Below are 72,089 nucleotides of genomic sequence, written 5' to 3'. Positions count from 1 at the left end.
TGGTCAATGCAATTCTCAAAAACCCTATGATAATAATTTTCCTTTTGAAAGTGGTTAGGACTGCAGGCTTTGGAGCCTGATTGCTGGTTTCAAATCCTAGCTCCACCACACAGTTCCTCACTTATGTAATGGGGGTAATAGTATCCACTACAGGATAGTTTTGAGGTGAAAATTATATAATTCAGATGTAGTGCATAGGATAGAGCCTAGCATGTAGTAAATACTTGGTGAATGTTAGCTGTTATTATTATTTTGTTTCATTTTTAAAAAATATTTTTTGTTAAAAAAAATTTTGTTGTTGTTGCTTTTTAGAGAGAGAGGAAGGGAGAGGGAAGAGAGAAACATTGATTGATTGGCTGCCTCCTGCACATCCCCTTCTGGGGATCAAGCCCACAACCCGGGCATGTGCCCTGACTGGGAATTGAACCAGCAACAGGGTGATACCCAATCAACTGAGCCACACCAGCCAGGGCTTGTTTTTTGTTGTTGTTGTTTTTCTTTTTGTTTTTTATATAAAGCAGTATGTTTAGGACTATAGGTAAAGGGGACTTGGTACACATTCAGTATGCAGGAGACCTCATTCCTACTCTGGAAAAACTTACACAGAATGATTGAGAAAGAGCTAGAGAGCAGTCCCAAAGCAAGTTGATTAATGCTGAAAGAATCCAAAATAGCCAAAGAAAATAGAATAAAGGGAGAGGCCATTTCATTTAGGCATAACATCCTGTGTATAAAATTAGGCTTTGCAGGAGGGCCTGAAGGTGGCCAAGATTAGAGCAGAACCTTGTTGGACTAGAGAGATGACTGGGTTAGATAAAGGAGGTGTGTGTTTGGGAGGTGGGGGTGGTATGCTGACTGGGAACGTCTCGGCCGTTAGGTTGAAGCCTTGGAGTGGCAGGGGCTGATGGGAGATCTACCTCTTGGTGATTGAGTGGAGGAGAGGGACTTGGGGAGGCAAGGGAAATTGACTAGGTGGGGCTTCTTTGTGGTGGCCTGGCGAATCATTTCCCCATATTGTGGTGGCCTGCAGAACCATTTCCCCTTATTTTGCTTAGTTTTCCGCTGTTGTTAGTTCATAATGCATTGTGAACAGCTGTCATGTTTCATTTTCAAGGGCAGTTCTTTTCTTTAAGTAACAAGTATGTGGGTATTTCTTTATGTAATAAGGTGGCAAATCATATTGGGAGTGAACACCATGAAGTCCTCTTTAACTCTGAGGAAGGTATTCAGGTCCTGGATGAAGTCATATTTTCCTTGGAAACTTACGACATTACAACAGTTCGTGCTTCAGTGGGTAAGGTATTTCATGATGCAGAAAGACTTTTAATTGTGAAAAACGCCAAGGTTTATTATTATTATTATTATTTTTAAAATATATCTTTATTGATTTCAGAGAGGAAAGGAGAGGGAGGGAGAGAGAGATAGAAACATCAATGATGAGAGTCATTGATCGGCTGCCTCCTGCACGCCCCCGACTGGGGATCGAGTCCGCAACCTGGGCATGTGCCCTGACCGGGAATCAAACCGTGATCATTTGGATCCTAGGCCGATGCTCAACCACCGAGCCATGCCCAGCCAGGCGAGAAACGCCAAGGTTTAAAAAATATTTCAAGCAACAGTTTAAAAAAGAATACTCGAGAATGAATGCAAATTAAATTCCTATGTCAGCAATTGTCTAAGACAAGACCATTTATAGTATCACTATTTATATTTCTCCAAAGAATAGGTGCATATTTGCTTCAACCTCTTTCCCGAATTTTGCTGTGTAAAATTTCTTGGGCTATATAGGGAAATAAGGTCTACATTGTAACTAATTTTCTGTAAGGAATACTCACTCATTTTAGATATATCCTGCTAAGTATTTCATTATATGACTTATCAATTAGGGACAATTATTGCCCAGCAAGCAATACTATTTTTTTCCTGTGGATACACACTAAGATCAGAAGTATACTTCAAATTAGACTGATCCAATATTGATGAGCCTCTAATACTTTACCGGCTTACATATGCCTGTCTTTTAAGGACTCCATTGCAGGGGAGATCTCACCCACAAGGGAGCAAAAATACATGAACAGATACACAGTATCTGGTGTTGATACCGCATGGAGGGGAATCAATTAGGAAATATGTCTAGTGAGTCTCCCTAGGGAGGTGATAGTAGGAAAAATGGTTAAGAACAAATACTGGTTTACAGGGATGTGGAACAAAAACCAGTGGGCATCTTTTGATAGCTTATTAGTATCCTTAACTATACGTGAAATTTGGTAGATGGATAGTGTTAGAAAAAAATTAAAACTAAACTACCAAAACCTCAACTCTTAATATTTTTGTATACTTAATCTATAACTTGTGCTTTTGCAATGAAATAGCCCAAAACCATTCCACAATTTTATATATAGGTTTTAATATTTTAATGCTTTTAGACGAAGAATGTCCATCTTAAAATTTTGCTAAACTGAACAATGATGCAGATATCTAAAAAAAAATCCATACCTTTCATACCAGTATCATTATATAAAAATGAGTCTAATCTAAGAACAAAACTTGCAATTGTTTCCAAAAGCCAAATAAAAGACATTTTTGATGAAGAGTTATATTGACATTAAGAATAATTTCTGTCTTTTTTAAAGGTATGTACTTAATTTCTAAGTACATTCGGAAGAACACAGATAGCGTGGTGATCTTCTCTGGAGAAGGTTCAGATGAACTCACACAGGGTTACATATATTTTCACAAGGTAAGCATTCGGAAATGGAAGGATATTGGTGGTAGATTAAGAAAAGTATGAAGTATTTGACTATTTTCCATTGTCTGTTTTTTCAGTATAGCGGTAACACTTGAGTATCTTGTGATGTATATGAGGAAATCTGATAGTGTCTGCGTTGTGTTTCTTTTGGGAGAAAGAAGTCTTAATAGTGTCAGATAATCTCTATTTTTTAAAACTAGTTAAGCACGAGAATCATGTTTCTTATGTTTCTTCCTCCCCTGTTATATTACGGTCATTGCACAGTGTGTCCACCTTATTTGTTCTTTGGTGTGAGGGAAGACACATTTTAGACAGCACTCGTCCCTTCCCTAAACTCTGTAAGGCTTTCTGTCTTATCCACCTTTAGAGGTGCAGTATGTGTAAGAGTAAGAAACAGAACTGTGTATTTGGCCAAAACAAATCTGTTTGTGTATTTGTAACTTTTAGCTGTTGTTTGTAAACTAGGCTCCTTCTCCTGAAGAAGCCGGGGAGGAGAGCGAGAGGCTTCTGAAGGAACTCTATCTGTTCGATGTCCTCCGTGCAGACCGGACGACTGCTGCCCACGGGTAACTCAGTACTTTAAAAAGCGATGGTAAAAATAACCTCAAAAACAGGAAGTTCAGTGGCTGATTTTGTTTTCCTTTCCAATTGATTATATATTGCAAAGTATGACTTCTATAGAGAAAAATGAAGCTTGTCTCTTAGCCCCAAAGGAATTAGACTAAATTCAAAGTGCTGCTGTGGGAATGGTGAGGACGTTTGCAGGTTGTTCTACACCAAGTTTCCATCTTCACAGCATAACAACATTCTGCTCATATTGAACAACTGAGAGGGAAGGCAGTTGTAGCTTTTTTTTTTTTTTTAATATGATTTTATTGATTTCAGAGAGAAGACGGGAGAGGGAGAGAGAGGTAGAAACATCAGTGATGAGTCATTGATCGGCCCCCTCCTGCATGCCCCTTGCTGGGGATTGAGCCCGCAACCCAGGCTTGTGCCCTGACCGGGAATCGAACCCCAGTCTCCCAGGTTCTAGGTTGATGCTCAACAGCCAAGCCACACCAGCCAGGCAGTTGCAGTTCTTTTTAAGTCTTTAAGGAAAGTAAAGATTATATACCTCCTTGTAACAAGTGCTGAGCACCTGCCATACCTGTTTGATGCTGTGGTGATCCTGTGTGGGGATAGGGCAGGAAGATGCTAGGGGTTCGATAAGATTATAAAACCAGGTTTCTTTGGTATCATTTCTGGTTGGCTAAAGTTTTTGTTGTTTTTTTCTGTTTTGTTTTTAATTTTCACCAGAGAATAGTTTTTCCATTGCTTTTTAGAGAGAGTGGAATGGGGGGAGAGAGAGAGAAAGATCAATGTGAGAGAAACACATTGATTTGGTTGCCTCCTGCATGGGCCCCACGGGAACCAGGGATCAAGCCTGCAACCAAGATACATGCCCTTGGCCGGAATCGAACCTGGGACCCTCAGTCCATGGGCTGTACTCTTAACAACTTAGCCAAACAGGCCAGGGCTTAAGTTTTCACCTTTGTCCTGGTTGGGTGGCTCATTTGGTTGGAGCATTGCCCTGTACACCAAAAGGTTGTGGTTCCATTCCAGTCAGGGCACATACTTAGGTTGCAGGATCAATCCCCAGTCAGGGAGCGTGTGGGAGGCAATCGATTGATGTTCCTCTCTCACATCGATGTTTCTCTCTCTCTCTCCCCCACCCCTCATTCCGTTCTTTCTAAAATCAATAAAAACATACCCTCAAGTGAGGATTAAAAAAGTATATAAAGTTTTCAATTTTTTACTGCTCGTGTTGGAGAGTTGAAGATTCTTGCTGTACATGGCAAATAACCAACATTAAATGTTTCAGTTGCTTCTACTAATCACACTTAGGTTAGGGAATAATAAAATACAGGGTTGGGAATAAACAGAATCTGTGGTTATGACCCTATCCGCTTGTCCTAATCAGAGTCACCAGGATTCAGGAAGCAGATAATGTACCTTTGAGGAAACTGTGGAACATCGGTTTATACTGAATCTTGTGTGTAAATTATTAACTAATTGAGTAAAAAATTTTGAATTATCACTGTAGCTTTTAATAGGGTGAGAGATGGTCTCACCTAGAAAAACCTTTGAGTCAGAAAGGCCAAGACAAAGGACATTCTTAATGATCACGTCACTCACGATTCTTTCTCTGCTTTTCTTGAGATAGGTATTTACTTGTTCACAGAAGGGAAAGGAAAAGTAGTTATTCTCAAACAGCTTGTTTCACTCCCTGGATGAGATGATACATATCACATTGAATGAAGGTGTTTGTATTCATGCGTTTTTATAGAGCAATCAGGAGGATTGTGAAAATGACATTATAATCTTAACATTCCTTAGAGGCTGGTTGAATTGCTGGGAAAATTCTAAATCAGAATCTAAACTGACATGCACTAAACAGCCTTTTGATTTGGATTCCCTCTCTTCCCCTTTAAGCCTTGAATTGCGAGTCCCATTCCTGGATCATCGATTTTGTTCCTATTACTTGTCTCTGCCACCAGATATGAGAATTCCCAAGGTAAGTGAGTCAATTCAGTATAAAAAGCGCCCATTGGTACTGGCTATTATATTTGGAGCTTTTGCTGATGTGCCTTTCGCCTTCATGTCAGAATGGGATAGAAAAACACCTCCTGAGAGAGACATTTGAGGACTCCAATCTGTTACCGAAAGATATTCTCTGGCGACCGAAAGAAGCCTTCAGTGATGGCATAACCTCAGTGAAGAATTCCTGGTTTAAGATTTTACAGGACCATATTGAACATCAGGTATGGTATTTTCATAAGTAGTTTCTGGAATAGGACAGTTTAGATGCAGAGTTTATTTTATATTTAGCATAAATGTTTTGTGTCTGTAGGAGAGATTTCCTATTTTATAAGAATTAAGTAGCATGCAGGATTATAAAGTAGCATCCATTTCGTGTTAAAAGAGAGAGAGAAGAGACTTAATCAATCATCACTGACCTTCATTTAACACACCTCTGGGCACCTGCTGGGTGCCAGACACTGTTAGGCATAAATGAACAAAACACTCTAGAGCCACCACAGATTAGAAGTATGCACCTGAATGTTCTTTAAAATCCCACAGCTATGTGTTTTATGGTATTGAACGTTTTCTAAGTGGTGGTGATTCAGAAGGTCTCTGGCACTGTTTACAGGCAAGCCTTTCTATCTCTTTTTTCTTTAGGTTCTATGAAGCCAGATTAAATACAATTATTTCCACGTCATTTAAAAAAAACCATTTTGCTTTTATACTCTCATTCTTACAGGTTGATGATGCAATGATGGCAGCTGCAGCCCAGAAGTTTCCCTTCAACACTCCTAAAACTAAAGAAGGCTACTACTACCGTCAGATCTTTGAGCGCCACTACCCAGGTCGGGCTGACTGGCTGACCCACTACTGGATGCCCAGGTGGATCAATGCCACCGACCCTTCCGCACGCACTCTGGCCCATTACAAGTCAGGCGCCAAAGCTTAGGCACTTTCTAAGCCATAGAGTCAAAGTGAATGTTTGTTCTTATTGTGAAGGGTGGAGGGCTTGGGGGCTAGGAGGGTAGCAATGAGCGTCATCCACCTGCAGGGTGAAAAAAATAAAAGTCTTAAATCTAAAACATTGCTACAGTCATTTGAATTCATACTGTTCTTTCATTGGAGGTGACTGGAAACTGAGCAGCTTTTACTATGCCATGGTAAGGTAGGGAGTGGGTGAGGAAAGGGGGACACAGTCTGATGTTTGCTGCGAGAACACACAGGCACTCTCCTGGCAGAGCTGCTTTGTCTCTTGCCTACGTGGCCTCCTTCTAGTCTTTGCCTCATCAGAGTGTGGTCCCTCTGACTTCCCTCTCTCGGTTCTTTCTGCATTCCTGACAGCTGGCTAGGCAAACTCTGGAGAAGTTAGTCCTTTGCAAAAGTTCATGACAGCTCTGTTTTGTAACATAGTAAATTGGGATTTTTTTGTTGTTGTTGAGCCAATGCAATGGGTCTCCTGGAACTGCTAGTGGTGAATGGCACCAGATGGTAGACCTTGGTCTTTGAGTTCGGCTAAAAAAGAATTCAGAGCCAAAACTAAAAAAAAACAGCAAAAGTTTATTTAGAAAGTCACAGAGGTAGAAGAAGTGAGCCAGCTGGGTTACGTAGACTCAGGAAACAAGTTACAGGGCAGAAGAAGGGCACTTGTTGCTTAGGAGAAAGCAAAGGTACACGCTTTGAGGAAAGAAAGGGAAAGAAAGGCACAGGGTGCTCTAGAGAGAGAGCACGCACATGCACGCACACGCAGGCGCAATGGGTCATTAGTCTTAAGGGGTTTTATCTGTTTTTCAAAGGTTGAAATTTTGGGAGAGGTCCTGGGAAGATCTCAGAATATTCATCAGCTTTCCAGGTGTGTCTCCTCATGTTATAGCCTCTGCTGATTGGTCAGCGCCAGGGGAGGGGGTCATTAGTCATTAAGCTGGTCCTCATGTCAGCCATGGTGTGTGCCCCACTTGGCCTTTCTGCTTCTCTGGGTTTGGAGCTGAAGCACAACTGAGGCCTAGATGTTATCTCTAGTTTGATCAAAACTCAGTCTCTGGTCAACAGATTGAGGCTTTGTTCCTAAGATTATTTGATGCGGTTCAGGACCTCATTGCCTTGAGGGATTAATGCTAAGGGAGTGGCCTGCAGGGGCTGGTATGACAGTTCTGTGAGGCTTTTCTCTGGCCCCCTTGTTCCTCCGCTAAGGGGGTCTACAGCATGACTAGGACATGCTAGGGGAGGAAATGTCTGGGGAGCGTCTGAACCGTGTTACCATCAATATGAAAGATCAGGGGGTCTAAACTATGTGACCAGCGATATGCTAGGGAAGGAAAAGTCACCCTGGGTCTGAGGTCTTGCCCTACAATACTTGTCCTCCCAGCTCTGCCCATTGCCAGGTACCCAGGGCTTTCCACCCTGGTGACCTCCCATACCTGGCTTGCTGTTCCTGCTCTGCTCATGTCTGTCTAACTGACTTCTATATCAGAACTGTTGTTCTTGGTATAGGATCAGCACACTTTTTCAGTAATGGGACAGACAGTAAATCTTTCAGGTTTTGCAGACCTGTTGGAACTGTTTAACTCTGCCATTGTAGCTCGGAAGCATCCATAGATAGCGTGCAAACAATTGGGCAGGGCGTGTCCTATTAAAACTAAAAATAGGCCGTGGGCTGGAAGTATTCCATGGGCCGTAGTTCGCAAAGGTCTGTTCTAGAGGAACAACCAAGCCAAGTGTTTACAATAAAAGGAAAAAGCATTCCAAACCCAGCTGGGGAAAGTATAAGAAGGAAATATTTTTTGGGGAAAAGAATTATCCTCTAACCTAATGATCGAATGAACACAACAGATTAGCTGGAGAAAAAGTTTAAAAACTTATACCTCTGGTGTACAAGGGAGAGACCCAGGAAAACTGAGTAACTTGCCATTTGGAGGCCATCACCTTAAGTACCAACCTCCACTGGAGACAAAAGAAGATGTTGGGGGTGGAGAGTACAGGAGGTGACCAGGAAATCACTTCAAACAAGGGTTAGACTGTTGGGCAGATTAAGCCCAAGACTTCTGATAATGAAGGCAGGCCCGGTGCAGTGAGGGAGACGCCCTGACAAATGTAAATGTCCCTTGATAAAGGGTAGCTTCTAGTTGGTTTCAAGTCTGCTCAGGATTAAAATTAACCAGCCTAAAATAATCTATTCCCAAACAGGCATATTTGGGGGTGGCAAATTCTGCTCCCCTTCACATTCAATTGATAGGTAGATGATTTTCATTGGAATTCTCATTGGCTGTTTAGGGACAGTGTTTTTAAATACATTATAAGGGTGAATTTAGTTATTAGAAACTTGAAGAGGAAACTGCTGGTGCACAGCTAGGTATGTGCCCTGACTAGGAATCAAACCTGCCACCTTTCAGTGTACAGGACAACTCGCCAACCAACTGAGCCACACCAGCCAGGACTGTGAACGTTTTCTTGCAGATTTCTTACTGTAAAGGCACAGTTGTACATATGCAAGTATATGTTGGTTAAATAAGTCCTTGAAGCTTCAGAAACCCCTCATAAGGAAAGTATACAAAAGAACTAACCCTGAGCCTACTGGTGTCAGACTTGTACAAATACCTTATTGAGGCTGCATAGTCAGTGCATGCCCCTTAATTCCTCCTGTCCTGGGGTTACCTTAGTTTGGTCTGGAGTCTGAGATAACAGATCCTTGGAGTGGGTCCCCAAAGAGGCAGTTCCATGGTTCCAAACCTGTGCAGTGGTCCAATCACACCCAGCACATACCTACAAAAGTTTACTGAGTTTGCTCATTCCATGAGTTAACCCTCACTTGAAGTGTGGCAGATTTTCTTTTCTAAAAGTGGCTGTAGCAGTATTTCTTGCCCTACAGACTCTTCCAGAGCCTTGTCACTCCTCTGAAGAGGCCGCCCATTTCCCTGCCCTCAAGCCTAGGTGGCATTTTATGATTGCCTTGACTAGCAGAACCAGGAGAAGCAACACTGACTTCTAAGGCTAGGCCACGAAAGGTGATTTGGCTTCTGCTTTCTCTTTTTTCTTTTTTTAAATATATCTTTATTGATTTCAGTGAGAGGAAGGGAGAGGGAGATAGAAACATCAATGATGAGACTCATTGATTGGCTGCCTCCTGCACGCCCCCTACTGGGGATCAAGCCTGCAACCCGGGCATGTGCCCTGACCGGGAATCTGCCGGCTGCTTTCTCTCTTAATGCATGTTGCGAGGAAGCCCAGACCACATGAAGAGGCCATGTGTAAGTCAGGGCTGATGGCCCCGCCAAGGTCTCAGTCAACAGCCATCAACCACCAGGTGAGTGAGTGACCCTCCAGATGATTCAAGCTCCTGGTCTGAATCTTCCAGCTGAGGCCTCAGTCATGGGGAGCAGAGAGAAACCATCCCTGCTGTGCTCTGTCCACATTCCTACTCATAAATCCATGAGTGTAACAAATGTTTGACACTATTACATTTGGGGGCGGTTACTTACACAGGCATAATAACTGGAGCAGGAAAGCACTATTACCCTTATTTTACACAAATCTCTTGGGCAAATCCAAGTCATTCAGCTAATTACTAAGTGGTGGGGCCCCAAGTTAGCTAGAGAGACTGGCCCCAGAGCCTTTCTCTTCTTCTGTCTTCCCATCGTCAGCATGAAACTACAGCCTGGGTCTATGCTGTGAGTTAGACTAAGGGAAAGGGCCGCTGGGTTTGAGTTTGGGAGAGGGATAGCGACAAGAGGGTTACCTCCCAGGAGATTACAGCGACGACAGTCATTTTCTGTAGTAGGATAGGTTAGGTGGTGATGAGAAAATTAGTTCAAAATTTCAGAGCATTACCACAACAAATGTTCTTTCTTGCTCAAACTATATGTTCACCTGGCTCTCTAAGGAGCTCTGCTCAATATTCAGGGGTTTGTAATGACTCCAGGACCCAGGCTGAGGCACAGTGTTGACACCTACTTTCATGACCAGCAAGGCAGGGGATGGAGAAAATAATGAATCATGTACCAAACCTTAGGGCTTCCACCCTGAAGTGACACATCACTTTTTCTCACATTTTATGGGCCAAAGTAAATCACATGACCACTCCTGACTTTACAGGCACATGTACCAGAAAGGAAAATGAAATATTTGGAGCGCTGTACTAATAACCCCAAAATCCACCCTTCCGTCACCAAATATTCAGTTCACTCTCTTTTCTACACGCAAACTATACTCATCCCCCTTTCAAGAGTGACAGCCCAAGAATTCCATTTAGTCATGGCCATGAGCCCAGAGTTCAGGATTTCTGTGTTTCAGGACTGGCGGTGACACCTCTCCATGACTTAAGAGGGAAAGCTCTCCTCTCCCCACCTGTTCAATACATAATAGTAGGGCAGAAATGGGATAATTGCAACAGCAAAATGATGGGTAGAGTGGGAGGCACCGCAAACCCTAGCTGGTAGTAATTCTGACACCTTGCTCACCAGTCATTTGGAGGCCCTCACCTTGGGTCTCCAGCAGAAAATTGCTTTCTAGGGTCACCAACTGCCAAGAAGACATCAGTGTGGTGGCAGAAGGAGACAGGAGTGAGAGAGCCGGGGGAGAAACAGGGAACGCTTTGAAGGGGGAAGTCTGATTTCTAACAATAAAGCTAATTGGACTCATGACATACTTTTGGTTGCCCAGAATCAGAGTTATCCTTTGTTGATCACCTTTCTGGAGTACCAAAGACTGCTCTAAAAACCCTAATTGCCTTTCACAGCAGCCCTGTGAGATCTATACGATTGAGATCATCCACATTTTATGAATGAGAGAAGTGATACAAAGGTATTAGGTCGCATGCCCAAGTTCATATAACTAATAAGTAATCTGAGTAGGGTATTTGATTCCAGGTTACAGGGCTTTAGAGACTTCATACTTAACCTCTCCTCTGTTCCCCTAAAAAGGATTAGAATATAGAATATAATTATGTACAGGAAAAAATTAGAATTCCATAATTTCTCTCTAATTCTGTATTTTTAATGGGAATATATATTCCGGTTTATGGGTAGTTTAGCACATCTACTGCGTAGGCATGAGATAATTTTTTTTCAATTTTTAAAATTTGTAACAAACACACATAAGAACACATCACTTGTACAATTTAGACCTTCTGTGACTTAGAGTTTATGTGATTTAGATCTTATATGAATGATCAGATTTCACTCCCTAGCTAGCCAAGAAATTAATTCATAGTCCTCTTTGCAACTTGGAGCATTTTTAACAGTGCTGGGGGAAAAGCCATACTCAAATTCTTGGTGTATTTTAGAATTTGGTTGTTGCAATATAAAATATTTTATTTCTGAGGGCTAATATAATACATATAACCACAAGGTGGCAGTCATGACACATGATTTTGTCCTCAGGCAATTTCATGCATTTCTCAAATGCAGTGGTGTTAAGAAACTATTTTATGCCAAATTGGAGAGATGTTTTGTTCATTTCATAAAATATATCTTAGCACAGAAGCTCCGTGATTTGCTATAGGTAATTAGTAAGTAGTTTTTACTCGCTAACAGCATATGGTTATTGTATAGTCCACTGCGAGTATACATGTATTTTTTTGGACCATTTTAGCTCTCTCCTCTTTAATCCATCATCCTAAACAAAGCTGTACAAAGTATGCCCTTAAAAAAGTAAGATATCTCATACTCTTAAAGGTAGGAAGGAATGTGGACACCCCAAAATCTATTTTTTTTGCCTTTCAAATGCAAAAACATCTATACATAAACTGTCATTTTTATAGTCACCCACTCTTGCTAGCTCTGCGTCATCTCAGCTTATTCTAATCCACTTACAAGACAAAACTCTGTATGGAGCATTATGTTTACACATAAAACCGGCGAACATGTACTGCGATGACTTCCTATGAGCCTAACACTGAGCCATCGGTTGCTGTAACAATTCTGAAAGGCACCTACTATTGTTGTCCTGCCAATTTTATGGAAGAAGAAAGGGAATGTTCAGGCAGCCTAGATACTGAAAGAAGGCCAACGCGTGGCCAGTGGGATCGTTGATTGTAATGGATACCACAGAAAAGAGTTCTCTATTGGCAAGGTGAGTTTTATTTGCAGATAGATAACCCAGAGAAACTTGCTGAGCCCCAATTACAATGACCTTTATCCTGAACGAGAAATGCCTTCTGTAGTTCTTACTAACAAAGCGGTAACTTCTACCCATCAACTTTATACTTTATCGGGTTGAGCTCACCAGTCAAGATTTTTGTGGGAATGCTACAAGTTCTGGAGCAGGAAAGTGAGGGGCAAGGGAGACCCCTGGATCTGTGTTGTTCTGTTTCAGGGAGTGAGAGGAAAACACAGTTGAAAAGAATGGTTCATTCTTGGGTAAAGTAACAGCGTTTCTGGGGCTGTGCACGAATTTTGATCAGATCAAATTTTATGAACTACTGGTTTACGATCTTTACTAAAATGCACTGGACACAACATTAGATGAATCCTGTTACATTATCTCCTGACCAAGCCACGTTCTGTTGTATTTGGTATGGGAACAGTTTGTGTGGTTCTACGGTTACCACAAGGTGGAGCAAGATGATATTCAGTCAAACATGTTCCACAAGGTTGTTGGGAGGGATTTTTCTGTCAGTTTTAACATCTGAATTGTGTGTGTGTGTGTGTGTGTGTGTGTGTGTATGCATTTGCACACATTTGTAGTCTAGCACTTTTTTGTGGACATAGTTTGGACCCACAACCCCTAGGTGATAACCTTAAAAAATCTCTGTTTATAAACCCAACCAAAAAAAAAAAAATTACTCAATAGCTGAGAGGGGCCAGACAGGGGTTAATGGTGGAGTCAGCATGGGCAAGGAGTGGGCTGCTGTGGTCAATGGCAGAGAAAGACCAAACCTGTGTTTAGGGCACAGCTGCTTCTCAGGAAAGCCCATGTCCCAATCTGTAGCTAAATCACATGTAAGTCTATTATGAAGGTTAAAAGACAAAGATAGTAAAAATAATTATAACTACCATAATTTATTAAGGGATAAACAAGGTAAAAAGTGTAAATGAGACATCAACAATATAAAATGTGGGGGAGGGGTGTAAAAACAGAGCTTGTTATGACTTAAAATGGGTTGTTACAAATATAAGTTGTTGTACATAAGTAAGCCTCACAGTAACAACAAAGCAAAAACCTGTAATAGATACATAAAAGATAAAGAGAAAGCAATTAACAAAATTACAATAGTAAGTCTGTACCTATCAGTAATTATTTAAAATGTAAATGGACTGAATTCTTCAATTAAGAGACTTAGAATAGCTGAATGGATTTAAAAAACCCCACAAGGTCCAACTATATGCTTTTTACAAGAGACACTTTAGTTTTAAGTTTACATACAGACTGAAAGTGAAGGGATAGAAAAAATATTCTATGCAAATACAACTCCCCTCCCCCAAAGCAATGATAGATATATTTAAAGGAAATAGACTTTAAGTCAAAGACTGTAATAACAGACAAAGAAGGTCATATATAATGAAAAAGGGGTCAATTCATAGAGAGGATTTAAAATTTGTAAATATTTATACACCCAACATATAAAGCAAATATTAACAGACCTGAATGGAGAAACAGACAGCAATACAATAAAGTAGGAGACTTTAATGCCCCACTTTCAACAATGGGTAAATCATCCAGACAGAAAATCAATAAAAAAAATTGGACTTAAATGACACATTAGACCAGATAAACTTAAGGGACATTTATATAACATTCCATCCAAAAGCAGCAGAATATACATTCTTCTCAAGATGTGGCATATTCTCCAGAATATATATCATATGTTAGGCCACAAGAAAGAGTCCTAATTTAAGAAGATTGAAGTCATATCAAGCATTTTCCCAGTCACAATTGTATGAAACTAGAAATCGATTATGGGAAGAAAAATGGAAAATTCACAAATATTTGGAGATTAAACAACATGGTACCGAACAGCCATTGGGTCAAAAAGAAATCAAAAGGAAAATTAAAACCAAACTTATGGGATACAGTGAAAGTAGTTCTAAGTCAGGAGTTCATAGCAATAAATGCCTACATTAAGAAAAAAGAAAGAGCTCATATCAACTTTATACCTCAAGGATCTAACAAGAGAACAAACTAAGCTCAAGGTAGTAGAAGGAAGAAAGGAACAAAGATCAGAGCCTAAATAAATGAAACAGAGACTAAAAGACAATAGAGAAGATCAGTGGACACAGGTTGTTTCCATACCTTGGCTTTTGTAAATCATGTTGCAATGAACATGAGGGGTACAGGTATCTCTTCTGTGGAATAACTGCCTAGAGCAAAAGAAATATTAAATCTCATTCTATCAATTCTTATTTGCAACTGGAATTAAAACCTGAGAAGATGGTGTGACTTTTAATGTGATGATACCAAAAAACACCACACCTCAGACTCCTACCTAACTGCATGTCCTCAGCTGTCACGACAAACTTTGTTGCCCAAAGCTGAACTCACATTCCTCCCCTCACCCCACTTTCTCTTTTATTCCCTATTTCAGTTGAGGATCCGAGCTGGGGAGAGCAGCCTCCCTCCCCGCCAGCCAAGGTGAGTCACAGGATTAGGAAGGGACACTAGGTATGACACTCACCATTGTCGGGCTCACATAGGAGAGCTGTAACGTCATGAAACCCAAGGTGGGAGAAAGACACAAACAGCATTGCCTTAGGCCATAATGACTTAGTACAAGTCAGTCAATTTTTCAGTTATGACATTGTGATGGAAAAGCTAAAGCGAAGACAGAGTTCCTGCTGATCTTCATTTCCAGCCTGTCCCCATGGAAAGAGGGAATGTCATCAGAGCATATCTCACCTTCAGGCAAAGGGCCCAGGTTTGTCCGCCTGTAACCAGTCAGCCCTTAGCCACGGATGCTCTTGAAGGAAGGTGAAACCTTCCAGGCCCTTGCAGGTGAGGGAGCTCCCATCAGATGGGGGCGATTCTCTGGAGAAGGCTGTGGCTGTGAGCTATTAGTGGCTCGTTTTCACAGCAGCAGGGGAATTCGGGGTGCCAATCTGGTTAAGGGGATGGAGTGAATGAAGCCCCAACAGCATTGCTACATTTGGCCACGTTGATATCTACGAACCTCGAATGACCTTTACAGAAATAATCACGTGAGAAACCTGTTTTATTCTCTGTCAGCACACTAACTGTGAACTTGGTAACCTGGAGTCCTGTGAGTTTTCTCTCCTTTAATCACGGCTCTGTTTGGGTTAGCTAGTCTTTCTAAAACCTTGCTTTTTTCTAAATACTTTAGTCTCTAAGTGTTCCTTTGGACCTGGATAATTTCTTTTCCCCTCTAAGGCTTCCCTCAGCTGCCAGTTTCTCTGGGAGGCCTCCCCTGACCCCCCTGAAGCTGGGATGCTTTCCTGCTACTCAGTTCTCATGAAACCCCACCTACTCCTGTAGTGCTGCGCTGTGGCAATGCCCTGGGGTTCTCCACGTGTCTGCATCAGTCAGGGTGTGGGCGGGGAAGCAGAAGCCTCTCCATGTTCCCCGGGCACACGGGGTTTGCCCAGGGAAGGGGGCTTCCTGGACAGCTGGAAGGGCTGAGGGAGTAGTGAAGGCAGAGAAGCCGCTGTGGCGGGGAGGGACACTGGCACTGAAGAGGATCTGGTGTGAAATACCCGCAACGCTACGAGTGGTTCTCAGAAGCTCTCCCAGGTCGCAGGGAGCAGCAGTGGCGCGGGTGGTCCCCAGGAGCTCACCAGGCAGCCAGTGTGAATCTCTCCTCTCACGGGCCAGGCTGCACTCGCCTGAAGAGAGCACAGCTTCTCCTTCCCTTCAGCCTTTCAAATCTCCAGCCCCTCCTCTGTGGGCAGCTCTACATCCCAGGGAAGAGATTCTGGAAGGAGGCCTTAAGGGGGGGGGCGGTGCTGCTGAGTTGACAATGCATCACCCAGCATAGTATCTCGAGATAGGTTAGGAGCACCTCCCCGGATGGAGAATGTATCCTATTCTTTTTAATTTTTTTTTTAAATATATTTTTATTGATTTCAGAGAGAGGAAGGGAGAGGGAGAGAGAGAGAGAAACATCAATGATGAGAGTCATTGATCGGCTGCCTCCTGCACGCCCCCAACTGGGAACCGAGCCCACAACCCGGGCATGTGCCCTGACCAGGAATCGAACCGCGATCTCCTGGATCCTGGGAGCCACGTCCGGCCGGGCTCTCTCACTCATCTTTATGTTCTTACTGCCTAGTGCAGTTTGTGGCAATTAGAGGTGCTCAATAAATGTTCATTGACTGATTGAATAAACAAACGAGGCAAGGACCATAGCTCTCTGAAACCAGATGATTTGGGTTGTATTATAAAAGATGCTATGAGAGATCAATGGTGAATCTCCAGGTGAGCCTTCTGTCTGGTAACATATGGTAGAGATAAGAGCAACTCAAGATGATACCATTCCTGGGCTGACTCGAGCCCTCACATTTCTGAAATCTAAAGTGCTAAGTAGAGGGAGTCCTTGCAATTCAGTGCCCTGAAGCTGGCAAGGCATGTTAGGTCAGAAAGACAATTTCTCTGGATAATATTCTACTCAAAAGTTCCTTCCAATACCCCAGAACCATGTGCATATTAAGTGCTGCCAGGAGGTGGCACTCTTGCTCGTTTGCTGTACTAGGTCATTGCCTTTTCTAAACAAGGGAATTGAATGTAACGGAGATGGAAATGTTACAACTTTTTTAAAGCAACTAAACTGTCCCTCAAATTAGAACTATAAAATGGATGTTAGCTGACGTAGGATACATACCGCTTCAAACATGAACCAAAGCAAACAAAAATCAAAAGCCTAGCATCTTGTTTACATTGCTTTCCCCATTGCAGAATTAGAGCCCTGTACTCCAGTTGTGTTCTCTTTTCCCAGGGACACTCCGGCCCAGTCACCCTGTCCCTGCTTCCCATGTAAGGTGGGATGAATCCGAGGCCTACTATCTTACTTCTGAAATATGGGGAGTTGGGGGAGGGGGATTACCCCCCACCCCACCTCTGGCCCAGTCCCCTGACCCCAGCAGGTGAGTAGGCACTTAAATTAGTTCAAATTATGGCTCAGAAACAGGCGATCATGCAAGAAGAGGCAAAATTGCGATAGCATGTGTAAAAATCTTTCCCTTTAAGATCTGCATATTTCTTTCTAACGGCTTTCTTTATGACTTCTACTTTTTAAAAAATATATCTTTATTGATTTCAGTGAGAGGAGAGGAGAGGGAGAGAGAGACAGAAACATCAATGATGAGAGAGCCACTGATCGGCAGCCTAGCCCGCAACCCGGGCATGTGCCCTGACTGGGGATCGAACCCCGATCGCCTGGATCCCAGGTCTACGCTCAACCGCTGAGCCACGCCCGGCAGGGCAACTTCTACTTTTTTAAAGTACAAAAGTAATACATGTATTCGTTGAATACAACCCAGAAAAATAAAGATAGACAAAGAGAAAAAAGCAAACAAACATTACATTAATCTCAGTCCCAATAACCAATAAACATTTGGGTGAATATTTTGGTAGTACTTTATTAATCACTTATTTTTCTTTGTGATTGACTTGTTACACGCCTGATACACTCTATGTTCTAGGCACCATGCTAGGTTTTGAGTTTGCAAAGAAAAATTCGATAGTCTCCCTCTGTAAGAGAGGCACAGTGTCTGTCTGTCTGTCTGTCTGTCTCTCTCTCTCTCTTAACACATACACTCATATATGTTTTACAAAAAGGGTATTTATTATATTGTACATATTGCATCTTGCTTTTTTCCCTTAATGCTACTCTAAGTATATTTTTCATATCATTAAATATTTTTCAAAGGCATTTTTAGTTTATAATAGTTTATTTTCTGAATATGTCATAGTTTATTATTTTAATTTTCCTTCTCTTGAAAATGTAAGTTGTATCTACTTTACTATAAAAATAATAATTTATTAACAATGTTATAGTCAAATTTTTGCTCACAACCACAATATATTTCTAGTCTAAATTCCCAAAGGTAGGGTTGATGGATTAGATGACTTGCGAAATTTTAAGGCTTTGATAGCTATGGCTAAATTTCTTGCATAAGGGCTGTGTCAATTTTTTGTCTCTATTTGCTCACTTCTTTGAATTCTCATCAAAACTGAGTTTTTCTTTAAATAGAGTTTTAATTCTATAGGTTAAAAATTGACTTCTTTATTGTTTTAATTTATATGATTTATGCTCATTGGGTTATTATGAGGTTGAATACATTTTCTTATGTTTATTAATCATTTCTCTCATTTTGAATTGCTTGCTGATTTCCTCTGTCCAGTTTTCTATTGTTTTCTTTTTTTCTTAATGATATGTAAGTATTTTTTATACACTAAAGTTATTAACTTCTGCAAATATGTTTCTAGTTTGTCATTTATTATTTATTTATTTTTGGTCATATAGAATTTAATGTTTTTTGATTTCTAACTTTGAACTTTCTTTTAGGCATTATTTAGCTAAGCTAGAAACAGAGAAAAATATATTTATGGTTCTGTACAAATTATCCTCTAGATTAAGCTCTCCTTTGTATCTTTGGTTTAGAATTTGTCTAAAGAGTCATAAGCCATACAATAGGGAAATTAATTATTAAATCCTTCAAATCCTAGTGGGAAACTTTTCAAAAAGGCCCTTTAGCCCAGCCAGTGTGCTCAGTAGTTGAGTGTCAAGGCATGATCCAGGAGATCTTGGTTTGAATCCCGGTCAGGGCACACGCCTGGGTTGTGTGCTCAGCAGGGGGCGTGCAGGAGACAGCCAATTAATGATTCTCGACATTGATGTTTCTCTCTCTCTCCCTCTCCCTTCCTGTCTCTGAAATCAATAAAAAAAATTTCAAAAAAGGTCCTTTATTGGGAGAGAGGGAAGAATTTATTGCCCTAGAGACCATTTTAAAGATATGGGAGTATTTGATTGTGGTAAGACTGGAGATTCTCCTGACACTTAGTGGTGGGGTCCAGGAACACTAAACATCTGCAGTACACAAAGCAATGAGGAGTTGTTCCTCCCGAATGCTAATAGTAGCTGCCATTGAGGACCACTGAGTTAGACTGTCATCCAAGGACGTCTTTTTTTTTTTTCTATTTTCTACAATTCTGGTTTTATTTAGATTTTATGGGGTTACACACCAAGGATATCATTTAAACACTACTATTTGTTGAAAACATTATACCAAAACATGTTTTTTTCAGTTGACATATGGTAGTATTTTCTCCACACTGTATTTACATATGCAAACTTAATGAACTGGAACACAACAATTTCTTGCTCTAATGATAGATAACATACTTGAGTTGAGTATGGATACTAGACAGATATTCAGCATGTGACTAGTTATCAATTTGGCTTACCAAGTATTATTACTGATTTGCTCAGAAAACTTACAGAGGGAGCTGAAATAAATTGTATTTGTCAACTGAGAGTAGCAACGCTCCAAAATAATTCAATTGGGGGTCACATCTATTTACCCAGATGCTTCTTGCTTTTTATTCTGTGTTCTCCAGTCAAGACTGTAACCTCAGGGTTGCCAACGTGACTGCTTTTGCTCAATATTATTCTTCTGTTTGCTCTGGGTGCTGTTTGTTCCAATGCAAATGTGGAAGGCAGGAAATAACCACGTCTGTTTTTATCGGTGAGTGCATTGTTCCCTGGAAATATAATTATTTTGTTCCTTTGAAATTGCCTTTGATCAAACAAGTTGGTATAAGACAGAGATTTTGTTGTTGTTGTTGCCTGCAGATGGCAGTGATTATTAACTTGTCATTCTAAATACAAGGTGTTGGTTTTATCCAAGAGTTCTAAAGTGTTATATTAATGGCAGGGTTTATTGTGTTCTAATAAAAACTAGTAAGATTCAGATGCTGCCTTTGAAGGAAAGGGCTGAATTTATGTGCTTAACATATGTCATTTAAAATATTAGGTAACTAGACATGGAGCACAAAAGGCTTATTAAATGAACATACTTCACCTGATTATGCAAAACACTGAATAGCGACAAAAGAGTTTGAGAGCAGGGTTTGATGATCACGGTCTAACTCCATGAATGTGTCTTAGAAAATTAGATTCCAAAATATACATAAATCATGATCAACGTTTTCCTTTCAGTTTTAGCTCCAGAACAGGATGTAACAGTAATGGCTGTTTTTTCCTCAAAAACACTGGCAAGATACAATCTGAAATGCAGATAAAAATGTCATCCAAACGAAGGAATCATCAGAAGGCAATGGAAATAAAGCTTCAAACACCCTCTTTCTCTTCCATAAGCTCTTGGGTAACATATGCAGTTCTAAAGTCAGGAGGTAGATGTAATGGAACTGCAGAAGCCTGAGAAGAGTCCACCAAAATAGTCAAGGGAAATGAGCAGGAATCGGGTGCAGGTTTCAACAGGTGGGTGTTCATCAAAGCAATAAAGGAAGAGCGGGAATGTAATCAGAATTAGTTTTTCATGGTCATTGGGCATTGTTTGCCTTGAAAGTGCTTAATGCAGGCATATGCCTAGAAGGATGGCTTGCAGTTGTGTACATTCATGGAGTCTGCCAACTAACAGTGTGTAGAAGATAGAAATACAAACATGTTCAAAGTCATGTACTCAAATATGTTTCCTGATGAGTTACAAAGGGAACAACATGGAAGTTAGGGAAATGCACCCGTGCTCTTCTGAGACTGAAGTAGCTGAGAGAAGACAGCTCTGCCTTCCTATAAACTACTCTTGGTGACGGAGGCAGACCACTCAGTGTCAATGTTCACTTTCCTATTTTTATAAGAATTACAAATCAGTCAAAGGTAAATCCAAAGCACCGCACTATCCTGACTCTAGAAAATTCGCAGACATAGAGGGTAGTCTTATTGGAAGTATTCAGAGGAAGCAGGACAAGATCTCGGAAATGCCAGCAATTTGTGTATTAGATGGGAACCAGATTACCTTTGTAATTCTATGACTTGCTCTTTTAAAAGAGAGGAAATGAGGAACAAGATATGAGAGGAATGAACCTGAATATGAAATGTTTTGATTGATCTTAGCTATCTGGGCAATGGAGCTGCTAACTCTCTTCATTTCCTTTGTTTCCCTCTCTCTAAGCCAAAATTTTCTCATTGTGTATTCAGAAGGTATTTATCAAGCTTCTACTCTGAGCTGGTGTTGTAGGCCAACAGTAGTCTCTCAATACATGTTTATTTAGTGGGTAAATTATGATAATTAGTAGTAAGACAAAGAAGATAAAATCATAGTTTCCATCCTCATGTGGGCAGAAATAAAATAATAATAGAGGAACAGATCTGAAGAGATGGGATATAGATCTACTAAAAATAATTCTCATATAATGAGCTATAAATGTCCCTAAGTACAGCTTTAATATCATCCCACAAATTCTGAAATACTGTGTTTTCATTTTCATTCTGTTCAAAATACTTTCTAATTTCCCTTTGGATTTCTTTTTTGAACAATGGGTTTCTTAGATGTGTGTTATTTAGGTTTCAAACATTTGGGGATTTTTCAGATTTCTTTATGTTTTTCATTTCCTAATTTAGTTCCAGTGTGGTCAGAAAGAATACTTTGTATGATTTGAATTTTTTAAAATTTACTGTGGGTGTTTGTTGTTGTTTTTTCTTTTGGTGAATGACTGTATACAATGAGGCTACTTGGATTGGGATAGTCACTTAGTATATTGTCAAGTTAAGTAAAACTAACTGCTAGTTGCTATAACAAACAAACCCCAAATTTTAGTGGCTTAACATAATAAATGTTTTTCTCTTTTTCATACACCAAAGAGTATTTGATGGGTAGCTTTTTCTGTGATGATTCAGGTACCTGGACTCCTTCAGTTAGAGGCTCCATCCTTTAGGGTATTCTCAAATACCTATGCTGGAAACTGGCTTCAGATGCCCAATGAGTAAAGAGAAAGAGCATGGAAGACCACATGAGAAGTTCTAGAAGGCAAACCTGGAAATGCTTTACATCTGCTCAGTTTCTGTTAGCAGGAACCCAATCATATGGCCCAACCTAATAGTAAAGGGGCAGGACATGTTGTTTAGAAGTGGCCTCAGGAAGAGAAGAAAAAACATGGATATTGACTGACACTAGCATTCTCTACTGTAGTAAATTTAGAATTACCTGGAACTAGACTGCCTTAGATGAAGGCATATATTTCTCAATTTTTAAAATTTTCTGAAGTTTTTTACTCCTTTTATCTCTAAATAAAACATTTCAGAATTTCTTCCAGTATAATTGCAGAAAATTTCAATGAATTTCCTGTAGGATTTCTGCTTTTTATCTATCATCTAATAGCTTTATTCCCAACTTCTGTCTCATTTCTGCTGCTGCCAGTTGTCCCATTGCACTATAAACATAAACAGAGCTCCCTTCATTTTTAAGAACACATTGACATAATATAGTGATTAATAGAAAAAGCATTACAGAAGACCTAGGTGGACAATCAAGGGGGGAGTTATACATGGAAAAGATACTTGACATTGCTGTTTCAAAGCTCCAGCAACCAAGCCCTACAATAGAAGTTGCTCAATGATTATTTCTCTCCAGATCATAGGATCTGGCCTATTGGCATATGTATGGAGGCCATGTAAGACCATCTTCCAATCTTCTCTCTCCTCCTGAAACCAACCAACCAACCAATGAAACAAATAAACAAATGATCAACCGTTTTCTTCAGCTGCCAGAGAATCAGCAAAATGCTCAATTTAAGAAAACCAAACCTACTGGCCAACCAAACAACAAAACCAATATGAAATAGCTTCTCTGCCAAAGGGAAACATCTTTTTACCATATTCTGCTAAATAATCCCAAACTCCTTTAGACTTAACATTTCTCACACCCATTCTGCTTCACCCATCCAAAAGCCTTTAAATAATTTCCCCAAGTAACAATTTTCTCCCTGAAGTGCTCTCTGACTACCTAGATAAAACTACTTTTTTGTCTTTGCATTATTTGTTTGTTTTTAGCCCCTGTGGTATTTTTTTCTACTTATATCAGTGGCATATTCTAATAAAGTTTTCATAATTTCAGGAAATTGTTAAAAAAATTAAAAAGCGAAGAGAAATTTGAGCTTTCAAAGAATCATTAAGAAAAGAGCAGACATTCTCAACTGTGTCTGCACATTAGAATTGCCTTGGGAGCATCTAAAACTCTTGCTCCTCAGACCACACTCCAGAACAATTCAATTAGCATGGGGGAGAGGGCGGGAGCTAGATACCAGTATGTTGTTGTTGTTTTTTAAGTTGTTCATAAGATTCTAATGTGCAGCCAAGATCGAAAGCTAGGGTTAGAAAATGATCCATTCTCAATTCAAGGAGTTAACTTTTAGGTGATGGTCAAACTGCAACAAGATATATGTGTTTACAAAACTGGAGAACTAGGTGGATACCTTTAGAGCCATTTATCTTGGGAAATAGCCTACAAGTTGCTTGGATTGTTCCTGTTTTAAGATACTGACGGTGGGCCCTGGCTGGTTGCTCAGTGGTTAGAGTGCCAGTGCAGGCACTGAAGAGTATCGGGTTGATTCCAGCCAGGGGTACGCACCTCAGTGGCAGGCTCAGTCCTCTGCTCTGGCCCCGGTGTGGCAAGTATATATATATATTTACTTATATATCGATATATATATATTTTTTTCTCTCTCTCACATCGATATATATATATTTTTTTCTCTCTCTCTCCCTTCTGCTCTCTCTGAAAAGCAATGGGAAAAATATCCTCAGGTGAGGATTAAAAATAAAATAAAAATAAGATACTGACCCTGGGATATGATGCATTGGCTTCCAGATGAAATTAGATTACTGTTATCTCTGAACGCAATAGCATCAACTGTGGTCATCCTTGGATTATCACACTTGTCCATTTCAACCTGGGATTGACCTTCAGTGCCAGTTGAATTTCGTCCATGGGTAAATAAAACATTTCACAATAAATATAATCTAAAGTAAAAGAAATGTTATTAAATTTCCCATGGCTATGATGATTAGATGCTGGTAAAACTTTTAGAATCAGTGGTGCGAAGGAAATGCAAGAATGATTAAATAGCTTTACAGATATCTTTATCTTAATAAATTCACTTCTATGTTAATTTTCTGGCCCTAGAATTATCTTCTCAAAAGAGTGAAAAATGGTCTAAATTGCCTGAATTCCACCTTTTCCACAATTCAATAACTGTTTATAAAGGAATTGGAGAATTTTGTACATACATATGATAGGTACAGAGTTTGGCCTTTAAGATGTCCTTCTTATCCTACTGTGGATGAAAAAGGGCCACATGCTAACCTGACAAACTCACGGAAGGCCTGCATGGTGGCCTTGCAAACTCAGAGACCTAATATAACCACAAAGGATGGTCTGAAATGAAAACCTTTTAACTAAAAAGCAGTTTTAAAAAGCAGTTTATGGTGAGTAGTCATGTCCTAGGCTGGTATCTTCCCTGACTAAGGTCAATCTTTACCTTAACTGAGCCTATTGTCTTTTTGCCTCTGTGATAACATATCGATAACATATCATTGGAATGTCAAAGTAATTTTCATTTTTCCAGATCGCTCAAAGCACAGGCACGGCTCTGCGGAGACCACAAACGCCCTCATTGTTATTGAGTTAGTTGTTGGCTGTTAACTATCCTGCACCCACCTAAGTAGGAGAAGAGCCTCATTTTACTTTGTATCCAATCCCAGAGGTTTCCCTGCTTTGCTTTCTCCTCCCTCCCTCATCTACCACCGATGGATTTCATGTAGCCCACTTACGTCTCCTCTTTTGATTGTGATGCATAAAACCAGGGGCAACCCTGCCATTCTCCAGAGCAGTATCTCAGTCCGTTGAAGTTTTGGCTTCCCAGCAATTGTCGACAGTTTGGCTCAAATAAACTCACAAAAATTCTTCACAGGTTTGAAAGATTTCTTACGTCAGCATTACTTACTTTCAGCTCTTACTGATCAGAGACTGAGTGGCCGCCTTTCTTCCATTGAGGTCCTCAATCTTAGCCCATATCCGTCTAGGGTATCATTTCATTTTATTCTCCAAAATAAATAATTTGTCACTTTGGGATATCTTTCAGGTATGTTGCATGCTCTGTATTTCCATTGCTGCTTTTTGTAGATCAGGACTTTTATAACTGAACTCCCTAACTGGTGTCCCAGCTTTCTTCTGTCTTTTTCTTATTAATTCACTCTCCTCTGTTTGAACTGTACCTTCTTGGTCACCACTTTTAGCAAAGCCATGAATTCTAGATTCCTTAGTCTGCTTGTTAAGGCCTTTTTTGAGCAGGATAGTCTGACTTTCTAATCTCTTTCTTACTATCTCAACAACACCCCTTACCCCTGCTGACAATATAGATTTCCATAGGAAAGCCTTGAAAGACATTATTTAAAAGCTGGGGTGGTGGTGCTTAAAGATAATTATTAGTTATCTTGAAAATTGCTTTCAATGCAACACAATTTCCTGAAGATCTAGTTGATCAACAAAAACACAATTCATTTCTTTCCCCTAGAACCAACTGCTCTGTGCCTTGAGTAAAATCACTTTGCCACCTCCCCCAGCTACACAGGGATGGTATAGTAACTGCGGATCCCATTCACTCCTGTAACAAAGAAGGTGGTAGCCAGATAGAGGTGGAGCTTCCTACAAGTTTATGAGTCAAAAAGATGTTACTGTTATTTTTAAACTTGAATTGAAACATGCAAAGTTGACCCAATTCAAAGATCCACTCCTCCCAGCTTTGGGAAACCAGCACCAAATATGGTAAATAGTTTGTCTGCTTCATTGCCCCCCCAACCCTCCTCCAAACCCAGTCTTCAAACACTCCTTCCCCCAAGGGGCAGGCTCATGTGGTCAATTATTCAACTTTATAACTCACTCCTCCCAGCTCTTTGGATGCAGGGTGAGTGGAGAGTAAACCCGAGGATAGCTAACTAAACCTTCCTACAGCTTGGTCCAGGATGCTACAAAACATGCCAGCATTCAATTACCAAAATGGACATGAGTCAGGCAGATCTAGATGAAATCAAGTTAAATCTTGTCCAGGATGCTGAAAGAGTATGTGTTTAAAGTGTTCACAAGCATCAGAAAAACATCAGGTAGCCTTCTTGTTCTCACCAAGATCCTTTTTATGTTTCCCTTGACCTTGACCTTGAAATGGGTGACCTTTGGGTTAAGGATGTTTTCTCCACCCAAGCAGATGTCCCTAGTCCCTAGATGAAGACTAGACATCAAGGATTCCATCTTCGAAAGAGAGGATTACTACATCAAAAACGCTACCTCCTCTGTCACAGATCAACGTGTTTCATTTGACAGCCACTATCCTGCCCAAGCCATAAACAGTGGCCGTTGGCCCATTGACAATACTGAAACCAATAATGTTTCTACTAGTGTTTGCGCCCTGGCACTGGGAGTCGTTAAAGCTCTACTGCGGTGATGTGGCAGCTTTCCACAATAAGCCCCTATGATTTTGTTCATCTTCAAACCAAACCATAAGAAATAGTTTTTAGCCTTCTTATATTTCACCTAGACACTTGGCCTGCTTGTTTTACTGGAGGCTTGAGTAATCGAATCTATGTTCAGTTGTATATTGGCATCAAAAATTATGTTGTGGTGCGCTGGGTGGTGTTGCTAAGTGGTTAGAGTGTTGGCCTGTGCACCAAAGGGTTGTAGGCTTGATTCCCCTTCAAGGGCATGTATCTGGGTTGCAGGATCAGTCCCCAGCTCCTGTTGGGGTGTGTGCGGGAGGCAACCAATCGATGTGTCTCTCTCACATCGATGTCTCTCTCTCTCTCTCTCTTTCCCTCCCCCTCCCTCCCTCACTTCCACTCTCTCTCTCTAAAAAAAAAATCAATGGAAAAAATATCCTTGGATGAGATTGAACAACAACAACAAAAAATCATGTTGTGGAGTTTGTTGTAACTTTATTATTTGTCGTTTCTGTGAGCAACCATTTTAGGTCTGTAAAAGTAAAAGAGCTTAGATGACCCTCTTTCCCTGAGCACTGGCGATGATCTCAGTGTTCTCATCCTGGAATGAGAATTTATTGTCTTAGGAATTTATGCTGTAGAATCAGTGCCAATCGTGTGCTTCTTCAACATGGCTTTTGAGGAGGATTGATGTGGCTCATTAGGGAATGACGTAGACCCCAGAGCTGCTACTGCAGTCAATAAACTTATTTCAAAGCATAAAAATATGAAAATATGCAAAGAACTATGTTATAAGCCTGACTTGGGAATTTGTCTTCTCATATATTTCTTGCTGCTTTATGTCAAATCGTTTTAAAGGCTTTTAAAGTTTGTGTATCTTTTGGTATTGCTTCCTGTCCTCTTCGACTCGTGTTTCTGGCTCAGTGTTTTGTCTGTGAGACCTACCTGCGCTGACATGGGAAGCTGCAATCCCTTCACTGTCGCAGAGCATTTCATTGTTTGAATATACCTGGGTTTATTTCTTTATTTTTCCATTTTCTTTCTGGTGATGTTTTATTAGGATGTTTCCATTTTCCCCTTTATTGCAAATAGTGCTGCTGCGGTTCTGAAAGAAGGGATCGATGGATTTAATGATATTAAAGTAAACATTGCATCAAAAACATTTTAAGGAAGCAGAAAAGACAATGCACTGAATATATTTCCAGTGCATGTAACCATCAGAAGGTTGGCACTCAGGATGCATAACAATTCTTACAAATCAATAGGAATCAATTTTTCTCAATTGCAAAATGGGAAAAAGTTATGAGACAATTTACAGATCAGCCAAAGAAAAAACCCAAAAGACATACTCCATCACACTACAAACCAAGAAAAATGCAAATAAAAATCAGAATAACTACACCTATCACACTGTGAAAATTAATAAAAGATGATGAGCCCTAGTGCTAGTGAAGATGTGGGTTGATGAACACCCTTTTCATGTGGCTTGAGGAAGTTTGAACTGGCAGAGCCGTTTTGGAGAGCCCATTGGCAATATCTTGTAAGGTTTAAAGTAAGAAGCCCCTGCCCAGCTGGGCGTGGCTCAGCGGTTGAGCGTTGACCTAGGATCCAGGCGATCAGGGTTCGATTCCCGGTCAGGACACATGCCCGGGTTGCGGGCTGCAGCTGATCAACGACTCTCTCACCATTGATGTTTCTATCTCTCTCTCTCCCTCTCCTTTCCTCTCTCTGAAGTCAATAAAGATATATTTAAATAAATAAATAAATAAATAAATAAATAAATAAAATAAAATAAAAGTAAGAAGCCCCTCACCAAACTCCTCCAACACTGAGAATGTATACAAATGCTCTTGACACTCCTTTTCAATATGCAGTGTTTCATTAGCATAATTTAGACATTGTAGATCATACTAATTTTTAAATTAGAATGACTTAGCTATCTCAATATTTAACCATCAGTGCATGTTAATAGAAAATAAACTTTGATGGTCAGCAAAAAACCCTAATGGTTCTAACACACTCATTTTCTGTTACATTTATTATGTGCCTACTATGTGCCAGGGGTATATTAGTGCTGGGGTGAATAAAACATAGTAGTTACTGATAATTAATGTTAAGTTTTCAAAGAATTACTCAAAAACTCCTATCTCTGCTCTTCCATTTCGTTCCCAGAAGGCAAGTTCCAGCCGTGCAGAGAGGGTAACCTTTTCTAGATTAACCCACCCTGTTCTTTGTTATCTATCTCTTGTCCCGACTATAGGCGATGCTCAGGAATCACTGGCTGATGGTGATCAGTGACAAACTCTTTGCTTACCTAGCTCCTGGGCTCTCATCTGGAAAGAGATGTTAAGACATCCATTTAGTCACTAGCAGGAAATGAATAGCATACGGAATGGCTTGTGAAATTACAAAGCACAAACAGAAACAATTCCCTGAAGTTCCATCTTTCAGAGCTTTTCCATTCAGTTTCTAGGATGCAGAGGAACTAAGAATCCTAAAACCTGATAGAGAAGGAGGGGAAACATTTCTTCAGTGCTCTGAGCACACTGTCTGATGCTTTGCTCTGAAAGCATTTCAGAGGGAAAAGAAATGTGTTTTTTTAAGGTTGTTTTTTCCAGAGAAGGATGTTTACAACAGTTGTTTCTTATTTATCACATGTAGTGTCCTATATATTTTGGGATGACAAGCTGATTTTTCTGTTTCAAATATTCAGCAACTTGATGAAAAATTTTCTCTAGGTTGGTAAATTGGATTTTAATCTGATAAGCTTGATTTCGGGAACTGCAGGGTCCATCTCGTTAAACCTGTCAATAGGATGGGAGTATTGCAGGCAAGCAATGTTCTACTTCTACTTAGAGGTGAATAATTTTGTGTGAGTTTTGGGGGAAAATAACCTGAGACTATCGGCAACTCAAAACATTTCTGCTTTGACGAAATGATCCCTTCCTGTAGCATATGTTTCGCAACTGTGCACTTCTGGCTGGATTTATCCTGCTTTGTGTAGCAACAGTGAGGCACAGAGATACATTCTGCTCTTCTTAGGTTTTCCTCCAAGTAAGCGGGCCAGACTCAGGATGGTCCTCAGCATCAGAGCAAATGTGTTCATCTCACATGCCATCTGCGCGTGGCGCAGAGCACACAACCACGGAGCAAGTTCCATCTTCTCTAGTCTGACCAGAACACTTTGGAAGAATTTCTGCCACTTCCCTTTGCCTTGCCGCTGCAGAAGGGGCCCACTCCTCGACAATATGTCTCTTTTTCCCAACCTACTCTGTGTTGTTATCACTCTGCAGAAACAGAATAGTCACCCACATAGAATTTAGTTTTGATGTTAAGATGGGTGATGGCACATCCACAGGGTGTGAAAGGTTTATTGAGGACATCATGAGGCTCTCTGGGGAGAGCATGGCTTGTGAGAGCAAAGAAAGGAGACTAGTTTGGGTTTTGCATAGTCGTTAGGGGGTGGGGCCCAGGTGAGCATTTCAGAACTCAGTCAGGAGTTTAATTTTTCAGTCCAGCCAAAGCACGGAGCACCAGGTTTCTTTTCAGCTTGCCCAGATGTTGGGCACAAGGGGAAGATGCTTAAAAGTTGTCAGCAAGCATCAAAAAATGGAGTCAAACTCTTTGTTATATATGTGTGTCCTCTGTTTCTATCAGAGCAACCCCCCCTCAACTCCTTAGATAAAAGGGAATAGGAATAAATCACTGCTTTTACCAAGACACTGACACTTAGAAATTCCATTCACACCTGATGTACAGAGCACATGACATCATTGCTTGTTTAACTTGGGCTCATTTTCTCTACTATCAGTCACATCATGCATTGTCTTAAACGTTCTCTAAATTCAACATTTATATGCATGTTTTTGATGTGTGTGTTTTTTATTGCTTAAATTCCATAGCATTCAGTGTGTTCAAGTAAAGTTAAAATAAAATACATATTTATTAACCCAACTTGATTAAGCAGTTTTTAAATGATCTCTCAATTTTAGGCTAAACAATAGATCTGGTTCCAAGCAATATTATTCACCGAGTATTTGAGGGGGTAGAGGGTGGCATTAACAGAAAGAAAGCAGAGAGGACGTAAGGCATCATTATCTCCTATAAGTCTGTGAGAGAATCCAAAGTAGGAGTAAAAATTGTAGAGAACACCTTTCTCTCCTCTTGCTAGACAGGATGAAAGGTTTCTAAAGAGGATGGAGAAAATCATCCAAAAAGAAAACCAGAGAGAAAAGGATCACTGGGATTGGTGGGGAGATCAAGGCCAGTAACGACTGTGGGTGGAAAGTCAGCATGCAGCCAACAGGGACAGGAAGGCACGTCTGCAGTCACTCTAGGCAAAGGCTCTGCTGGGGCTGGAGCAGGCTCTGGGGGAGGCTTTTCTTCCTGGGGTACCATGACGGTTATCGATGCAATATGCTTTCTCCCTTTCCATCCCCAGTCACACATCCATGCCCCAGGAGAGTCAGCCCGGACACACCTGTGAATTAGCTGAAGTTCATCGTCAGTGCTGCATCTCTGTCTGTACCTCTCGCTTTCTACAACTTTCCCACCCACTTCCACCCTCAGGTTTCCTGGAGTTCACTGCTCTCCTGTCAAGAACCAAGTTCTCTGGCTGTCGCCAAAAGTCCACTGTGCATTGGTATAATGTGTCTTAGGAGGGGCTGACAAAGGATTGAATCTCTAAGAGTGGAAGCAAGAGTCCCTATAATACGTGGTCATAATAATGACTCTAGCATTTGCTAACGTGTTGCCCACTCACTACATGCCAGTTACCAGGCTAGGCACAGTATTTGTATGTCTCATTTATTTTCAACTTATCAGCTTAAGTCTCTTGAGCATTCCCACAAAGTGTGGCTTGGAGAGGTTAAGGAAGTTTCCCAGTGTTAAACAGCTAACAGGTAATGGATATAGGATTTGAACTCAACTCCAGGGTTTGGGTTCCTAACCACTTTTCTGTAAAATGGCCCCTCAAATTATACCACACGCATAATCACTGTGCAGCTGACCATTTCCTGAACCCACATCTAAGGCTGGCTTTGCTCACCCTGACCTCTAAAACAGAGACAGAGAACTGAAGTGAAAGCTGAGATTTATTTTGAGGCTCTGAAAGGCCAGAGGGAAGCACCAGCCGGACAGGCTGTCACTGGGGTAGTCTCAGGGTCAGGCTCGAATCAGGTGGGACAAACACCTGGAACAGCCCGATATGGTGTAAGTGGGTGAGGCTGGACCAGATTTGAGATGGAAAGCAGAACACCAGACCCAAAGTGCCAAAGTCTCAAACAGAAACCAGGTGAGAAGTACAGAGCTGGTAGAATCCAAGGGTGGACCTGGAAGTGAGGTGCAGTGTGGCCACCGATGAGGGCTCAGAGTCCAGGACACCCGAGCCTGCAGCTGTCTGCCCTGGGCCCGACTGAGTTCAAGGCAGAGTGTGGAGACCAGCTCCATCTGCTTGTCCCATCTTGTCCTGTAGGAGCAGGGCGCAGTCAAGGCGCCATGGAATTTCTTGGGGGTGACAACCACACACACACACACACACACACACACACACACACACACACGGAAGACAAAGAAGCAGGACTCTGTCTACTCCTACAAGGCCAACCCACTACATAGCTTCAGGGCAGATGGAGTTATCAGTTACTCAGGGGGTGTAATTTAGGGAAACTGAAAAAACACCATTGGCCATTCACACCTCTGTGTGCTTCCCTCCCCAAATGTCTCTCCTAGCTGCCTTTTAGGACATGTCAAAGGCCCATTTATTTGGATTAGAGCTCATGTAATGTCTGTGGATGGTATAATGGGGAGCTATAACCTTCTATTTGTACTTTAAAGAGAACACAGATTTCCATTGTGAAAATTGAATGAGCCCTTGTGATGAGACACAGAGCAGATGGGTTTTGACGGTGGCGTGGAAGGGACGGACAGATTCGGGGTGTTAAGAACTGCGCAGAAAGAGGTAGGCCAGGTGGGCAGAGCTGTGGTAATTCATTTCAGCACAAGGCAGAATGAGGGCACAGAGATACAGGGAATTACTGGCTATAAGAAGAGGAACAGAAAAGAGAGGCGAGTGTGAGGTCAGAGAGGGTGACATACTAAAACCTGACTTACTAGTTACCTTAAACCTTTCCGATCCCAACCCTTTCACTAGGTTCTTTTCAGTTGCTGAGCTTTATTTTGAATTGCTTTTCTTCACTAACTTTTTAAATTAATGGAGACATTTAAATTTAAGGTATTTTAAATTCTTTTTTTTTTTTTTTTTTTGTAGTTTTGGGTTACCCCCACTTTCTCTGTGCACATTGGGTGTGACAACATCATTTAGTTTGAGTAACTAGAACCAAAAATTTTTCTATAAAAAGCCCTTGCCAATTTTTAGGGAATTCATACTGTTTCCATAGCCTAAATGTCCTTTGGCAGTAATGGAGGAGTGTTTGCTGCAAAAACCTTCTTAAAGATGATACTATATTGTGGCGTTATTTCACCAAATGCTAGTTCAGCTTTGGGTACTGTGCACAGGGCGAATGTGAAATAGTTCCAATGGAGGCACTAAAACTTGGAGCATTTGCACTTAATTATTAAACAGAGTTGTAGATATTTAAGCAGAATATCAAATGAGAACATGCTGTGTACATGAGCAAGGACCATTCAAGAAAACCAGCCACTCTGCAGACACCATTTGAGGTTTAGTAATGAGAACATCCAGTAAATGCCTGTGCTGGGAGGAAGGTTTTATCAATGCCATGTTGCCGGTCATTTCAAAAATGCCTTTAAAAAGTGGCTCCTGGAAGCATTCTAGGCAACTGAGATGTACCAGAGAAAAGTGGGAATGGCTAGAACGGGTTGTCTGGGGCCCTTTTGGCAGAGGCCAGGCTTGCTGAGCAATGCTCTGGAGTGGGAGTGGCTAAGGGCAGGGGCAGGGACTCTGGGAGGGGTGGTTTATGTGGGAAGGAGGGGCAGGGCTTTAGGTCAAGGGGTCAAGGCTGCCATGGAAGGCAGGAGCAGGTCCCGCCTGAAGGGCTCTGCACTGGGTGTGAAGTGTGCCCGGGGAGGAGGGTGGGGAACCTTACCTGGGTCTTTAGAAGAGTCTTTTCATCAGAAGGCCTGCCCTGCTCACAGCACTCTATTTTAGGTACTCCTTTTAAAAAAATAATTCTCAACTTTTAAATAAATTAATTGTGAAATACTTCAGGCACACAAAAAGGGATTAAGAGGCTAAGAGACCACCTACGTACGCATAGCTGAGCTTAAGAAATAACACAATATAGTTGGCCCTTGAACAAGGTGGGGACTGGGGGATGGACCCCTTGAGCCATAGAAAACTCCAATGTAACAACCCTTCTTCCCTTCCCTGTATAACTTTTGATTCTACAGTCGGCCCTTCGAATCCCAATGGAATCTCCGTGGTGGAGAATCTGCAGTTGGGAAACCACAGTTTGGAACAGGAAAATACTGTTTTTGATCGTGGCTGGGAATCTGGGGTTGGCAATGTGAAAATACTGTTTTCAATCCACATTGGTTGAATCCCAGGATGCGAAACCTGTGGATACAAAGGGTTCACTGTATTTACTGAAAAAAAATACCCATATAGGTGACCCTGCAGTTCCAACCTGTGTTCAAGGGGCAGCCGTCCAGGTGCTGAGGAGGCCCATCACTGGAGGTGAGCACTCTCCTGAATTTCCGTGTTGGTCATTGCTACTAAGGTTGTCCTTTTTCTACGACATATGCAAGTGTTTATGCACATTACATAGCATTGTTTTGCATACTTTAAATTTGTAATAAAAGGGTATGTACTTTCTCAACATTTTTAAAATTTTCAATATTTTCTCAACATTGTGTTTTTGAGATTTAACCATTTTAACTGTACAGTATTCTGTTGAATAAATGTTCCAGGTGGGAGATTCTTTATCCAGTCTCCTGCTGATAGACGGGCATGAGTTTTTCTAGGGTAAACGCTTACGAATGGAAATTCTAGACCATAGAATTTGTGCATCTAAAACTTTCCGAGGTAATTGCTGGGGGTGGGGTGGTTGTTCTTATTTACTTGTAGGAGTTATTTATCTATCAGTTATACGCTTACCAATCAGTGATTTGTCTTTTATGATGTCTGTCAATAAATAGGTATTTTTAATGTAGTTGAATTTATTTATCTTTCCTTTTGAATTGTGTTATTTTGGGTTTTGCTTTTTGGTTTTTACTTTGTGTAATATATCTTTGTATTTCTCAGAATCATTAAGACATTCTTTTGAATTATTTTCTGAAGTTTTAAAGTTTTGATTTTCAAATGTTACATTTGGTCTTCAATCCATTTTGAATTTATTGCTGTGTATAATGTGAATGAACATTTTTCATATGGATGACCAATTGTACCAGCACAATTGTTAAAGAATCATTCTTTCCCCACAAATCTCCAAAGGCAGCCTGTTTCTATATATGAGTAGGTATGACCCTAGAATCCAAATTCTGTGCTATTTGTATATTTCTCTTTCCCAATGCCAATATATTAATTACTGTAGCTTTATAATGAATCTTGATATCAGAGATATTTTTGACAAGATTAGATTAAGCTGGGTTGGACAGCATTTAGATATAAGGGAAAAAGGCATGAAATAATACATAGGTATTTTTCCCAAGAGTTTGTTCTTATTTTATAAAGTTATCTTGATAACTTTGCCTTTTGTTTTTCTATATACATTTTATGAGAGAGTTTTAAAATTCTTTCAAAAATTCTATGGTGAAGGGTTTGGCAAAGCTTATAGTCAGAATGTAATTACTCCTTCTGAAACAAAAATCTTGTTGGGCTTAAATCAACAAGATAGCACTATACACCTATTAGAATGGCAAAAATCCAAAATACTGACAGCAGCAAATGCTGGTGGGGATGGAGCAACAGGCACTTTCATTCACTGCTGATAGGGGTACAAAATTGTACAGCTGCTTTGGAAGACAGCAGTTTCTTATAAAACTAAATCTACTCTTATCATGTGCTCCAGCAGTAGTGCTCCTTGGAATTTACCCATATGAGTGAGAAACTCATGTCTGAACAAAAACGTGTACACAAATATTTATAACAGCTTTATTCATAATTGACAAAAACTTGGAAGCCACCAAGATGTCCTTCAGTAGGTGAATGGATCAACTGTGGTACATCCAGGCATTCAGCAATAAGAAGAACTAGGTTATCAAGACCCAAAAAAGACACAGAGGAAGCTTAAATGCATGTTGCTAAGTGAAAGAAGCTGATCTGAGAAGGTTACATACTGTGATTCTAAGTAGATGACATTCTGTAAAAGCAACACTATGGAGGCAGTTAAAAGGTCATGGTTTCCAGAGGCTCTGGGAGATGAATGAATGAAAAATAAAGTGTTATTGAAGAACTTTCAGGATGAGGCGATGAGACTGGACTGGACTGAGTTGGACATCTCTGTTACTTGCTTTCGTAACGCATTGTTCTCATCTGGATGTGACATTTATCTTACTGTGTTCCACTTGTCTGCTGCTTCTTCAGGGGAGTGCCCAGTTTTATTGATTGTTTTATTATAAGTGGTAGCAGAGAACTTGATACTTGATTGGTGCGCCAAACATTTGTGAATTAATGTGGGACTCTAATGATGCAATGGAATAAAAATTTTAAAAGGAGATGGGGGGAAGATTAAGAAATGAAAATATAAAACTAATGCTCATTTGCTGTGAACAAATGGAACAAAAACTAAACACTAAAGCCCAGACTGTTTACCAGCATCCCATTTTATGTTTAGACGTGGGGGCTTTGCTTCTGTGGGGTTCACCAGCTAGGACAGAAATAAATGTGCAATGTGAATATGCTGCCATGAATTTCTTAAAGTACCTTCCTGAAAGTGTCTGAGGTCAAGGCAAATATGCTTTTCTTTCTTTAAAAAAATAACAACACCTAAAATAGCTAACTTAAAAAAAATGTAAGTAAGCATTGCATTTAAAATAATGTGGATCGGGCTTTTAGAGGAAAACACGTAGGTATATTTTTGTTCCTTTTTCACATATTTAAATGCTGTCTGGCCCAGCTTATTCTAACCTTAGGTCAGGAATTAACTCTACTCTCTATAATGACTTTTTGTTCTGGACTCTCTTGATATTATTATTTTTTTTGGTATTCCATAGTGAACCACTTTGCCCTCAGTCCTACCAGCAACCTGGATTATCTCTCACTTAGAGACATCTAAAGCTGCTGTCAAGAGAGGGACAAGACAAGCCATTAACTGGGGAAAAAATATTTTCAGAACCATGGTTACCTAACAAGGGGTTAGTACCCAGAATATATAAAGAATGCCTATGAATAAATAAGAAAAAGGCAGCCAATAGAATAGAGAAAGTGGGCATAGTATGGGAATGCTATTTAATACTGCAGAGAGAGTCCATCAAAGGGGCAGCAGCCAGAATGACTGCCAAGGGCAGCGAAATATGTAGAGCTGTGGGAACTCTCCTCCGCTGCTGGTGAGAATGGGAATTGATACGACAACTTGTGAAAGACAGTTTGCATTACCGAGTAAAGTTATACATGACCAACATATCACCCGCCATTCTGCTCCCAAGTATATGCTCTTGGTATGTGCTCTTGGCCTACCAAGCATGTGCTCTTGGGAGACTTTGACCCATGTGTGCATGTGTACCTTATGCCTTTTCAATGTTCCGCCGTCTCCTTTACCTTTTAGTACTCTGCTCATATGCCACTAGCCTGTGACCCTATCTCAATAGTGTCCCTCCCAGGTCCTGGGGAGCAGTAAAGAAATACCTAGGCAAGAAGAGATATGTAACTTAGTAAGTGAATTAATTACATAAGTTCATTTTTCTAAGAACTTTGTGTGCCAATCAGTCCGCTGAGTTTGGGGGATACAACCTTTATTCCAGACAGAGGGCCCACAGACTATTTCTGTCTGGCAGGCAGTGTCCCCTGGCTTGCCAATGATGATCAATTGTGGCCGCTGCTGGAAGGGCTATTTTGGGAGGGATTTCTATGCCTGCTGTAGGGGAAGAGATAGTTTATACATAATAGATTTACTATTCTTGGACCTAAAGTCCAAGCACATGGAAGAAAGGCGAAGATGACAAGGGTCACGTCTACAAATGCTGTCTGCATACATCGACATACATATATGTTCAAAATGTAACAGCCTGGCTGGTGTGGCTCAGTGGTTGACTGTCGACCCATGAACCAAGAGGTTACCGGTTCGACTCCTGGTCAGGGCACATGCCTGGGTTGCAGGCTCGATCACCAGCAGGGGGCGTGCAGGAGGCAGCCAGTCGATGTTTCTTTCTCAGTGATGTTTCTATCTATACCTTTCCCTTCCTCTCTCTCTAAAAAATCAATAAAAACATATTAAAACTATTAAAAAATAAAACATGTATATAACAGACACTTCAAGGCCATATATAAGAAGAGAAAGTTGGTTGAGCAAACCCTTGCAATGACACCTTTCTCCTGGGAGCTTCTGTGGTGCTGTTTTATTTCCTGTTCACTTGGCATTAGCCATGCACTGCCCCTCTTGGTCTTCTTTTTTATGTCTTTGCTTTGTCTACTCAATCCAAGATTCGCTCATTTATAGCTGGAAACTAACAGGTAATCTTTCATTTTATATGGCTAAATAAACATTTATTGCTTGATTTGTCCAACACAGTTTCAGCACCAGGATTGAACCAAATATTTAGTACTATTTAAACAGAACTGCTCACAGTGAACCAAATTTGTCTTGCTGGCATATTTTTCTAACAGGGGTGGCTTATATTTCTTGTAAATGAAGCAGCCTCAGATTCTGACATTCTAACTTGTAAACTAATGATAAACTTAATCGCATGTGGAAAAAATGACAAATACTCAGTATTTTGTTGTTTCCTCCTTTAAAAAGCCTTTTTAAATATTAGAAGTACTATAACATTGTACATTGCACAAAAAGAAGAACATTTTTTATAGCATCCCACCTACATAGTATAATTTAAGAGAAGTGCTTTATAGCATATTTCAAATGCAGGCTGTCATCTTAAATATATATCCTTCATGTTGTTGCTACGAGTTGTTAGGTGTTTGTGTACTGTAGAACAAACATCACAGTGACACCTCTCTTCTGTTTCAATAACACGTCCCCTTGAACAGAAAGATGATAATAGGAACCAGCCTTGGAGAAAACATTTGAGCATAATATAGTTTAATTATATTAGGCAATGTATCTGATTTTTGATGGCAGATGAAGATGTTGGGAAAGTCATGCATGTTAGAATCAGAGAGGAAGTGATGATAAAACTTTAAATAAAATAACATGTTTGGAAACTTGAGCCACTGGAAATTCTAACCAAAGGAAAACATGAGGTTTTTGTTCTGTGTCTTAAGAACAAGTCTGAGTTCCAAAGGCCAAGTGTGTGAAGGGCTAGTCTCGCAGGCTGCGTACATATTATCTTTGTCATGTTTTACCAAGCCTTCCTCCCTCTGTTGGTCGGCACTGTGAAAGTCTACGACAGTGGACAGTCCCTTCACTGTACCTTTGGATTTGAGGTTTAAAGTGAAGTTGCCCTGGGAGAATATAGCACACTGATTTAAATTTAAACTAAGGCCTCCGTCACTGATACCAGATCCCTAAGTAGAATAGATTTTGCTGGATGGACAAGGGAGGAGACTGTAGAAAGGATTCTAGTAAGCACGAGGACTCCAAGCTGGAAAATGTATCGGAATATTGAGATTTCTTAATACAATTCAAATGGCAGCTACTTCTCTTCTAAAATGTCAATGTCATAAGTAAAAATTTTAGTGTTCATGTGTAATATATCATGCCTAAAGTGCTCAGGAAAGGCAATTTTGTTTTTGACGTTGGCTCTGTCCTTACTCTGCATTTGCTAGTGAATTTCTTGCCACACTTTGATCCTGAGGATCTTGCTGAGCCCCAGGGAAGTGTTTACAGATGCTTTTTTTGAAAGAGACAGGACATAGGTTTCCCCCTGCCTGCCTGGACCATTGGACAGAGGTAGAAATCATCAGATAACTACCGTTTTCCTCTTGGAAGCTCTGTTAGGGAACAATACCAATTTTATTATAATTGTGTATAAATATAGGAATTGGTATTATATAATTTCATCACTTTAGTTAGTATATTTATCACATAGTTAGTATAGGATATATATAGTTAATATATAATAAGTGACAAATGGTTTGGTGTCAGTTGTAAATGGGCAGAGTTAGTACAAGAATGTTCCTTTAACACTGGTTAAATATTGAGAAATTTGAAAATAAAACTTGAACTTTCTGTGGCAGACAGAAAAACAGCCTTAGCTTTGTCTGGCTTATAGAAACTCAGCCCTAGAATACAAGTTCCAGACAAAATCCATTTGTTGGGTCAAATGCTATTTAACTGCATGTTGTGAACAGACATTTTTCTTGGCTATTTACTACAGGTTTTGAGATAAATTTCTCAATATTATTTAAGCAATGGTTTGGCCACAGGAATAGAAGGAAGTAGTACTAAATTTTTTATTTAATAGAATCGAAGTTAGACATTAATGACATCCTGAATATTAGGATTTGGAAGAGTATATGAATTAAAAACATCCTGACTACTGGGTTCACTTGGAAGTTGTTACTCCATTCTAACTACTAAGAAGCTGAACACGCTGAAAAATAAACAAGTCTTCTTTTTTTGTCTTAAAAGAAAATAGCAGCTTTATTGTGATACAATTTATATACCATAAAATTCACCACACACTCCCCCCTACTTTTTTTTAATTCTCACCCAAGGAGTGAGGATATCTTTTTCCATTGATTTTAGAGAGAGTGGAAGGGAGGGAAAAGAGGGGGAGGAAAGTGAGAGAGAGAGAGAGAGAGAGAGAGAGAGAGAGAGAGAGAGAGAAACATCAATGTGACAGAGACATATCGATTGGTTGCCTCCCACACTTGAGCCCTGACCAGGGGCCAGGATAGGACCCTGCAACCCAGGTGTGGGGTCCTTGACCAGGAATTGAACCTGAGACCCTCCGGTGTGCAGGCCAATGCTCTAACTACTGGGCCACGCCTGCCAGGGCAGATTCACCCTTTTAAAGTGTACAATTCAGTGGTTTTGAGGATATTCCCAGAATTGTACAACATCACCACAATCAATTTTAGAATATTTTCATCACCTCAAAAGAAACCCCTTAGCAATCATTGCTCCCCAACATGCTCAGTCTCTGGAAACCAATGGTCTACTTACTGTCTCTGTGGATTTGCCTCTTCTGAACGTTGCATACAGATGGATCATACAATATATGTGTGTGTGTGTTTAAAACTGTCATCCAGTTATTTTAACTTTCTAAAAAAGCTTTTTATTAACTTTATTGGGGTGACATTATAGAGAGCTGCAGTACATCGTACCTATAATCAACAATAATTTATTGTACACTTAAGAATTGGTAACAGGATAGATCTCATGTTAAGTGTTCTTAGGATAATAAAATAAAATTTAAAAATCAAATTATTAAAGTAAAACTGATATTTTGTTGCTGAAAAAATATGCCATTCTATTACAGTGGGTAGTCAAGAACTTCTTTAAATTAAGTAGTGATGTAACCATCTAAGCCAGTCTCCTTTTTACATCTTGTGTTATTGTGTAGAGCAAATATTCTGGGGATGTAATTGTGGTACCTCTTTAAGATGCTTTAATAGTAACATTGCTAAATTGACACTATTTACACATTTAAATGGATGAAACATCAGACTCCCAAATATCAAAGCCACTCTCAAGGGATAAAAATGTAACCATTGTGGATGTTTCTAAAAGGTTGATGCAGATTCTGGAGGCAATTTTCAGAGTTCTAAGCATATATTGAATAATGTCAACGTCATGGAACTAAGTGTATAAACCTTAAGGTGACTCCTTTGGAAAGGACAGTACTCGTTTGATTGATGGACCACAGTTCAATAAATTTTCCCTAGTTTCTGGGACTGCATTTGCCTTTATGTTCATGGATGATTTCTCAAGTGGTTGTGACAAGACAGTGGAGAGGAAGGTTTGGGACCACGCTGAGGCAGGTATTGCTGAGCTGAAAAAGAAGTGCATTAGGGTGATCAACCTAAGACTGAAGCATGACCTTGGTTCTTGAAACCTGCCTTCTTTATCTTCCCATAACCAGACCCTTTCATCATCGAAGCCTAGGTTACACGCCACCTCTTCTTTTATTTATCTGCTCATTCATTCACCCCTTCCCCACCCCCATTCATCAACTGTGAGCATTTGCTCTGAGCCAGCACTGTTCCAGGTGCAAGGAATTACCAGAGAGCCAGAGGGAAATGGTCTCGGCCATCACATGGCTAATCAGACTTCATCTGTATTTCTCTTATGGCAGTTTGGTTCTTTGGGCATATCTCGTCCTCCTGTAAGATTGTGAGTGCTTAATATCAGTGTCATTGTCTAATTCACTTATCACAATGTTTTACAACTAAAAGACACCTGACATATGATGAATAAATGAATAGACAAGTGAGTGAATAAATAGGTGAGTGAATGAACCAATCTTTCTAACCTACTGTGCCTGAGTAATGTAACATCATTCTTACCTTTCTGAAATTGTAACCCAACCTCCATCATTATGGGTTGCAGTGACATAAAATACTTGGCACTAAGGAAGCCGTTACAATGGAATTTTTTTTTTTAATTAAAAAATATTTATGTGGAATTATAGAATACATTTTTATAACCTAACACAATTGAATCAGGATTGGGAAAAAGACTGCAAGTGCAGATTGATATATTTACCTAATAGACTTTATCCCTATTTAGAAGAGACCATTAATGGGCATTAGGAGAGAATACCATTTGATGAAATAGTAGTAGAGGAAGTTTCTTAACTTCCCTAAATATTTCTTTATGCCAAATAATGACTCAACAAAGCATGGATTAGAAATTATCTCTATACCTTGATTTATTTTAGAAAATATTTTTCTTATGTGTACGTAAACTAGCTTTGAGGAAAGGGACAACACAGGTAAGTATTTTAAAGAATTGAGATTAATCCACACAAAGTTTAGGGGACTGAGGAAAGGTAATAGCTGCTGGAAATGTCCTCTATTGAGGTGCGTTCCTCCTATCTAAGGAGCTGTTGATTTGCCCTGGGTTTATTTCTTTCCCTCTTCCTCTCTCTCTAAAAAAATAAATAAATAAATCTTTTTAAAAAAGAGAGTTAACCTGGGCCGGTTTGGCTCCGTGGTTAGCGGGTCGGCCCCCAGACCAAAGGATCTCGGGTTTGATTCATGGTCAAGGGCATGAACCTGGGTTGCAGGTTCTCCCGGCCCCAGTTGAGGCTCATGTGGGAGGCAACCAACCAGTGTGTCTCTCTCACGTCGATGTTTCTCTCTCTCTCTCTCTGCTCCCTGTCTCCCTTCTTTCCTCCACTCTCTCTGAAAAGCAATTGAAAAAATATCCTCAGGTGAAGTTTAAAAATAAATAAATAAAGGCAACATCTATTTTTTTAAAAAAGAGAGTTAAACTTTCTCAGTAGAGTTTTTCTTAATACGGTGATTCCTGACATTTCCCTTATAAAACTCAAACAATGTGCAGTCGTGCATTTTGTGTGATAACACTATTCTTTCACATGACTTAGCCCAAGTTCAGTGCTTCCTTAATATTTCTGTGATAAAGGATCCATTCTGATGATATTTACAAAGCAAGACAAATTTTCTCCCAAAGTATCCTATCTCTTTTTTATCTCCAAAAGAGAAACCTGTTTGTAATTCTTCAGTGACATTTCTCCATTTTGAAAATAATTAAAAATCAACCAGGTAGTCCATTAGCCTTAGCATGGAATCCAAAAAGATTCTGTTTCTCCAGCCTCATCTCTCACCACTTGTTTTGAGCTGTAATCATGCTTAAATATTTGCACTCCTTAGCACACATCCTGTTCTTTTACACTTTCTCGTTTCTGTTCATATTTTGACTCCTATCCCTCAAGATTCATTCCATCAGCCTCCCAGACGATTTCCTATCTGCATTCCCACAATAACTTTTCACTGATCACTAGTATAGTCTTATTGTATTTTAATAATTTTTTGCCTGTGTATCTCCCCCACTAACTATGAGCTTCTTGAGGCCGAGGACTGTACTTCATATATTGTTTAACTGTAGCTGAATAAAATGATCATGTCTAAATATTAACAATAATTTCTTATTGTCATCAAATATCTATTGTTCAAACTTCTTGAATTGTTTCATAATATTTTTTTTAGCTTATTTGTTTAACTAGGAGTCAAAGGATGCCCATATGTTGCAATTGGTTGATGTGTCTCTTGAGTCCCTTTTTGTCTATAAGTACCTCTCTTTTCTCTTTAATCTTTGAATGTTTCTGTTGAGGAGCCTAGTGTTTATCTTCATTAATTCTACATTACTTTTCTCAGGCTTGTCTCTGGTCAATAATAATGGCTGAATTTTCTTTTTTATTCACCTGACAGTCAATATAAGTTCTTTAGGCCGCCTGCTGTGTAGCAGACCCACGGTCCTGAGCTCTTCTGCTGTGATGGTTTTAGTAATGGCTTAAGCTAATGGCTTTTAGTTGGTTTTTCTTTCACAGATTCATCGTCTTTGCTAAATGATAGTTTGGCTAAAGGTTATTTTCCTTAAGAATTTTTAGATTTTGTTCCCGTATCTCATGGCACACACTGTTGCTGCTTAGAAGTGTGTCTCTGCTCTGCAGTGGTCATTTCCCCACCCAGGGTTGCTACCTTCTGTGGCCTCCAGCAGTTTCCCGCCAGGTTCAGGGCTTCCCACTGGGGCTTCCCGTGTGCTTTCTGGTCCACCAAAAGTCCTTACTCTGGTTTTGTTTGTTTGTTTTATAAATCCCAATGTATTTATTAATTTCTTTAAAAATATAATTTAAAAATAATATATAATGATGTTAAAAGAGAAGATTTCAGTATGTGCTCAAATTATTTTTGTGTATTTGTTGGATGGGCCCATATCATTTCTTTATTTGAATTTTTGCTCATTTCTTTTGATTCAAAAATAATGGAGTGCATGGCGTATTGGGCGTCTCCCTTTTCCACCTCCAAGGCACCCACCAGCTTTCTCCACCTGCTCTGGTGCCATGTCTGTGCTGCTCACCCGTGTGGGCAGCATTAAGGGCTCCGAGTCTCGTGTAATGGATAATTACATTGTTCCTTGTTGTTATAATATCTATGCAGAAATATATATGTATATAGAACGCAGAAATATTGCTTTGTGCCTAACAACACACCACATATGTTTTATGTCGCTAAATACGCCATGCCATTTCGTTTCATGTCACTAAATACACCATGGGAGTTGTATCAATGCACCAGTTTGCTTAATCAATCTCATTGTTAGATATGAATTTGCTTTGCTATATCCTCTTAATAATTTTTTTCTAATCTTGACTCCTCTCATAGTATAATCTCTGACCCCAGTATTTCCGTGAGCTTCATATTCTCATCTGCAAAATGATGATGATGATAATAATACTTCCCTCACTGAGTGATTAAATCTGTACAGTCATGTGCTGCTTAGTGATGGGATATGTTCTGAGAAGTGAGTCGTTATGTGATTCTGCCATCATGTGAACATCACAGAGGGCACTTACGCAAACCTAGATGGCATAGCCTACTACACGCCTAGGCTATATGCTAGAGCCTAATGCCCCTAGGGTTCAGCCGCGGACAGCATGTTACCGTGCGAAGCACCATGAGATTAAATCAAGCACAAGAGAAAATGATGCAATCAGTAGACACTGTCAACACAAGACGTATGGGGCTGCTGCTGGCATAACAGGGCATACTCTTCTATAGCGAACTTTTTTATAAGCAGAAAGAGTACACTCTAAAATAAGGATAGAAAGCATAGTATAGTAAGTACATAAACCAGAAACAGTTGTATCTTATCATGACCAAGATCATACGCTGTACATAATTGCATGTACTAGACTTTCATATGCCTGGCAGAGCAGGTTTATTTACACCGGCATCACCGTGAACACATGAGTAAGGTAGTGCAGGGTGATGTTATGACAGCCAGGATGTCACTAGGGAATAGGAATTTTTAGCGCCATCATAATTTATGGCACCACCATGGCATCATAATTTATGCCATCATGGTTTATGGAGTCCAGCTGTTGACCAACATGTCATTATGTGGTCCATGACTATATAATGATAGCTATTATTATTATGATTATTATATATTACAATTATTGCTATTGTTAAATAGAACATTTAACAATACTGCTGAGGAATGGGGCTTTAGATGACTAATTTTCTCCATTTTGCTTATTATAATATAATTTGTAATATTTAGATATTTTGTGTAATAAGGAAAATGAACTTGGAGGGTTTTTTTTGTTTTTTTTTAATATGTCTTTATTGATTTCAGAGAGAGGAAGGGAGAGAGAGAGAGAGATAGAAACATCAATGATGAGGGAGAGTCATTGATCGGCTGCCTCCTGCACCCCCCAACTGGGGATCGAGCCCACAACCCAGCATGTGCCCTGACTGGGAATTGAACATTGGTCTCCTGGATCATAGGTCGATGCTCAACTGCTGAGCCACACCGGTTAGGCGGTTGGAGCTTTTTTAAAGACAAGTTATTCATTTAAAGATAGAAAGGTTAAAATAAGCTTTAGCTCCCCTGTGCTACAAATGGTTTTAATATGGATCAACAAAAGTCAGTCATCCAAGCTAAACTCATGGAGTTTTATTTCACCAAACCATGCTTGTCCTGAGTTCTTTTTACCACTTGTCAATATTTTACATTCTCTGTGCAATCAGGAAATGGTTCCAGAGACATTTATCAATCCTTTCCCTTAAATAAATAAACACGAGCCCCCCTCAGATTGCTCTGTATTTATTCCTGATGCGCATGTTTCTGGTGCAGAGTGTCTGGGTGTTAGCAATTCCCAGGCACTCCTTAGAAACGCCAGAAAGGGGCTCTTGCCTTTGTTATGGGGGTGATGTCATGTTATCAGTCCCTTCCCCCCATCTTCGTGTATCATCTTCTGATGACCTTTTCGGAGTTTCATTTGGTGTCTTCATTCTAGTGAACTTATACCTGGGATCCGAGGAGGTCTGAGATGGGCATGTGTGCTGCTGTTTCACCGGACAAGGATATAATCAGGGACATGCGTCTTTAAAGTAGATTATCCTATTTGTAAAAGGGAATCATGGGCATGTATAAACAGAACTCAGCCTTTACTCTTTGGATTCCAAAATATAATTGTTTTCTCTATGAATGATCTCATGCCAAATGACCGAGCCATTGAAAAAAAAGTGTGTGTGTGTGTTGAGAGAGAAACTGAGATTACATTTTAGTCATTTGCTTTAAGAAAGAGAAATTGAGTAGCTTTATGTTTCAGTATTTGTCAGCCAAACAGCTTTGAACATATATCATCTACTAAAAGAAAGGTTGTGGATTTGACCTAAGTGTTAATGAAAAAATAAGGCCCAATTCTCAAGATATTTTTTCTTTTATTTAAAATGTCAACTATCACAACACATTGTACAATGAAATGAAGACCTTAGAATCACATTGAAAGTTTTTAAAACATCTCTATATAGTCACAAAACATAAAACATGCTGCAGGGATACAAATATAGTTTGATACCAAATCTCAGTACATTTTCACCATGAAAACAAATGGAGAAGCGCAGGCCTGTCTGAGTTTCCTTTCCTTCAGCAGGAGCTGACGTGATTGCCCCAAGAAACAAAAATGATGTCTTTTTTCAGAGACTGCTGTCGGCAGGTTTTTACAATTTCATTGAACACTGTGCTTTATTGAGAAATTACCACTGATTTCTATTTCTGAGGGAGTCATCATATTATAATTATAACACACTTTTACAGCACATATTGGCACAATATGAAAAATAAACACTTTTTGAGTTTTCAACTCAAAACAATGATTGTTATTAAATAAATAATTAATTATTCCTCGTAGTGCATTTCTCTTTTTTTTTTTTTTTTTACCTTTTATTGGCCATTGACACAAATGAAGCTCGGTAAAGAACACATTAGGCAGTTTATTTACGTCTTCTTTCGTAATTCTGCATTGCACTCCTTTCGTAAGCCACTGAGAACAGAGAAGAGAAGGGGTTCTTTAGGAGGATTCTCACTGAGGGAATTAAACTTCAAGGCAGACATAATGACTTTTTCAAACTCATAATGACTATATCCCTCCATTGAAATATTTCCAAGAGTTTTATTGGTACATCTTCCAATCTTGCCTCAGTCCCTGTCCTGATTGGAAGTGGCCTAACCACAGAATTCTTGGTAACTTTGGTCATCAGTCATTTACTTGGTATCCCAAAAGCATATTTTCACAATATATTGCAATGTTGATCTCAGCAGTGTCCTCACACAGTGGCACTGCTGGTGATTTATAGAAAGGACAGTGCCTAAATTAATCAGGAATAGTCCTAGGGTGAAGGCAAAATGTGGAACTTCTATTCTAGGACAGAGTCAACAAACTATAGGCCATGGGCCAACCCAGCCTACCACCTTTTCTTGTAAATGGCATTTTACTGGAACATGGTCCTGCCCATTCATTCATATATTGTCTATGGCTACTTTAGCATTAAAGTGGCAGATCTGGGTAGCTGTTACAGAGATGGCATGGCTCACAAAGCCCAAAATATTTACTTGTGGCTCTTCAGAGAAAAAGTTAGCTAATTCCTGTTATTGGGGTAGCTTATGGTGTGAGGCTCTCTTCCTGTCTTGTGGATGCCACCCAGTGTCCTCACGGTCTGTAGGTGGGGCAACTGTGCCATCAAATACAACACAGTTTAACTTACCTCCTAGCACCCTAATGTCCTGTGAAAGGTAAATCACTGCTCCGAAAAGTACTTAATATATACCTAGCAAGTAATTTAAGTACATTGACTATCTGGACTAAAAAAAAGGCCAACATTAAACATTCTATTACATTGCATTATATTATATACAATTTCAAAGGGGTCTATAACCACAAAACAGTAAGGATCCGACTGATGTGATCAAAATACTTAAGTATACTTTTCATCATTTTAACACTTAGATTTTATGCACTTAAATTTATACACTTAGATTTACATCATCGTGAACTACTATGCTTTTAAAAGTTCAGTATGCCCTGTTTAAAATATTAAATTTAAATAGAAATAGCAGAAAGAACTGTGACAGTTCTGTAAGAACCATGGGTGCTCCTGCAAACACTTTTCCCGGTGAAACAGGCTTGTGGAGAGAGACGGCAGGCCCAGCTTCCAGTGGCATCGCTTCCCCTTCAACACCAGGCAGAGGAGCCCCAGCCTCCAACTGTCCCATAAGTGAGGCAACAGAAATGGATTGTTTTATGTCAATCACGTCTGAGCCCCAAACGGGGCAGTTCTGAAGGAAGGAAAGGGTTCATTCTCACCCTGGTTTCTTCACATTAACTAACAGGTTCGCTGCCTGACCAGCTGCAGGGAACCCGAGTCTGTTCCTCAGGGAGGGAGGTGAATGCTGATGTGAAGGAACCGAAGACAGATGAGCGGTTCAGCTGGAACATCTGTCCTCTTAACTCGAAGCAGAGTTTCTTACTGGGTCCCTGGACCCTCTGAAGCCCTATGTAAACTTGTGTGTGTCTGAGGTGAGGAGGGTTTCTCTGGGAAGGGGGTTTCAAGATTTTTCTAGATTGTCAGAGGGGTTTGTGACCTCAAAAGCCTAAGAATTAGACGGCCATAGAAGCTGGTAATAACTTTGCCTCAACCGAGTATATGAAAAGATCTCTGGTTGAGTGTGGATTACATTTTTGCCAATTTTTTCCTTTTATATTTCTTAACTAAAATGGAGGAACAAAGATTTAGTCATAAATTCTGATTCATTACAGTGATTCTATTATTTATAATACATGATTACTTTTAGTATATTTAATAGCATTTAATCTGTTCTAAATTATACAGTATCTATATTATTTGTAAAGTTAAGCATGTTCTGAAACTTGTATCAATCCTGGAAATGGAGCATTGAAAACTAATATGATTGTCAAGAAAATCTCAGCTCTATAAGGGCTAGTGCACACTTCTAATACAAATGAAGCTTGTGTGCTTTAAATTTACTTTCCAGTTCCAAAAGCCAGGAGATAATGCATATTAATACAATAATTTTAAATTTTTTATTTGGCAGACTGGTAATGTCTTTAAAATTTAAACTTGAGCAGCCCCAAATTACTGATGAAGAAATACAAACATAGAAGTCTAAATTTGGAAGGTAGAGAAACCAATATAAATACTAGCAGACATCATTTTTGCATGACTTTCTAGATAATTAAGCATTAAGCCAGCACATCCTAGTTACAGATTTTCTAGAAATTTGAAACATTCTAGATGGATAAGACAGCTACTACTTTCTAATTAATTATATGATTAGTATTTTAATTCCATTTTTATTCCATGTAAGATGAAGAGAATTTGAACAGTTTTCCCAAGGAACCTGAACTAGGGACGCCAAAGTCTGAATGTGCTTAGCAACAAATAAGTCTCTATGAAAATGACATAGGGGTTAATTAACCTTGAAAATACTGTGATGAATGAGTTTTCAGATATAAGCACGTGGCATTTGCGTGGAAAATAGAGACAAATGAGAAGAAAGGAAACATACAGCTTTTATAGGAAGTGAAAGAGTTGTCCAGAATGAAAATGGGTTTTGAGGAGAATTGTGGCATCCCTCCTCCCTAAGGGTATTGTAGCTGGGAGAGATCATGTATATCTCTAGGATGATCTGATTGAATTCCTTTTCGAAGGCACTGGCATGGACTATATGACTCTTGGGATAAAACTCATCAGGATGTTTTAGAGTTTGCGTTTCTATAACTTCATGAAGAGCAAGTAATTTGTATAAATGAATTTATTTTGGTTTGCTTATTTATTTTTGTCTTGGAAAACTACCAGATGTAGTCTCATAAGACTTTCAAATTACCTTGGTAACAAGTGAAAATTGATCTTATTTCCTATATCCCCCACAGCCTTAGTTCAGTAAGGTTAAATGTGGTTTATCTGACAGATATCAGGGGAGGAATATTAGACTAGCCCAAAGATTCAGGCTAGGTAATAATTAAATGGGGCAGATACTGCTAAGGCTGGTGGTTTGAGAGAGATCGATATTGTAGTGATACTAGCTTAGTGAGTTATAAGTCCATTTGTGGATTTATTTATTGCAGTTAGATATATTTCACCATAAATACTTATTTGAAGTTCACTATTCCCTTTTAATACTTTGAAAACTATGTCTTAGAAAGAAAATAATGCAAGTAGATTTAAGATACTGTCTCTTTTTCAGTCATGATTTTATACATACCAGAATTTAAAGCTCTTTTGCCCATAAGTCCAACAAAGGAATCTGTTTTATGTCCTGGAAAAATACATTTAGGGGTATTTTAATATGTATATCTTTGAGGAAATAAACTGCTATAACTAATACCAGAAAAAAAAAAAAAAGCAAGCTTCTAAATATATGCTCATATAATAAATATATATCTATTTCAAGTTTTGGTGAGTCAGAAGAAATGAGGATGTCTTAAAAATGACACTAAAACAATACAATGAAAGCACTTCTCTCAATTCTGTATCTAAATATTAGCAAGTACCCTTTTTCATATTATATTTTAGCTGTTTAGATATATAAAGTTTTAAATATTGTTGCTATTGAAGCTAGCTTTGATTTTCAGGAAGTCAATTTCATTTCTGTGTGACAGTGAGATACCCAAGCCTATTTCCTCTCTTTACTGAATATGTTGTATTTCTCAGGAACTGAACCTTAGTTAGGTCAGACCCCTACACCTGATAACTATAAACTTCTAAAAGGTCACTATTTCTATTTTATTGGATTTTAAATAACACTCCTTTTGGAAAGTATGTCAGTTTTGGCATTAATAGAGTGCATTTAATTCCATTACATAGAATTTTGCTGTATATAATTTCCTTGAAAGTCAACTCCTTAGAAAGTTAATATGAATGGTTTATTTAGTTTCAAAGATGGAGCCTCTGGGAAAGATTACTTTAACTCTAATGAGAGAATGTCTCTTGGTTTATTAGTTGAGAATAGGGCTGCTCTCTTAATGTGGCCTACTCTGCCACCCCGTGAACCAGAATCCAAGCCAGGGTAACTACGTGCATAGTACAATTAAGACGGACCCCTGGGACTGCCTGTCAATTCTGGTTCCATTAATTGGGAAACTGGGATCTAATGACCGTCAAGTGTCACAATTTTGCCATCTTCACTATTCTAAGAAATGTTTCACTGTGCTTTGTTAGATTGAGGTTTCCCATTCAGTTATGGAATAAAAAAACAGCATTTCTATCTTTAGTTTGGATTATCTACTCAGACATTCACTGGAGCGTCTTGGCTGCTGCATTACCCTAACAAGTGATATCATGAGGGCATCCAGCGTACTCAAATGAGTTAGAAGATACCTATAAATATTTGGTTTTTGTTGTGTTTTTGGTTTGCAGTAGAAGTCATGGTTGTGGGGTGGTGGGGGCTAATATGTGATGGATTTTTACCACTAGGGTTGAAATTCTTAGCTAAACTAACAATTTATAGGAGTTAGAGTTGTTGTTTTTTAGCAGCTTAAAACAACAAATATTTATTATCTCACAGTTTCTGTGGGTCAGAAATTCAGCAGCAGTTTAGCTGGGACCCAGTTAAAGGATTTTTAATAAAATGTATCATTTTGGAAAGTACGATATGTCTAAACCACAGAGCTTTAAACAGTCATGTTCTGGATGTAAATATCATATGAGTCTCTTCCATTCTTATATTGTCTTAATTAAACATTAAGCCTGAAGTTATAACAGAAAATTAGATCAGGTATTATATAAAGTGGAATTCGATCTTTTAACATTTGTATTTGATCAATGTCAAAATAATTTTGAACTTACTTTTATGAGAAATCTGGCCATGTCCTAGAAGAAACATAAAAGAGCAAACAATAAATTTGTTTTAAAGATGCCACATTGTATAAAATAAATTGATTTTTAAAATATATAACATTTCTCATTCATATACTATCCTGAGGAATATAGCAGAACCATACATGCTAATCAAATTATTGATAATAAAAACAAAGTGTTAACAGCAAAAAAAAAAAAAAAAAAAAAATTTAAGTGCTTCCTGTGGGTTACAGATTTAAACCCAGGGCTGTGAGACTCCTGAGGCCTTTAATAACTGTTAAGCAACACCACCTCTGCTTTCCTCTAAGAAGCACATATTCAAGGAGGGCCGCCCATTGGATGCTCAGGAGAGAAAGAGACGCAGGTCCATCTCTTTATTAAACAGTCATAATCAAGAACCTGTGTTTCAGCCCATAAAAGACTTTTTTTACTTTTCTACATGTGCATTCACACTAGTAAAATGAAGATTTATAGAAATGTTTACCATAAAGAGCCTTTAACAGGGCCGCTTGTTTTTCAACTGAGGAATCTGACAAGAAGCAATTGACGTTAACTATTTACAGGGTCCACTGACGGTGTGATGCATTCAAAGAAACTGAGTATTTCTACCAGGAGACGGGGCAGCTCCGTCTGTTCCGACCTCAGTGGCTTATAATCAGCTTCCCCGTGCGCTGGGAACATTCCCAGCGCTACCCCCGGAGGCCCCGCGCCGCCTTCTGCTCTGTCAGTTGGGATCTTTAGTCAGGGGAGCTAAGGCTGGTGCCTGGCCTGGGTGGTTGGGGTCTCACGCCGCGAGGCGTGCCAACTGGCGCCCCCTCCCCCCGCGGGCACGTGCGCGTGGTAGTGAGGTGCGGGATAGCGCCGCGCCAGGACATTTACCACCCCTTTTAGGCTGTAAATCTCTACTCAAAGAGCCAGAGAAACTGGGTGCTCTGAGAGTAAGCGAGCAGACCGGGCGGATAACCCGCAGAGACAGAGGGATGGCTGCCCATCTCACCAGCGTTCCGTTTGCCCATTAAGCCGAAGAACTGCTGGGGCTTCGGTCTCCGGGCGATTCTCTGCAGAAGGTGCTCAAAGGGCTCGGGCAGCTCCTCCTGGGGACAGAGGTACGGACACACCCGGTGTAGCGATCAGCGCGAGGCTCCCGGGAACCCGAGCCATTGCCCTGGTGCGCTCCAGCCCTGGGCCAACCTCGGCTGCGCGCCGCGGGACCCCGCCCGCCCCGGCTGGGAAGAGGGGGCCGGGCCCCCCCTTGCCGGGGCTGAGCGGAGTCCACGGCGGGGCGCTCGCTGCCTCCGCCCCTCCCCGCGGAGCTCGCGTCCAGCGCCGCCGCCTCCCCCAAGCCCCCGCGCGTTCGCAGGAGGCGAAGAGTGTCCTGGCCCCGCGCGCTTTCCGCTCTGCGCTCCCCGCCCGGGTCCCACCTGCCTGCTGCCACCTGACTTAGCCTCAGCTCTGGCGCGGGATTTGGAGACGCCTCACCACCCTAAATGCACACAGGTGTGTGTCGGGGCGGGGAAGGGTGACAACGCTTGACAAGCGCCCTGCATCGCTCCACTTTCCATGTCCCCGCGGGGCGCGCTCCCTGGCACCTACAGCTCGCGAGCCGCGTAAAGGAAAGCTTGCGGGTACATTCTCAGGTCCGTGAAATAAATGTGACGGCAGGAAGTTAGCTTCCCACCCCCCTCGGTCCCTCTAGGCCCCCAGCAGCTCGCTCCTTGCCCCCTCCCCCGTTTCTGCCGGCGTCCAGTGCCCTCGTCTGCCCCTGGCCAACGTTTCCAAACGCAAGGCCCTCGCAGCTGGACTGGAGTCCCCGAAATCCCCATCACCTGGGGATGAGACCTCGTGAGCTTCCCAGCCTTGTGAGGACCGGGGCTCATCACCGAGGGCATTATTGCTCCAGTGAGTCCCCGAGACCCGACCGCGCAGTCTTCGGGAGGAAAGGTGGACCGTGGGCACAAAATCTCGCCCGGGACCCAGGGCTGGCCGGCGTCCTGTACACCCCGCGCTCCCCTCCACCGCCCCTGGTCGCGGGCGCGGGGGAAAGTGGCAGCTCCTGAGCCCCGGAAGACCCGCGAGGGCCAGCTTGGGGCCGGGACGCACCTTGATCTGGTCGCTGTCGGACCAGTCGGACCAGTAATTGAGATCATCGTTGGCTCCGATTTCTTCTGCAAACAGTTGAGTGGAGACGAGAAAAACGACTGCCAAGGCCACGAGGATTTTCATGCTGGATTTCTGGGGAGAGCGGGGAGAAGAGATCGCGGAGAGAAAAACTGCATACATTGGGGGGGTGACTCCCTAAGAGTTGCGGCAGCACTGTGGATCCCACGACGGAACTAAGGGCTGAACGAACCAATATAAAAAGCCTGAGGGCTAAAGTCCCACCTGCACCCTTTAGGAAAGAGAATCACGCCCCAAAGCTTCTCAAATTCCCTGCTCCCTGCTCCCATCTCCACCAGCCCCTAACCCACCAAGCAATCCACAGCTCCACGCCCAGAGGCTCTGCAGGTGGAAGACAAAGAGTGACACTGGCGATGGGGTTACCTGCCCCCCCCCCCCCCGCCGCTGTCCCTCGCCCCAGGGGGCCCATCCTGCGGGCGCAGGAACCGCCGCCAGCCGCCACCCGGGCGCTGTGCGCGGCGCGGACAGCGCGCCGGCGGGGCGCGGAAAACCCGCTGGAGGGGCGCGGAAAGCCCGCTGCGGCGCGCGGGCACTTACTGCGGCGGACGGCCCGCGGGTTCCCTCCGGCTGGTCTGAGCGCACGCGGCGCGCCCCGCACTCCGGTGGCCGCGACGGTGCAGGAGGTCGCGGCGCGCTTTCCGCCGGCCGGGTGCCGCGCGCTATTTATCTGCGGCTCCACGCGCGCGGAGGCCCACGTGACGCGCTCCCCACGCGACTTCCTTGCTCAATATTTAATTAGCCGCCTCCTCTCCGAGGGCTTGCGTCTGATGGAGAGTTTCCGAGACGGTAACCCGTCGGTGCCCATCATCTCCGCGTCCAATGCGGTTCCAAATGACGCAGTTGGAGGGAAGCCGAGCGCGCGCCGTCCAATCCCCAGGGGCCGCTCGCCCCCCTCCCGCGGACCTGACGCCCCCTCCTCTCCCCTGCTTCCGATCAGGGGTTCCCGACACCTGACGTTACTCATCAACGCTGAGCACCGTGACTCATCTCGGGGACCTCGGCGGCAACTTTTCCGTCTCCCAAGGCGTCAGGATAAGTTGCACTTTTTGAGGATGGCCTAATAACTTCCGGCGGGAAGCTGTCGTCGGGCATGGTACTCAGACAGGAGAACTTCAGATGGCGGTTGGGTGTGTGTGTGTGTATGTGGGGGGGTATTGTTTTATTTCTGTTTCCACCTGCAGAGTGCCCTGAGCATTTCTGAGATGCTGCAGGCTCCTGTGAGCAGCGCGCCCCGCTCCCACAGCAGCAAGAACACCCGCAGGTCTTCACAGCACAAAAGGATTGTTAGCCCCATAATATTTCAGACGATGGAAGCAAATTTATTTTACTCATTGGAGAAAGGAACACTTAAACCTGGCATTGCACGTAGGACTTTTATGTCGGGGCCATTCTAGGATATCTTTTGTTCCAAGATAACCAAGTCCTCCTTCTTGACACATCCAGGAGCCGGGGTTGGAGGGGGACATGGCCAGGCCTCTCTCCTACCCTTTCTTGCTAAGACTAAGAAACCAGCCAGACGGTGTGAGATATTTTTACTGGGTATCACTAAAGGATTCTACAGATCACGCGTAGATTTCTTCTGTATATGAAAATAAGTGAAGATGCTAATTGGGTGTCATTAACAATATGAAACTATTAGCCTAGTAACGTCTGAACAGAAATCACAGCTTGCCTTGCAGACACATTTCTTGCGTCTCTAAGTGAATTAAGTGACGTTGTTTCTTGTGTGGAGTTGTTTTCTCCTCTTTAGTAAGTATTATTTTTTTTTTCCCAATTAATTCTGATGTTTTTAGTATAATGCATAAAAGAAATGATTTTAGCCAGTTATATAAGCCAGTAAATTTTCCCTCTAATACTTGTTCTTTCTTAAGAAACCCTGCATTTTGAAATCCCCGGGTCTCTATCTCATTTTTCAGGCCTAGTTTCACAACCAGAAGCATTCTAATTTTTGTTCTTATAACTTTTAAATGGAAAATTATAAATATACAAAAGTAGAGAGAAGTATTCACTTGAAACAGTTAGCAAGTTTCACCTACAAACTCTTCATATTTCCCCTCCACTCAGATTATTTCAAAGAAAATAATATTTACATCATTTCTTGGTGTAAATATTTCAGCGTGTCTATATAAATGGTAAGGATTTCTTTTAAAAAATAAAATCAGAACCATGTCATTATTCCACCTAAAGCAACAGAAAATAATTCCTTACAGCATTAAATATCCAGCCAATGTTCAAATATTCCTTATTGTTTCATAAACCCCTACCCCATACAGTTTACTAGTTGACATCGAAATTTTAATGAAGTTCATACCCTGCACTTGGCTCATACGTCTCCAAAATCTCCCCTAATCTATAGTTCTCCCTCCCATCTTCTCTCCCTACCCCTTTGCAGTTTATGGATAAAACTAATCAGTAAAGTGTATTACATTCTGGAGTTTGCTGATTGCCTCCTAATGGTTTCTTTTAACTTGTTCCTCTGTCCTATTTCCTGTTCATTGGTAGTTGTATGTGGAACATGGGAAGCTTCATCCCATGTAAGTTCGGTTTTGCTGACAAGGCTACTTTACATGCGACGGGTTGTTAGGAGGCACACGATATCCGGTTGTTTCTCCCTTTAAGATGTTAGCAGCCACCATTTTCTAGATCATTAATTAATTCATTAGTACTTTCAAAATAGTGTTATTCTGATTTTATTTGTTAGCTGGACTATTTTTTCCATAGAAAGTGAAACTTTTTTTCTCAACAACTATTTAATTACTTCAAGACGTGATGAATGTAAGAAAGATGGGATACGTGCTTGATTACTTCCCTTTACCAATTTTAGAAATAACTTGGGACCTGGCCAGTTTGATTAGTGGTTAGAGCGCCAACCTGCAGACTGAAGGGTCCCAGGTTCGATTCCGGCCAAGGATACGTACCTCAGTTGCAGGCTCGATCCCTGGCCCTGGTCAGGCCTGTGTGGGAGGCAACCAGCCGATGTGTCTCTCTCATCAATGCTTCTCTCCCTCCCTTTCTTTCTCTCCTTCCCTTCCACTCTCCCTGAAAAGCAATGGAAAAAGTATCCTTGGGTGGGGATTCAAAAAAATAGTAAGTTGGTAAATTAACATATTCAAATATGCCTCCTCCCCCCAATTTTAGGATTATTATAACCTCATGGATTAAAACATATTTGAAGTATTTCAGTCCTTCAAAGGAAGATAGAAGCAGGTCTTCTAATTGATGCTCAAATTAGCCCATTTCTTGGCCAGTGGGTGACATCAGATTGGCTCCTGAGACTTTGGTATGCCTTAAATAGGCTTTAATGGCTTTCTTGTTTTTTTGGCAGAACAAGATATTTCAGGTTTAAGCTGTGTATTTTCTGTCTCAGACCTGCAGTTTGAATTTAAGGAGCTCTCCTTACTTTTGGATTAGAAATGATAATTAGAGATTATAATCTGGGCATTGTGGGTGCACATTGCTACTGAGTTCTTTAATGTTTCAAGACCAATACATAGAGCTGAAAATGTGTGTGTGTGTGTGTGTGCACGCAAAATTGTGAATGTATATTGACACTTTCTATTCAAATCCAGACACTAGGGTCTTTCCTTGACCTCTCTGGTTTTGCATCTTTTCTAACATGCCGAAAGATTCCAGTTCCCAGTGACATTAACATGATTATTCACTTGCTTTATCCCAATGCATAATGCTAACATGACCAACAATATTATTATTAGAAACAGATTGAGAGTTTTTATTTGTAATTTTTTTTTTGTTTTTAAGCTGTATCACACTAGGTATGTTTGGCCAATTTACTATGCTTTAACGACACTTTAGAAGTTTTTCTCTGCATGGTTATGCAACCAACTCTTAGACACATAACTTTGTTTATTTTGCTCTCGAGTTTTAGGGATTGCTTTTAAATTTAATTTAAATTTAGAATTATGTAAAATACATGGTTCCAAACTCAAGTATTCAAAACATAATGCATTCAGAGAGACGCATAGCTTTATTTTCCTCTACTAACCACTGCATTTTAGGTTTTTAGTTTACCCTCCTATTATTATCACTATTGTTGTTCTTATTTTAATATAAGTAGCTATGTATTCATATCCCTCTGCACCCAGTAAAATTCCACACCTAAAGTGGGACATTTCAGATCCTTTGTTTATTTTTGTTTCTCAGTTGCTGATGTGGTTTATGAGGTAACAATGAAGATAGGTATTTCACAACCTCTTCCCTGTTAGCTCAGTGTAACCAGGTGGATAACTCTGTTCAGATGCCGTATGTTTCGAATATGCCACAGTAGATAAAACAAAGGCTGTTTCATAGGGTTGAGTGATAAATAGTAATGAGCTAAAACTGATTAAAGAGTACATTTCCCACTTTTTCCATGTCATTCCTTAATTGCTGGCTCAGTTTTCCTAGTAATGTCATGCATGCAGTTACTGACACACGTTCTCCTTGGACATTGCAAGGCTTGGGACATTTATATTCTTTACTTGTTTACTTTGGGATATTGATGCTTTTTATTTGCATTTTTAATTTTTATTTGGGATACTTACAGTCTTTATTTCCCAGAGCATATTAATAAAATATATGTGTATTATAAGTAGAATGGTGAAAAGTAAGTAGTTAATAAATCATTTTCTTATGTTTATAAATTTAAAAACTAGAAAAGTACAAAGAAAAAATTACTATCATGCATTTTTTCACAACCCAGAATGAACCACTGTTAATATCTTGAGTATGATAACTGCTTATAACTTTTAAAGGAAAAATAGTCATCTGATTGCTTTTGTAACATAAGATATACTCTTTATAAAAAACAAAGCCATGACAAAAATTACAATAATGTATTTTTTTTTTAATTACCCCAAACTCAGAATTTGCCACCCTTAACATTAAGAGAATATCACTGTGGGTATCTTTCTATGCAAACTATATGGTTAGAAGAATAGAGCAGTAGACAGATAAATAAAAGTTATGAAAATGGGATGAGACCCTCAAAAATGAAAGGCAGTTGTTTATATTTTGTTTGATGTTAACAGAAGAAAATCTAAACAACAAAAAAAAAATTTCTTCACCACAAGGTATTTTTTTTCATAAAAATGTTTTGTTTTGTTTTGTTTTAGGATTTTAGGTTTAGGAATAAACATTAAGAGGCTAGTCTGTAGCATTAAAAAATAAATACTTAGATAATATCTATTTATTTCCTGTTTAGAAAAATGAGAACATTGGCGCTCAAACTTTCTTCTGTGTCCCCTTCCCCCACCACTTCCCTATAGTTACATGATTATTTTAACATTATTCAGGGTTATAATACATTTAGTTTTCCTGCCGTACTTTCATTAGTTGTTTACTATTTATTTAAACAGATTTATTGTTCATTACCTGTTCTTTTAACCTAGCTTTGCCATTCTTGAGTTTATTTTTAGTTACCTTTTATTTGGCTGGGTGTCATTGTCAAGCAGATTTTTTTTTCTTGAGGACAGATTATTCATATTGTGCTCCCTGAGCTCTTTCGTGCTTATGAATGTCTGTCAGTGACTTCTAAGCTCAAGTGACATCTAGATTAGTTATATTTAAAGTTAAATTTCATTTTTCTCAAGACTTTATGGACATGGCACCATTGTCTGTAGAATTCAGTGTTATGGAGAATTCTGAGGTGGAACAGTTTTTTCCCGTTCTTGTATGTAATTTGCTTTTTTTTTGCTTGAATATCTGAGGAATTCTTTTATTATTTTATTTTATTATTATTTATTTTATTTATTTATTTATTTATTTATTTATTTATTTATTTATTTATTTATTTATTTTTAAATTTTATTTTTGTTTAAAATATTACAGATGTCCCTTTTTCTCCCCAATGACCCGTTCCACCCCGTCCCTTCCCCCTCTCCAGGCCCCCTCCCCACCATTGTCCTTGTCCTTGGGTTGTGCATATATGCATATAAATTCTTTGGTTACTCTCTCCCCCTCCACCCACCCACCCTCCTCCATCCCTCTGACATTTGTCAGTCTGATCCATGCTTCCATGTCACTGAATCTATCTGTCCACCAGTTTATTAAGTTCTTTAGATTCCACGTATAAGCGAGATCATGTGATATTTGTCTTTCACTGCCTGGCTTATTTCACTTAGCATAATATTCTCCAGGCCCATCCATACTGTCCCAAAGGGTACGAGATTCTTCTTCTTTACAGCTGCGTGGTATTCCATGGTGTGAATGTCCCACAGCTTTTTAATCCACTCATCTACTGATGGGCACTTGGGCTGATTCCAGATCTTGGCTATTGTAAACTGTGCTGCTATGAACACAGGGGTGCATATATTCTTTCTGATGAATGTTTCAGGATTCTTAGGATACATTCCTAGGAGTGGGATCACTGGGTCAAAAGCAGCTCCATTTCTAATTTTTTGAGGAACCTCCATACTGTTTTCCATAGTGGTTGCACCAGTCTGCATTCCCACCAGGGAATTCTTTCTTTATTCTTGACAGCCAATAGTTTAATTAGGATATTCATCTAATTTTCTTGGAGTGTCATGAACTGTTTTTGTTTTGCAGATAATTCTCTTTCTTCATTTTAGGGAAGTTTTATTGTATTATGTCTTTAAATATTTCTTTGGAGTGGAAATTCCACTTCAAGAACATTATGGTGTTTTTCTTTGAATCATAATATATTTTCTAATACATACATAAATATTGTAATATCTATATCTTATGTTTATAATATTCTTCCAAATTGCTTTAATTCTTTGCTCCTTTTGTCTGCTTTCACTTAAATTATCTTAACTCTTTCTTCTTTGCGTCAGTAAGTCACTTCTGCCTATTCTGTGCCGTGCTGTTTCTAATTTACTAATATTTCCATAATCATGTTGCATACTACCCTATTTGTTCTCATAGACTAGTAATTTCCTTTTTATCTCATTTCATTGCTTTATCATTTTATCGATATGCTCTTATTGTATTTATGTTTTTGTTAAGATGTTCTTAGTGTGAAGTAATTGAGGGAATTTCCTTCTGTTTCCTGAGTTACATTGTCTTCTAGTTCAGTGGTAAAATGCATCAGATTTTAGTAAGTGTTACCATTTGAATATTGGCTTAGCCATTTGCCAGCCATGCCACCATGGATAAGTTACTTTAAGCACTCTCTGCCTTAATTTTCTAATCTGTCAAATAGGATAATAATTGGTACTTACCTCATAAGGTTGCTGTTGGGATTAAATGAGTAAATACATGTGAAGTATAAAGAACAGTGTCTGGCACATGCAATAAATGTTTTAACTCTTATTCTAGGTGGCTGTGTGTGTGTGTGTGTGTGTGTGTGTGTGTGTGTGTGAGAATGGTTAATTTTGTGTGTCAACTTGGGTAGGCCATTGCTATTTCATCAAACACCACTGTAAATATGGTTGTGAAGGTATTTTTAAAGATGTAATTAATATTTAAATTAGTTGACTTTGGGTTAAGCCATTATGCTCCATTTTATGGGTAGGCTTCAGCCAATCAGTTGAAAGTTTTAAATAAAAAAGACTAAGTTCCCCAAAGAAGAAGGAATTCTGTCTACAGAATGCCTTTGAACTCAAGACATCAACTTCCTGCTGAATTTCTAGCCTGCCAGGCTGCCCTGCAGATTATACATTTGCCAGCCCCTTAATCATGTAGGCTAATCCCTTAAATCCTTAGCTGATTCCTAAAAATCAATCCCTCTCTCTCTTTCTTTACGCACAATACACACACCCTATTGGTTCTCTCTCTCTGGAGAAGGCTAATAGAGTGGGTAATATATTTACCCATAGTTTCTGGGCCATTCTCTCCATCTTGAGGTTGCTTGGGTGGCTCTGGGAAGAAAGAAGGGGAATGAGTACCTGGCTTTGTTTTTACAATTTTGGGGATATTTTTTCCCCATGAGGGTTAGGTATTTTGCGTTCCATTCACTTTTCTTAGCCCAAGGGAATGAGAGAGGGAAGGAGAACGTGGATGAGATGTGATGCAGTCTGGATACGTAAACACAGCTCTTTGTCCTGAGATTTTGTGCAGTGTCTTGTTCCATGCTAATTGCCTGGTTGGAGGGTCTGTACCTTTCTTGGGAAGGTCTCCCTTGGACTTTGATCTCTGTGCAGCCTAAGAACCTCCCTCCTCTCCCCATAAAGAGTCAACTCTTGTTCCCTTTCCTGGTATTCCCAGTTTCTCTCAGCCACTTGTTTTCCTTGCATTTTGGAAGAAAATAATGATCCATCCACTCAGTTTTCTTCTCTCCAGGTATAGCATCATTGAAAATTCTTGGAATTGTGTCAATTTACCAGAAAGACTTTTGGAAGGTGAGGGCAAGGTAAGGAGGACAGGGGCTCTATGGAGCCAAGCAGTGATGGGCCTGTCTGTTGTGTTTAGAATTTTCTGTTTCTTTCATTGGCTACAGGTTCTTGAAGATTATTGCACTAATTAGATTGTAACTCTTGGTTTATTTGGTTACTGATTGTAGATTTTATTTTATTTCTGGAATTAAGCATTTTCCACTGCGTGAAAAGAGATACCACCATAGAAGCAAGACAGGGTTGCAAGTTCTTCACCATTTGAGATAGGCTAAAGGGAATTTTAAGCAATTTTACTCCAAACCAGGTAATATAATCATGGTTTCATTAGGGAATTCTAATCCCCTGTATCTGAATCTTAACTACTGCCCTTTATGTTTCATGATGTTAAGTCTTCAAGATGTTAGTGTTTGTGTTGTTGTGCCTTATTATGGGAAGCTCACTAATTCAAAAGGATATCAGCACCCCTATGTTCACTGAAGCATTATTTATAATAGCCAAGATATGAAAACAACCTAAGTGTTCACTGATGTATGAATGGATAAAGAAGATTATCTTTATATATAATGCAATATATATATATATATATATATATATACATACATATATATATATATACACACACACACACACACACACACACACACACACACACACACACACTGGAATACTATTCAGCCATGAAAAATGAAATCTTATGTAAAACTAATTTGTGTTCCCACTATAGTAAAGTCAGAAGTGGATACATTATCGAAAAAAGGATACAACATTCCAACCCTCTAGCCTTTTGCACATACCATAAGGATAATTAATTCAATAAACATTTATTTGATATTTGATATTTGCAAGCAAATATGGTGCTGAGAATACAGAGATGAATGAGTTTGTTTTGCCCCAGCAGAAATCAAGAAAGTCAGGGAGGCAGTACATATAATAGATGCTATCACAGAGGAGCGAACATTGTATTATGGGAGTGTGGAATGAAAATTCCCAACATGGGAAGGGGTGGGATAGAAGGTATTCCAGGGAGAGGGAATAGCTTAAGCAAAGGCAGAGAGGAAAGGATATGCATTGGATATCCACTGGAGAAGCTAGTACCAAGGGGGTAAATGTTGAAGGGAGCAGGGCTTGGGAGGTGTAAAACAAAGTGAAGTCAACTGATATCAACTGTTTTTTCAGTCTAAACATCAGCAAATTCTGTGCTTGCTTAGGCAGCACATATACTAAACATCAGCAAATTCTGTTAGCAAGCAAAAATAACTTGCTTTGGAAGAAAAGCAAAGCTCACAGCTATTGTTTTTCACCTAGTCCCTGGTGTTCTTGAATCAAAGAATTAGGAGTTTGGTGGTTTTTTGAATTACTTACATATAGTCAAGATAACAGTCTTTAAAAGTATTTTATTAAATGTTTTCCATCCATTGCTTCTGAGTGCAATTAAGGCATTCACATTGTATATATTTGCCAAAAGACTGAAGGTAATCTTATTCAACATGGCTCTGCAGTCCTAAACCAATAAGCCAGGCTAATAAGTCTACCGAAAATGCTCCTAATCAGATATCAGTTCAGCTAAACTGGATCCTGAAAGGTCAACAATTCAATTAAAATTAGGTACAGTCAGCCCAATTGTCTTAGCAAAATGGCAAGTTTGTAACACGTCATAGGAACACTAGTTAAAAATCAGGAAATCGATCATTTAGGCTAGATTAATGATGAGAATGTTCGCGTTTAGAGTCATCTGGTACCCTAAAATAGGGAAGTATATATTTCAAAGTCAAACTGAGAAACCTAGCCGTGGAGCCATGCCTTATTCATGCCTTCCCCTGGTCAGTAGTTCAGTAGTTAATGTGCCGGGCAATTGACTTTGAACTCCTTGGCAGCTGAAAGCATGGCCTGCACGACCCTCTCCTCCCTGATTACCCCAGGCCCGCGAATGCTTCGCCATTTGGCACCGGCAGCCCCTCGGCTGACACTGCTCTCACTGATGTCTCTAGTAAATGGGCCTTCAACTCAGACTATCTGATTCCAGAGCCCGTGCCGCTGGCTCTCACCCACCATGTTGTCTGCGTGGCTATAGAGCCCACGTCCTTGATGTGCTGAGTGTTTGGGTAGGAGATGTTTAAGGGAATCAACCATCTACTCCTATTTTCTAAACGTTGTTTCAGAATCAAAGCAAGTAATTGTGAAACTCATTATTTGGATTTCATTGCTCCTACTTCCTGTAAAAATCCCATCACAGGTGTATGGTACAATGTCTTCAACTTTAATTGGGAGTTTGGATATAAGATATGAATCTTTGATATAAGACAGTGCTTATGAGGATTATATATATATTTTTTATCAAGTAGTTATTAAATAGTTCATTGTGGTCTTTGTGTTCCTTATATAAAATACCATGAGATTTATTTATTTTATAATTCAGTGTATCCCCCTTGGAACACTGATATATCTCTTTGTATCAGAAGGGAGCTCTATAATCTAACATTTCCACCACTTTCCCTAATTTTATTTTATTTATCTTGACTGTCAAAGAACTCAGGGCTAATTTTTAGATTCAGTTGTACTAACTTTCTAGCCTAGTCCAATTATTCAACATTTTCTTTTAAAATTTGGCTCTTCTAATGTTGTTTTTTTTAACCCTCACCCAAAGATATGTGCTCTTTATTGATTTCAGAGAGAGAGGAGGGGAAGAGAGAGAGAGAGAAACAATGATGTGAGAGAGAAACATCAATCAGTTGCCTCCCACACGAGCCCTGACAGGGGATCAAACCCAAAACCTAGGTATGGGCTCTGACCGGGAATCAAACCTGCAACCTTTTGGTGTATGGGACAATGCTCCAACCAATGGAGCCACCTGACTGGTGCTCTTCTAATGTTTAAAATTATTTTGTATTATTTATATTATTTATTGTAAACAGCTCAAATTATATGTATATATATATCTCTCTCCAACCAAAAGACCTATTGAATTTACATTTCTTACCATGTCTAATACCAATAATCATGGACCAAGTCTTCTTTATCTCTTTCTGTATGATTTTAATAATTTATTAACAATTTCCCCTGACTCCTTACATATCTTTCTCTAACTTACCCAATGCAACACAGTTTAGAGCACAACTCTGGTTACAGTATTCTGTGCTTCAAAACTTCAGTAATTTCCTATTTTTCATGAAAATAAATACAGTCTCCTTAGCTCATTACTTATTAAATGTGGTTTCCTTCCATTGCTTCTGTGTACCACTAAGGAATTCACATTGTATATATTTGCCAAAAGACTGAAGGTTTTTCAACAGGACTCTGTAGTCTTAATAAGCCAGGCTAATAATATTAATTCCCTAAAATGGACTCAACCTAACTTTTTAGGCTTTTCTCCCTCTAGTGTTCATGTTCAAAATTTATAATTTAGCCCAACTTGACTACCTATGGCCAGTCTAAATGCTCTGGCCAGAAACCTGAGTTAAAGTGAACTTTCCCCTGTCTTTCATCAGCGTGCCCCCGCTTCATCCAGGGCACTCATTAGGATCCTGACTGTTAAATGTGTCTCAGATATATCTATTTCTTCCCATTGTCGCTGCCACCATGTGAATCCAGGCTGTGACGATATCTCCAGAGCTACTTCAGTGGTCTTCTCATCCATTCTCCACGTAGGAATTATAATGAGCTTTTATTTATTTATTTGTTTTTTAAATATATCTTTATTGATTTCATAGAGAGGAAAGGAGAAGGAGAGAGAGAGATAGAAACATCAATGATGAGAGAGTCATTGATCGGCTGACTCCTGCATGCCCCCGACTGGGAATTGAGCCCGCAACCCGGGCATGTGTCCTGACCGGGAATCGAACCCCGATTGCCTGGATCCTGGGTTGACGCTCAACCGCTGAGCCATAAGATTTTAAAACACAAAGAGTGCCATGTTACTCGCCTGCTTACAATATAAGTGGCTTAAAATAAAATTCAGTCTTTATCCTGGCCCTCAAAGCTGTGCATGATCTGGGCCCTGCTTACCTCTTCAAGCTCATTTTATGTCCCTTTCTTACTTTTCTTTAGCCATAACAGTGTCCTTTCACTTCCTTGAACATAGCAATCCATGTCCTATCTTTGCCCAGGTCATATGTCTGCCTCGAGCAGGAACTCCAAAACTATAGATCATGGCCAAGTCTAGCCCACTGCCTGTTTTGTCAATAAAGTTTTATTGAAGCACAACCATGCCCATTTGTTTAGGTATCATCAGTGGCTACTCTAATGGAACTGTTGAGTAGTTTCAACAGAGAACAAATGGCCTGCAAAACATGAAATATGTATCTTTGTCCCATCACAGAATCTTTGTTGACCTCTCTGCTAGCGTATTTATCTCTTTGCTCTTTGAATAGTTGATCTTTGACCATTGTACTGTTTCAAGTTAAATGTCTCTGGCTCAGAAAGGCTTTCCTGATCACCACATCTAAGCAGGTTACCTCCTAAAATTTCTATCATTGTACCAAGTTTGTGATTCCCTTATATTCACTCAAGTTGTGCTTAACTATTGCTTACCTGTGACTGTATCTTTTCTTTCTTTTCTTTTCTTTTATTGGAATATAAATTTCTTAAGGACAAGGAACATGTCAGTTTTATATTCAGGTCATAAAATAATGCCTGATCATGGTAAGTAATAAATGTTAACAAACAAATGAGCATGTCCTACTTTTTCACCTCTATTTTTTTTTAAAAATCATTTCTCCTTTGCTTGGTGAATATATTGAGATCTTTTAAGCAGCTCCCTTACTCAGTTTATCTTTTACTGAGAATACCCTTCCTGTGCACTGCCCTTGTGGAACCCTCTGTCATTTAATCTAGTTTCATGAGTGGAATCACACAGTGGTCCTTCTCTATTTTTTGTCTTGAGTTGTTGTAACAATGCACTTACCTGAGGAGAATAAAGCAGAGGTCCAGAGAAATGCTTCCTTTATAGAATAGTTAGTTACATCAAAATTAAAATAGTGTTAGAAAAAGAACAACTATGAAGACTCTTTAGTCAAAGCCATACAATAACATCAAACCCTGTTTGCTAGAGGTAATTTTCTTATTAAAAAGCACAGAAATATCCAACTTTAAAATAATAAGAAATACATGTACAGATAAATTTTCTAGCATATATATGAATTCCCTAATGTGGTATGTTTTTAGTAATGAAATATCATTATCCATGCTTCTTGAGCTTCTACTCTGACCTTCCCATTAAGGTAAACAAGGAAGCAAACTTTACCATGAAGGATTGCAGATTTGTTCAGAACCATTTCATAGGAAGATGCCAGAAATGTTTAATTGCTCTGTAATCGTACGCCCATATTTATGCTCATAATTTGGATGTGTTAAAAACCATGTATAAGGCAAATTAATTAATTGATGAGTTGTGAAATCTTAGAGTGAAGCTCTGAAAGGAACAGTAAGCAAGGAGTATTTCAAGATACCCTGGTAAAATAACTGGTGAAAATGTCAGTAAAAACTAGAATCAAGAGAGAGGGAGGCGTAGTTAAAGTTGTTAGCGGGAAGGAGTTTTGCCCAAGACCTTGGATATGAGGAGATCTGATTTAAGCCAGGAGAAAGCCTGGGAGACTTCACTAAATGTTGATAATGACTTTCATAGTCTGTACTAGAATTTAAAAGAAATCATAAACTCTTATTTTGGGAAATATCTAGATCTCTGTTTGTGATCAGCTTCAAAGTTTAAGGGAAAGCTGAAGCCACTAATGTATAAACCATGGGGAAGTGTGACATTTCAGTCCAGATGCTTGTTCTAGGAACGGAAAGTAAGAAAGCTGCAGTCTTCCATTCTGCTTGGTGTACACGGGCCTTGAATCACTGTTAGTAATGTAAAAAAATCAGTTATAAAGCTACCCTAGTCATAGAGTTATCCTGGATGCAATTACCTGGAGTAACAATTTATATAAAATAATAGCTCATGATTCTACATCTGCGTTAGGCACAAGAAGAATCAGTAGAATCATGGGTAAATGGATTTTTAATTATAAGGAAGTAATTTAAGTAAATTCCCAACTGAATTCAAGAGATCTGAAATTGATTCTTCAAAAATTGGCAAATAGCATTACCAGTAACTAGGAATTCAGAAGCACATTTAAAAGTGTATTGCCAGTTGTCCATTTACTTCATTTTGGATTCTTCTGTCATCTTTCTAGGGTATCATTTAGAAGACTTCTGGGAGAAGGAAGTCCATTTTTTTCTGGTTTTTAAAATTGGTTCCAGTGGCAGATTCACTTCGCCTTTGTTCTACCAACACCTCTTGAGCATGTGCTAATTATACGGAAAATAATGACGTTAATTAGTTTATCAATTCTAGTTTCATGGGATATCGCTACATTAAGCCATATAAGGCATAGGAGTTTTAAAACTTTGAGATTCATAGGTGACTAATACATGTGTACTTACAGTAATTTAGAGGTTATAAGAACATAGATAATGGAATGGAACACATGTTTCAGTAACGTGGACCTGGGTTATAGACTGTTGTTGTTTTTTTAAAATCATATACTAGCTGTTTGATCTTGGGCATATAACTTAACATCTGATTGTGTGTGTGTGTGTGTGTGTGTGTGTGCTTAATATACCTACATTGTTAGGTATATTAAGGTATATCATTTTACTATGATAACATGAAATCATATTGTAAAACACACAGTAAAGAGCCTGGAAAACGATAGAGAGTAAATTGCAATCATGATGATAACATTATTACTCACTCTAAATGTAGTACTCAAGTGTTTCAGGGGAATGTAATACTTCACTGAGAGACATACCTTGGTAAGGAGATCATTTCCAGGGAGCGGTTAGCTCTGCATACGTAAATGAAATTCACTTACTCATAACTAAATTTCTGTAAGCCATAGTCAATGTGCCTTTACTTTTCTTATTACGTATATAAGCGTGCAGCACTGGGCTGTATTTCATGAATACAGGATTCATAAATTTAGATAACATAACTAAGGCAGAGCTCACTTTAAACAAACTGGATTTAGGAGGCAGCAGTACCAATGGCCCAAAGAGGCTGGGCCGTATAGGAATATAAAGAATAGTGACAATAATGAGAGGGGTTTTTTAATTGAGTACTTACCAACTGCCAGATTTATGCTAAGTGTCTTCTTTCATTTAATTATTGCAGCACCCCTATACTATGAAATTAGCCCCTTATCAAGTGTATCATTGGCAAATATGTTCTCCCATTCAATTTGGGTTCCCTTTTCATTTTGTTGATGTTTTCTTTTATTGTGAAGAAGCTTTTTAGTTTGATGTAGTCCCATTCGTTTATTTTTCTTTCGTTTTCCTTGCCCAAGGAAATATATTGGCAAAAATATTGCTACAAGAAATGTCTGGATTTTTACTGCCTGTGTTCTTCTAGGATTTTTATGGGTTTTGTGACTTACATTTAAGTCTTTATTTATTCTTGTGTATGGTGTAAGTGGGTGGTCTAGTTTCATTTTTTGTATGCATCTGTCCAATTTTTCCAACACCATTTATTGAAGAGACTGTCTTTACCTCATTGCATGTTCTTGCCTCCTTTGTCCAGGATTAATTGACCATAAGGACATGGGTTTATTTCTGGGCTCTCTGTTCTGTTCTATTGATATATATGCCTGTTCTTTTTTATTTTTTAAGTTTATAGAGGTTAGGTGACTTGCCCAAGGTAAGTCAGAAATGGACTTGGTATTTGATTCTGCATGCCTGTTGTTTTTTCAATACCATGCTGTTTTGATTACTATGGCCTTGTAGTATAATTTGATATCAGGTAGTATGTGTCCTCCAACTTCGTTCTTCTTCCTCAAGATCGCTAAGGCTATTCAGGGTCTTTTGTGGCTCCATATAAATTTTTGGAATACTTGTTCCAGATCTGTGAGATATGCCATTGGTATTTTAATAGGAATTGTATTGAATCTGTAGATTGCTTTGGGTAGTATGGACATTTTAATTATGTTAATTTTTTCTATCTATGAACATGGTATATGCTTCCACTTATTTGTATCTTTCTTGATATCTTTCCTCAGTAGAAGATATTTTTCTTCAGATGAAAGTAAGCAATAAGGCAATTAAACTATAGAATAAACCAAAAAAGAACAATAAATGTTATCTTACTGATGGTTCTACCTTGGAAAATATGTATATAGTCATAATAATGTAAACTTTTTTAACTTCTAAAACAATGTATGGACAGAACACGGAAGACCAGCGATAGTTACAAAACAGCACACACATGTTGTCAGTGTGTACAGATTAAGAGTAAGGATGGCGGAAGAGGCAAAAGAGGAGCGGAGGAGAGCAAAGACTAGGAAAGCCAGTAGCTTAACATACTAAATGACAAATAGAAAATGCTATCTATAGTGGATGGAACAAGGAGTCCAGGCAGTGTCTTATAGTCAGTAAAGAAAAAAACAAAGCCATACAAATTGGGACCATGGGAGATGGGGAAGTGGGTGATTGTAAAGTGACATAAATCTTTACCTATCATATCAGGAAGTTAATGAAAATATCAGGAATTGATCAAACAAAAGGCTCACAAAGTGTATTGTTTAGAGATACCGGGAGCCCAGGAACAAACAATGAGGGGCTGAGTGTGGTAGCAGAAGAAATGGGGCTTGGGATTGCTCCCCACAATAAGCATGACTACACTTGTGACTTTTATCAACAAGTATTAAAAGTTAGTATTGAAAAAGAACTGTTATAGAAAATGCTGTCTCGTTATATTCCTTTAAGTCCCTCTGGCCCTCTGTGTGTGTAGGTAAAGGTGCATTGGGTTATTCAGCTTTTTACATGTTTATATGGGCTCAGAAAGATGGCATATGTTTTAGTAGGCATAAGAAGAGAACTTGTCATTTTTTAAATTATGATACAAAAATGGCTTGGAAATTGCCATCCTGACTATAGTCAGGAGGGACAAGCAACAACCCCAAGGCCACCATATGAGAGATGCCATGACCAGGAATAGCAAGCAGCAGCTGAAAGCTCAGCGAGGCCAGGTGAACGGGCACAAGGAACAGCACGCAGGCGAGA

General features: G+C 39.9%; 2 protein-coding genes across 6 annotated transcripts in view; one reads left to right on the top strand and one right to left on the bottom strand.

The window, feature by feature from the left end:
* The window catches only part of ASNS (asparagine synthetase (glutamine-hydrolyzing)), an 18,363-nt gene extending 11,993 nt beyond the window's left edge, over nucleotides 1–6,370 (top strand). For both annotated transcript variants that reach the window (XM_087821414.1, XM_016218908.2), the window contains exons 7-12: nucleotides 1,168–1,294; nucleotides 2,634–2,740; nucleotides 3,215–3,315; nucleotides 5,222–5,303; nucleotides 5,395–5,550; nucleotides 6,051–6,370. In XM_087821414.1, the coding sequence (XP_087677540.1) occupies nucleotides 1,168–1,294; nucleotides 2,634–2,740; nucleotides 3,215–3,315; nucleotides 5,222–5,303; nucleotides 5,395–5,550; nucleotides 6,051–6,260 (783 nt within the window). In that variant the 3' untranslated portion in view covers nucleotides 6,261–6,370. The remainder of the gene's footprint in view (nucleotides 1–1,167; nucleotides 1,295–2,633; nucleotides 2,741–3,214; nucleotides 3,316–5,221; nucleotides 5,304–5,394; nucleotides 5,551–6,050) is intronic.
* A 40,793-nt stretch (nucleotides 6,371–47,163) lies between these two features.
* TAC1 (tachykinin precursor 1) lies at nucleotides 47,164–54,877 on the bottom strand. Of its 4 annotated transcripts, XM_016218788.2 has the most exons (6): nucleotides 54,688–54,819; nucleotides 53,585–53,681; nucleotides 53,072–53,116; nucleotides 52,576–52,599; nucleotides 50,993–51,046; nucleotides 47,164–47,753 (listed from the first exon to the last, which is right to left on the bottom strand). In XM_016218788.2, exons 1-6 carry the CDS (start codon nucleotides 54,808–54,810, stop codon nucleotides 47,704–47,706), a joined length of 393 nt encoding a protein of 130 aa, XP_016074274.2. In that variant the 5' UTR covers nucleotides 54,811–54,819; the 3' UTR covers nucleotides 47,164–47,703. The 4 variants fall into 4 exon arrangements, with proteins under 4 accessions (XP_016074274.2, XP_016074276.2, XP_016074275.2 ...); XM_016218790.2 differs by lacking the exon at nucleotides 50,993–51,046 and having other exon boundaries at nucleotides 54,688–54,877; XM_016218789.2 differs by lacking the exon at nucleotides 53,072–53,116 and having other exon boundaries at nucleotides 54,688–54,877.
* Between the last annotated feature and the right edge of the window lie 17,212 nt (nucleotides 54,878–72,089).

Source organism: Miniopterus natalensis, chromosome 10 (genome assembly GCF_054644295.1).
Source record: "Miniopterus natalensis isolate mMinNat1 chromosome 10, mMinNat1.hap1, whole genome shotgun sequence".
NCBI lineage: Eukaryota > Metazoa > Chordata > Mammalia > Chiroptera > Miniopteridae > Miniopterus > Miniopterus natalensis.
The sequence above is the reverse complement of the archived record's forward strand: the minus strand, read 5'-3'. Positions and strand labels throughout refer to the sequence as shown.

Bases quoted from the DNA above. Each gene is read 5' to 3' on its own strand.
- TAC1 (XM_016218789.2), bottom strand. From the start codon at position 54,867: ATGTATGCAGTTTTTCTCTCCGCGATCTCTTCTCCCCGCTCTCCCCAG. The intron at 52,600-53,584 runs GTGAGATGGGCA...TGTTTCTTCTAG, and splicing joins AATGGGCAAACGGAACGCTG to GACATGGCCAGATTTCTCAT. The intron at 51,047-52,575 runs GTAAGTTCAAAA...GTATTTTTCCAG, and splicing joins TGGCCAGATTTCTCATAAAA to GACATAAAACAGATTCCTTT.